Here is a 72,089-nt window from a genome sequence, read left to right as displayed (position 1 = left end):
GGAGCCTCTCGGGTAAATCGTGAGGGTTGGCAAATGTGTTGTTACAGCGGCACCGTCCCTGTATAACACCGGCGGGCCAGGTCTAATCTTAATTTGATATTACCTCAGTGGCCAAATGAAATTACACGGCGGGCCAAATTTGGCCCGCGGGCCAGAGTTTGACACCCATGCTCTAGTGGGTTCTTCGGACCACCACACACTGCCACGAGAGCCCGGATAAGGGGTACGACACTGTTTTATTTCCATAAAATAGTGCAAGGCTTTTGCTTTTCAGCGAAATGTATTTTCCGAGTCTATTTGTCTGTCTCTCTCTCTTTCTGGCTCCCACTCCAACTCCAACCATGTGTCTCGTTCTGGCTGATGAAGGCGACAGTGGTTTGGATAACGAGGCCCACCTGGGCCATCTACTCACTTGTCGCTATCTTCGAGGCTGGTTCCGCTGTAGGCCCGCAGGCCACGCCCCCCTCCACATACATGTTTGTTTCAACTTTTGGAAGACAAAATAGCAAACACCTACCGTATTTTCCAGACTATAAGGCGCACTTAAAATCCTTTAATTTTCTCAAAACTCAACAGTGCGCCTTATATAGCCCGGTGCACTTAATGTACAGAATCATACTGGTTGTGCTTACCAACCTCGAAAGCAATTTTATTTGGTACAATAGCTACACAGCCGCCATCTCTTCCTCCGCATCTCTTCCGGTCACTCCGGGATGTGGCAGACATCCGGCAGCTGGTCTGCAGAGCAAACATGACCACTGACAAAAAGCCTGTTGAAAAGCTGCATTCACCTTTCCCTCTATCCTGACAAGTCTCCCAGTTCCTGTCGCTGAAAAGCATCCCCACAGCATGATGTTGCCACCACCATGCTCCAATGTAGGGATGGTGTTGGTCTGGTGATAAGCGCTGCCTGGTTTCCTCAAAACATGATGCCTGGCTTTCACACCAAAGACTTCAATCTTTGTGTCATCAGACTAGAAAATGTTGTTTCTCATGGCATGAAAGTCTTTCAGGCGCATGTTGACAAACTTTTTACCAAGAATGAGATGGTTGTCCTTCTGGAAGGTTCTCCTCTCTAAGATCTGACAGAATGTCCCTCAAGTTCTTGGCATACTTGCCGATTTCAGAAGGTGAGGGGTGGTGTGTGTGTGTGTGTGTGTGGGGGGGGGGGGGCGTGGTTGGGGGCGTGGTTAAGAGGGGAGGAGTATATTTACAGCTAGAATTTACTGAGTGAAGTATTTCATATACATGTGTATATATATATAAAAATTACTTGACTTTCAGTGAATTCTAGCTATGTAAAGGTATATATTTATTTTATTAAATATATATATATATATATATATACATGCATGTATATATACAAGTACAACCCATTTATTTATTTATTTATATATATATATATATATATAAAAGAGAAATACTTGAATTTCATTGTTCATTTATTTACACATATACACACACATAACGCTCATGTACTCGTTGAATTGTCCATCCTTGTTCTATTCTCTGTCACTATTTTTCTAACCATGCTGAACACCCTCTCTGATTATGCATTGCTGTGTGGCACGCACAAAAGTGCTTTCATTAAATGCGCTAGAGTCTGGAATCTTCCATCTCTCCCCAGAATGGCCCAAAACGTACAGTAGATGACAGTATTGTCCTTTTTAAGAGTGTCACAACATTGCTGTTTACGGCAGACCAACAGCTTTACGGTAGACGAAAATGTGACTGCTGTTGTTGTGTGTTGTTACCGTGCTGGGAGGACTTTAATGAAACTGCCTATCAATAAACCCACATAAGAAACCAAGAACTCGCCCTCGGTCATTCTTCAGGTATAATGTCTTTGGGCAGACACGCTGTTTATAATGTGGGAAAGCGGACGTGAAAACAGGCTGTCGACACGTCACTCAGGTCCGAATTTCGGGACAAAATTTGTCCCGGGAGGTTTTCGGGAGAGGAGCTGAATTTCGGGAGTCTCCAGGAAAATCCGGGAGGGTTGGCAAGTATGGTTCTTGGTCACCTCCCTGACTAGACTAAGATGAATGCAGCAATGTACAGAGATATCCTGGATGAAACCTAACTGAGAGACTAGTCAGTATAGAAGGAAAGATGAATGCAGCAATATACAGACACATTCTGAATGAAAACCAACACTTCACAGTCAACCTGATGGAGCTGGAGAGGTGCTGCAAAGAGGAATGGTGGAAAGAAATTGCCCAAGCCTGGCCAAGCGTATCCTCCACTCACTCAAAGCCAAGCGCAACAGGTAGAAGCAACGGAAGCAGGAGGAAAGTTCCCCGGGCAGGAAGGAGCGGCGCAGAACAGCAAAAACCCCGTAGTTGTCTCTTGCGTGGCGAAGCCGGCATTTGGATGACAAACCTGTGTCTGTCCTCCGCCTTTTATGAAATCTTTTACAAGTGGCGATACACCGGGGCCTGCCGGGTGGAGGCTGTATATTTCTATTCATAATTGATGGCCGGGACCCAGACAGACAGCGCTACACATGTAATATGGATCCACTCTCAGTTTCAGATGCATGCCCTCGTCTGGACCTGACTCTGAGTCGTCGTTTTTGTGTGCAGCATGCATGATACTCAGTGTGTGTGTGTGTGTGTGTGTGTGTGTGTGTGTGTGTGTGTGTGTGCGGGTCTTTAGGTCAAGCACTAGTGTGTATCGTTTGCTTTTAATGCTTGTTGATGACCCAACAGTCAAACTGCTGAAAGTGCCCTTTTTTACTTTTGTGGGTTCTAGGGCAGTAATTACATGTGTGACCAAGTTCCAACCTGAGCTGCCGCGGTATACCGTATTTCCTTGAATTGCCGCAGGGGCGCTAAGTAATTTAAAACTTCTTCTCACTCCGGCGTTTACCAAAGGCATGCGGTAAAGGCAAGCATGCGCTAATTATTTTAAAACCTCTTCTCACTCTGGCGCTTACCAAAGGCATGCGGTAAATGTAGGCCTGTGCTTATAAATTTGAGTGTGATGTAAGGATACCATCATGAAAAGCACATTTAATAAAAAAAAACGTTATTATGGTCTTCCCTTGACTTATAAATGAAGTCCATGCGCAGCTCCTTCTGATCAAAAGCATCGATAACTTGTTTATAGAAGTCTTCCTTATCTTTCTTCAGTTTTAAAAGTCTCCCCGTCTCGATGGAGATCTTCCTTTATTACCTATTGCTTCCATTGAAAGTCCAGTTTTTTTGTTCTTTGCCTGTATTTTGGTAGTTGGGTGATTTATGTTTAATCAATCTGATCCTAAATTCGTCCAATGCGGTCATTGTTGCATTCCGGGAGAACGAAGCTCTTAAGTCGACTCCCACGTGACAGTTTTATTTGATTTTTTTTTTTTTAGGTTGCAATAATTTCACTTCAAAATTAAGTGCGTATTACTATAAATACAAAAACAGTACTGCAGTTTTATGGTAATTTTTGTTTTTAAAAAGGCAGCTCAGTTGGCAGATTTTCACTGTAAAATGTACATTTGTTGTTTTACTGTAAATAACAAAAACCTGATATTTTACAGTAAAATTTTGGCACTGAACTGCCGGTTTGTTTGTTTTTATGGCAAATCAACTGTAGATTTTTCGGTGTATTACTGTAAATGCCAAAACGGCACCACAGTTTATTAAAGTAAAAAAATATATTTTTTCTTTTCCATTTAGAGAAAAATACTGTAAAAACCACAGTAAATTTCACAATTTTGCACTGCACACTTGCTTTGAAATCATAATCATTAGTATTTATTTCTACTTAAAAAAATGGTTTGAATGTTTGATAATGTAGTTTTGCATAATTAGACAATATTTAGGTTAACATAATTTGAGATTCTGCGATGAAGTGGCGACTTGTACAGGGTGTACCCCGCCTTCCGCCGGAATGCAGCTGATGTAGGCTCCAGCGATGCCCCCGCTCCCCCACCGCGACCCCAAACGGGACAAGCGGTAAAAAATGGATGGATGGATGGATAATTTGAGATTACATATTACATTTTTTTTCTCCCAAAATAGAAAGAAATAATACATTTAGTCAGAAAAGTTACATTACTTTATTGATACATACCCTATTTCCTTGAATTGCCGCCGGGGCGCTAATTAATTTAAAACCTCTTCTCACTCCGGCGCTTACCAAAGGCATGCGGTAAATTTAGACCTATGCTTATAAATTTGAGTGTGATGTAAGGATACCATCATGAAAAGCACATTTAATAAAGTAAAAAAAAACGTTATTATGGTCTTACCTTTACTTATAAATGAAGTCCATGCGCAGCTCCTTCTGATCAAAAGCATCGATAACTTGTTTATAGAAGTCTTCCTTATCTTTCTTCAGTTTTAAAAGTCTCTCCGTCTCGATGGAGATCTTCCTTTATTACCTCCTGCTTCGATTGAAAGTCCAGTTTAGAAAACTGTTTTATTTTAGATATGTAATCCTCCATGTTAAAAGTGCAAGCGAGAGGAAAAAATAAAGGATCGCCGCTCACTCTTGCTGCTTGTTGTCACTTCTTCTGCAGCCAAGTAGTCGCAAGAAGGATCACTAGCGCCCTCTACCACCAGGAGGCGGGAGTCATTTAATGACTCATATTTGACACACGCAGCTACGGTATATTAATAAAACTTAGCTGCTTACTGTTCTTTTTAGCATATTCAATAGCTTGGACCTTAAATCCTACTGAATAGCTCTTGATATTCTTCCCTTTATGCGATTTCAAATGATTGAAATCAGCCTCCTCCATTTTGAAAATGATAACAGGTGAAGTGTCACTCGTGACGTGACGAGTCTGACCAGGCGGAAATTCTAGGCATTCGCTACTAATTTTGGCGAAACGAGTTTGACGCGGTGGAAATTCCAGGCATGCGCTAATAAAAAGAATATTTTGCAAAACGAGTTTGACCCGGCGTTAATCCTGAGCCGGCGTTAATGCCAATCATTAGCTAATTATTTTGCGAAACGAGTTTAACCCGGCAGTAATTCTAGGCAGGTGCATACTATATACCCGGCGGCAATTCAAGGAAATACGGTAGTTCTTGGTGTCTCCTTTTTGATACAATTTGCCTTTGCCACGACAGGGACTATGGTGCGGTTCGTTTTCCCGTGGTACAAAGCGACTAGATCGGACATGGCGTGAAGGTAATGACATCTTTAATCTTAACTCGAAAATATGACAAAAACAAAAGGTATAAAGAAAAGGCGCTCTCAGTGGAAGTTCAAAACTTGGCTATGGAAACTAAAACTTGCACTAAGGCAAAACTATGGACAACAAAACGAAAACACTTAATGTGACCAGCGGGGCATCACAACAAAATGAGGCATAATAATGTGTTAATAACTCCACGACTGTATACTGTATATCGGTATCGGTTGGTATTGGAATCGGTGATTAAAAGTTGGACAATATCGAGATATCGGATATTGGCAAAAAAGCCATTATCGTTTGATTGATTGATTGATACTTTTATAAGTATATAGCACAGTACAGTACATATTCCGTACAATTGACCACTAAATGGTAACACCCCAATAAGTTTTTCAACTTGTTTAAGTCGGGGTCCACGTTAATCAATTCATGGTACAAATATATACTATCAACATAATACAGTCATCACACAAGTTTATCATCATAGTATGTACATTGAATTATTTACAATCCGGGGGGTGGGATGAGGAGCTTTGGTTGATATCAGAACTTCAGTCATCAACAATTGCATCAACAGAGAAATGTGGACATTGAAACAGTGTAGGTCTTATTTAGTAGGATATGTACAGCCAGCAGAGAACATAGTGAGTTCACATAGCATAAGAACAAGTATATACATTAGAAGTACATTTGAGTTGTTTATAATCCGGGGAGATGGGATGTGAATGGAGGAGGGTATTAGTAAAGTGTTGAAGTTGCCTGGAGGTGTTGTTTTAGAGCGCTTTTGAAGGAATATAGAGATGCACTTACTTTTACACCTGTTGGGAGTGCATTCCACATTGATGTGGCATAGAAAGAGAATGAGTTAAGACCTTTGTTAGATCGAAATCTGGGTTTGACGTGGTTTGTGGAGCTCCCCCTGGTGTTGTGGTTATGGCGGTCATTTACGTTAAGGAAGTAGTTTGACATGTACTTCGGGATCAGGGAGGTGTAGTGGATTTTATAGACTAGGCTCAGTGCAAGTTGTTTTACTCTGTCCTCCACCCTGAGCCAGCCCACTTTGGAGAAGTGGGTTGGATTGAGGTGTGATCTGGGGTGGAGGTCTAAAAGTAACCGGATTAGCTTATTCTGGGATGTTTGGAGTCTAGATTTGAGGGTTTTGGAGGTGCTGGGGTACCAGGAGGTGCAAGCGTAATCGAAGAAGGGTTGAATGAGAGTAATCGGACATCTCTCGTAACAAAATCAAAGGGTCATAAAATCATCATACATCAGAAGTGTGCAAGTGGCCCCCTTCATCCTCAAGTGGGAAAAGTGTTGATCGCCAGTGGGCGTCGTGTCCATTTGTTGCTGCGCCACGTCCTCCTCTCGCATTAACGGCTTTTGTCCCGATTGATTGAGTGCTTTAATGGAGCCGCCCGCTTTGCCTTCGGAGTCTGGGCTGGAAGTTCGCGGGGGGCCAGATTTCATAGCGCGTGTTCCCATAGCAACATATGACACGTCACCCTCAAACAGACACTCTCTCAATCCCTCGTAATGGGTTTGACCCTTGAACCCTGTCCCTCAAGTCGCCGCCGCCGCGCACCTCCGCCACTCGCTGCAGCCCGCGGCCGCGCCGGGTTTCTCGATCCGCCGCCTTCTTTCGCATCAGACCGGACAGGGGAGGATTTTGATTGACTTAAAAGCTACGACCTCACGCAAGTCCCCCCGTCGTCCCTTTGCCGCTTCACCTTTGCCTGCGAGAGGCAGCCCGGCCTGCTGCATTATTTATCCGCACTAATCAGGACCCCCTAGCTCCGGCGTGCTCGCCACCCTACCGCTAACATCATTTCCCTGACCCGACCCTCCCTGTTTCCCCACGGCGTCGACGCGTGTTTACGCTAACGCCCGCTCATTAAGGCCCAGCCGCGGTGGCGGCGCACGGGTTGCCCGCACCCGGGCCAGGGCGCCTTTTTAACATGCTCTAACCAGCCTCGGACGCCACTCGGGGCTCTGAGCTGATGTGAAACAAAAGCAGCGAGCGCACACGCCTTTGTTGACACGCACGACGGCGACCTGGGAGGGCCTGCGATCGAGCTCCATTATTGTTGTAATTAGCGCGCAGGGGTGGCGCCGGCGCTCGTAGGCGGGCAAGCCGTGACCTCGCCCGCGTCTCTCGGTGTGCGTTGCAGAGAAAAGGGCAAAAGGCCCGCCGCAGCGCTCCAAGGCTGGGTTGGCAACACAGCTGTTTGCTCATTTGAAGGCTCGTCACAGGAGGCTTGTCTTCCCTGCCATCCGGAGTGTTTCTTCCGACAAAGCAAACAGCCAAACGCAGGCGTGCTGGCGCAGGAACGTGACTGCAAGGCCGTTGCAGCCTGCAAAACGTCAATAGGACCATAGGGGCCGATCCCATGGGTGCTTTGGGTGCCCAGCACCCACCGACAATGCCGAGCACCCACATGGGATTTATGGCAACTTTCAATCTTTAAAATTACTTTTGAAGTATTAAAGGTGTAGGAGCCAAATAGAGGGCCATGCTTGAATTTATGTTTATTTTATTGTTTTTGAGTGATTCATGCGTGTATGTCAGTGTGCACCCTTTGCAGGTGGTGAAAAGTTCCCACGCAGGCCTATAAGGGGCAGGAGCGCGCTGGGCGCGTGATTGGCAGTCGGGCACCAGCATACCGTCTTTGACCTCACCTGTCTGTAAACCTCACCTGTCTGTAGACCTCACCTGTCTGTAGACCTCGGCTTCATATAAGCTACCATTTATTTTGTTTCCCGAGTATTCTGTTCCTTAATTATTGTAAATAAAACAATCTTCAATATCGCTGCTGGATCAGCTTGAATTAGTGGAGGGAAAGCGGGAAAAGGAAGAATACGTGACAAGGAAGGCTGTGTAAAAGGTGTGAGTCAGACAAGATGCCCGCGCCCCAAGTGGAACAAACATTTGAAACAAAGGGGTTATAGGAACAATCACTTTCAGTGTTTTATGCCACTACAAGTTGTCAAAGACGCGCTGTGAAATACAGCCGACAGGATTGCGCACCAAACAGGAAGCAAGGCCAACGTGCATGGTGCAGGAGAACAAAGGACTTCTTTCATGAGGTTTGTGATAAACCATCAAACTCATTCGTTAAAAGGACTCCATGGTAATATAAAGTGACTTTTTCTGGACATTATCATGCAAGAATTGTTTGTTTTTGGGACTGCGATCACCGCGTAATGATTTTTAAAGTTTGCATTACAAACATTTGGTGACGGGCTTGAGCGCGCGCTCCCGACGGCCCGTGAACGGACATTTAATTCCAAAAAAAAAGGCCTACTGAAAGCCACTAGTAGCCACCACGCAGTCTGATAGTTTATAAATCAATGATGAAATATTAACATTGCAACACACGCCAATACGGCCGCTTTAGTTTACTAAATTGCAATTTTAAATTTCGCGCGGAAGTATCCTGCTCAAACGTCGCAGTATGATGACGCGTGTGCGTGACGTCACGCATTGTAGAGGACATTTTGTTCCAGCTATAAGTCGTCTGTTTTCATTGCATAATTACACAGTATTCTGGACATCTGTGTTGCTGAATCTTTTGCAATTTGTTCAATGAATAATGGAGACGTCAAAGAAGAAAGCTGTAGGTGGGAAGCGGTGTATTGCGGCCGCCTTGAGCAACACAAACACAGCCGGTGTTTCATTGTTTACATTCCCGAAAGATGACAGTCAAGCTTTACTATGGAACAGAGATGTCAAGCGAACACGGTTGGATTAGACCACACACACAAAGTACAGTGTATTATGCAGCGATCATTTCGAAATATCCTGTTTTGAAGACGGTCTCTTGCGAAGGGCAGAAATGGGCATCGCCACCACCCGTCGACTGGTGCTGAAGAAAGGTGCGGGGCCGACCTTTGGGTTGTACAGGTACGACCATATGATCTCACTAAAACATTAGTAACACAATAAGCAGATAAGGGATTTTCCAGAACTGTCCTAGTAGCTGGAGGCGTGTCTTAATAAAATTAAACAATGGATGACCGCTAACTTTTTGCAACTCAACGCAAAAAAAATAGAAATGCTGATTATCGGTCCTCCTAGACACCGACCTCTATTTAATAATACAACTCTAACATTTGACAACCAACTAATTAAACAAGGCGACACTTTAAAGAATCTGGGTATTATCTTCCACCCAACTCTCTCCTTTGAGGCACACATTAAAAGCGTTACTAAAACGGCCTTCTTTTATCTCCATAATATCGCTAAAATTCGCTCCATTTTGTCCACTAAAGAGGCTGAGATCATTATCCATGCGTTTGTTACGTCTCGTCTCGATTACTGTAACGTATTATTTTCGGGTCTCCCCATGTCTAGCATTAAAAGATTACAGTTGGTACAAAATGCTGCTGCTAGACTTTTGACAAGAACAAGAAAGTTTGATCACATTACGCCTGTACTGTATATACCTTTATATACATATATACATACATATATACCTATACTGTATATACCTTTATATACATATATACATACATATACACCTATACTGTATATACCTTTCTATACATATATACATACATATATTTACCTATACTGTATATACCTTTATATACATATATACATACATATATACCTATACTGTATATACCTTTATATACATATATACATACATATATACCTATACTGGCTCACCTGCACTGACTTCCTGTGCACTTAAGATGTGACTTTAAGGTTTTACTACTTACATATAAAATACTACACGGTCTAGCTCCATCCTATCTTGCCGATTGTATTGTACCATATGTCCCGGCAAGAAATCCGCGTTCAAAAGACCCCGGCTTATTAGTGATAGCTAAAGCGTAAAAAAAGTCTGCGGGCTATAGAGCGTTTTCCGTGCGGGCTCCAGTACTCTGGAATGCCCTCCCGGTAACAGTTTGAGATGCTACCTCAGTAGAAACATTTAAGTCTCACCTTAAAGCTAATTTGTATAATCTAGCCTTTAAATAGACCTCCTTTTTAGACCAGTTGATCTGCCGCTTCTTTTCTTTTTCTCCTCTGTCCCCCCCTCCCTTGTGGAGGGGGTCCGGTCCGATGACCATGGATGAAGTACAGGCTGTCCAGAGTCGAGACCCAGGATGGACCGCTCGTCGGGACCCAGGATGGACCGCTCGCCTGTGTATCGGTTGGGGACATCTCTACGCTGCTGATCCGCCTCCACTTGGGATGGTTTCCTGTGGACGGGACTCTCACTGCTGTCTTGGATCCGCTTTGAACTGAACTCTCGCGGCTGTGTTGGAGCCACTATGGATTGAACTTTTACAGTATCATGTTAGACCCGCTCGACATCCATTGCTTTTGGTCCCCTAGGGAGGGGGGACGGGGGGGTTGCCCACATATGAGGTCCTCTCCAAGGTTGTCATAGTCAGCATTGTCACTGGCGTCCCACTGGGTGTGAGTCCTCCTTGCCCTTATGTGGGTTCTTCTGAGGATGTCATAGTCGTAGTGGTTTGTATAGTACTTTGAGACATTTGTGATTTAGGGCTATATAAATAAACATTGATTGATTGATTGATTGATTGTAAATGTGTCTAATAACATCTGAATCGCTCCCACGGCCCTCGTCTTTTTTTTTTCTAGGTCTTCACTCTCACTTTCCTCATCCACAAATCTTTCATCCTCGCTCAAATTAATGGGGAAATCGTCGCTTTCTCGGTCCGAATCGCTCTCGCCGCTGGTGGCCATGATTATAAACAATGTTCAGATGTGAGGAGCTCCACAACCCGTGACGTCACGCGCACATCGTCTGCTACTTCCGGTACAGGCAAGGCTTTTTTATTAGCGACCAAAAGTTGCGAACTTTATCGTGGATGTTCTCTACTAAATCCTTTCAGCAAAAATATGGCAATATTGCGAACTGATGAAGTATGACACATAGAATGGACCTGCTATCCCCGTTTAAATAAGAACATCTCATTTCAGTAGGCCTTAAATCTTGTTGTTAATTTTGTAACGAGTTTGGTTCTTTTTAGATAACAAATAAGACACAAATCATATAATCTACAATTAGTAATATTTAGTAATATTTATACGTGTATATATATATATATATATATATATATATATATATATATATATATATACTATGTCATACTTGCCAACCTTGAGACCTCCGAATTCTGGAGATGGGGAGCGGGGTTTGGTGGGGGTCTGGGTTTGGTGGTAGCGGGGGTGTATATTGTAGCGTCCTGGAAGAGTTAGTGCTGCAAGGGCTTCTGGGTATTTCTTCTGTTGTGTTTATGTTGTGTTACGGTGCGGTTGTTCTCCCGAAAAGTGTTTGTTGTTCTTGTTTGGTGTGGGTTCACAGTGTGGTGCATATTTGTAACAGTGTTAAAGTTGTTTCTATGGCCACCCTCAGGGTGACCTGTATGGCTTTGACCAAGTATGCATTGCATTCACTTGTGTGTGTGTGTGTGTGTGTGTGTGTGTGTGTGTGTGTGTGTGTGTGTGTGTGTGTGTGTGTGTGTGTGTGTGTGTGTGTGTGTGTGTGTGTGTGTGTGTGTGTGTAAAATCTGCATGTATTTTATGAATGAGCCGATGGGCTCTTTGTATGGGCGAAAAGCGGCCGTGACGACAGGTTGTAGAGGACACTAAAGGCAGTCCCTTTAAGGCATGCCCCCAATTTTGTTGTCCAGGAGAAATTCGGGAGAATGGTTGCCCCGGGAGATTTTTGGGAGGGGCACTGAAATTCGGGAGTCTCCTGGAAAAATGAGGGCGGTTGACAAGTAGTGATATATGTACATATGTGTGCATATATATGTGTGTATATTTATATAATGTGTGTATATATATATATATATATATATATATAAATATATATATATATATATACAGTACAGGCAAAAAATGTGTACACACCTTCTCATTCAATGCCTTTTCTTTATTTTCATGACTATTTAAATTGTAGATTGTCACATCAAAACTATCAATGAACACATGTGGAGTTATGTACTTAACAAAAAAATGTGAAATAACTGAAAACATGTTTTTAAAATCTAGTTTCTCCAAAATAGCCACCTTTTGCTCTGATTACTGCCTTGCACATTCTTTCCATGAGTTTGAAGAGGTTGTCACCTGAAATGTTTTTTACTTCACAGGTGTCATAGTTTTGATGCTTCCGTGACAATCTACAATGTAAATAGTCATGAAAATAAAGAAAAGGCATTGAATGAGAAGGTGTGTGTGTGTGTATATATATATATATATATATCTATATATATATATATATATATATATATATATGTATGTATGTATGTATGTGTGGGAAAAATCACAAGACTACTTCATCTCTACAGAACTGTTTCATGAGGGGTTCCCTCAACCATCAGGAGATTTTAATGGAAGCATTCGCATACAATGGTTTATATAGGGCACAGAGTGGGTAGGTATAAACCATTGTATGTGAATACTTCCATTAAAATCTCCTGATGATTGAGGGAACCCCTCATGAAACAGTTCTGTAGAGATGAAGTAGTCTTGTGATTTTTCCCACACATACATATTGCGCTCTACCACGGTATCGAGCACTATTCTCTGGATAATCCAATTAAGACATATATACACATATATATATATATATATATATATATATATATATATATATATATATATATATATATATATATATATATATATATATACCGTATTTCCTTGAATTGCCGCCAGGCATTTAGCATGCGCCTGCCTTGAATTACTGCCGGGTCAAACTCGTGACGTCATGAGTGATACTTCCCCTTTCATCATTTTCAAAATGGAGGAGGCTGATTTCAATACCGGTAATTTGAAATCGCATAAAGGGAGGAAGATTAAGAGCTATTCAGTAAGATTTAAAATCCAAAATATTGAATGCCGGTATGCTAAAAAGAACAGTAAGCAGTTTTATTAATATACCTGTGGAGCTGTTGGTCCGACAGACAGGCAGGCACGCTGGAGCCCGGCACCTGGACCGCGGTTTTATTGAAAAATAAACAAAGTCAAACTGCTCAAGCCATGTCCTTCCTTGGTGGTCCTGGGAACCCGCAAGACGACGGCTTGAGAACGTCACAATACCGTAGCTGCGTCTGTCAAATATGAGTCATTAAATGACTCCCGGTGGTAGAGGGCGCTAGTAATCCTTCTTGCGACTACTCGGCTGCAATAGAAGTGAAATGAGTGATGTGATATGTGCTGGAGGAAGTAATAAAGGAAGATCTCCATCGAGACAGACAGACTTTTCAAACTGAAGAAAGATAAGGAAGACTTCTATAAACAAGTTATCCATGCTTTTGATCAGAAGGAGTTGGCATGGACTGTATTTATAAGTAAAGGTAAGACCATTATAAAGTTTTTTTTATTAAATGTGCTTTTCATGATGGTATCCTTACATCACACTAAAATTGTTACTGCATGCCTTTAATAAGTGCCGGAGTAAGCAAAGGTTTTAAAATAATTAGCACATGCTTACTTTTACCGCATGCCTTTGGTTAGCGCAGGAGTAAGAAGAGGTTTTAAATTAATTAGCGCCCCGGCGGCAATTCAAGGAAATACGGCATATATATATGGCATATATATATATATATATATATATATATATATATATATATATATATATATGAGGTAAATGACCTCAACTAGGTCATTTAAAAAGTAGCTCACCTGCTGAAAGTGTGTCTGTTTTACAAAGCCTGAGAACTACAACATCTGGGTGGTCTCCTCCTTCCAGAAGGAAGGGTCCCAATAATTCTAAGAAGGGCGGCCATGCTTGATGGAGAGTTAGCGACCCTTCCCTGTCCCTGTTGTCTGCTCCTGTGCTGGCCATGGCAGGTAGCAAAGGCGCTAATAGGGCAGCGCGAGGTGGAGGTCCCATGAAGGACACGGCTCCCCCCGGGTGGCTGAGCAATGAGCACGGGAGCGTGAAGGGCTGATGCGTGTCTTCCTTTTTTTTTTTTTTTTTTCTTTCTTTCCCGACCAGCTCTCAATCCATGACCGCTAGCATGCTGCTTGTTTATATTAGGCACCGCCTTCCCTTGTGTTCCTCCACCCGCTCTCACTTCCTGCGTCTCTATAGCACGATAATGAAGGCGGTGTTGAAGACCAACACCTCCAGGAGTCAGGTGGGGTCCCACCCCATTGTGCCCCCGACCCAACACACACACACACCTCCGAGAAGCAAACATATCAATTTTTGACGGCGTTTCCTTGAACCTCGCTGTGTGGAAGAAGCAGTGGTGGACCTAACATAATCACAAATCTTGATCAAAAATAAGATAAAAGTATTTTTTTATATACTGTACAAACCCCGTTTCCATATGAGTTGGGAAATTGTGTTAGATGTAAATATAAACAGAATACAATGATTTGCAAATCCTTTTCAGCCCATATTCAGTTGAATATGCTACAAAGACAACATATTTGATGTCCAAACTCATAAACTTTATTTTTTTTTTGCAAATAATAATTGACTCAGAATTTCATGGCTGCAACACGTGCCAAAGTAGTTGGGAAAGGGCATGTTCACCACTGTGTTACATCACCTTTTCTTTTAACAACACTCAATAAACGTTTGGGAACTGAGGAAACTAATTGTTGAAGCTTTGAAGGTGGAATTATTTCCCATTCTTGTTTTATGTAGAGCTTCAGTCCTTCAACAGTCCGGGGTCTCCGCTGTTTTACGCTTCATAATGCGCCACACTTTTTCCATGGGAGACAGGTCTGGACTGCAGGCAGGCCAGGAAAGTACCCGCACTCTTTTTTTACGAAGCCACGCTGTTGTAACACATGCTGAATGTGGCCTAGCATTGTTTTCAATCAATCAATCAATGTTTATTTATATAGCCCCAAATCACAAATGTCTCAAAGGACTGCACAAATCATTACGACTAAAACATCCTCGGAAGAACCCACAAAAGGGCAAGGAAAACTCACACCCAGTGGGCAGGGAGAATTCACATTCAGTGGGATGCCAGTGACAATGCTGACTATGAGAAACCTTGGAGAGGACCTCAGAAGACAGCAGTGAGAGTCCCGTCCACAGGAAACCATCTCAAGCGGATCAGCAGCGTAGAGATGTCCCCAACCGATACAGGCGAGCGGTCCATCCTGGGTCCCGACGAGCGGTCCATCCTGGGTCTCGACTCTGGACAATCAGTACTTCATCCATGGTCATCGGACCGGACCCCCTCCACAAGGGAGGGGGGGACATAGGAGAAAGAAAAGAAGCGGCAGATCAACTGGTCTAAAAAGGAGGTCTATTTAAAGGCTAGAGTATACAGATGAGTTTTAAGATGAGACTTAAATGCTTCTACTGAGGTAGTATCTCGAACTGTTACCGGGAGGGCATTCCAGAGTACTGGAGCCCGAACGGAAAACGCTCTATAGCCCGCAGACTTTTTTTGAGCTCTAGGAATCACTAATAAGCCGGAGTCTTTTGAACGCAGATTTCTTGCCGGGACATATGGTACAATACAATCGGCAAGATAGGATGGAGCTAGACCGTGTAGTATTTTATACGTAAGTAGTAAAACCTTAAAGTCACATCTTAAGTGCACAGGAAGCCAGTGCAGGTGAGCCAGTATAGGTATATATGTATGTATATATGTATATAAAGGTATATACAGTACAGGCGTAATATGATCAAACTTTCTTGTTCTTGTCAAAAGTCTAGCAGCCGCATTTTGTACCAACTGTAATCTTTTAATGCTAGACATGGGGAGACCCGAAAATAATACGTTACAGTAATCGAGACGAGACGTAACAAACGCATGGATAATGATCTCGGCGTCTTTAGTGGACAAAATGGAGCGAATTTTAGCGATATTACGGAGATGAAAGAAGGCCGTTTTAGTAACGCTTTTAATGTGTGACTCAAAGGAGAGAGTTGGGTCGAAGATAATACCCAGATTTTTTACAGAGTCACCTTGTTTTAATATTTGGTTGTCAAATGTTAAAGTTGTATTATTAAATAGAGGTCGGTGTCTAGCCGGACCGATAATCAGCATTTCCGTTTTTTTGGCATTAAGTTGCAAAAAGTTAGCGGACATCCATTGTTTAATTTAATTTTTGCTGAAATAAGCAGCATATGTTGTTTCAAAACCTGTATGTACCTTTCAGCAAAAAAGGTTCCCGACCCCTGATCCAGCACATATTTTTCCTTATTTAATATAAAAATACTCTTAGACTTTTTTTGTTCGTACATGGGCAATATGAGATTTCCATGTCATGTTGAGGCGATTCAACGCCCAATAGCGTGGAAGTGTGTTTCTGCATAGAATCTCCAGCCTTGTCCATGTGGTGACATCAAATACGGTATTTTGAGAGGTGAAGTCGGACTACGTAGGACATTGATTGATTGATTGATTGATTGATTGATTGATTGATTGATTGATTGATTGAGAAGTTTATTGACATTTTAAGGAATTGAATCCATGTAATGCTTTGAAAAGTCAAATGGATGGTACAAAAAGCCAAAGGCTTGTTCCCATTGTGGTCCATGAAGGTGAATTGAAGTGAGTTTGTGGCTTGGCATTGTTTGGCTGAAATAAGCAGGGGCGTCCATGATTACGCTGCTTGGCTGACAACATATGTTGCTCCAAAACCTGTATGGACCATTCAACATTATTGGTGCCGTCACAGATGTGTATGTTACCCATGCCTTGGGCACTAACACACAGGGGTGCCGCTAGGGATTTTTGGCCCCATGAAAAGAATCTTTACAGGGCCCCTGTATCTTTACAGGACCCCTGTATCTTTACAGGACCCCTCTGTATTATAATTTCATTATCATTAGGGGCCTCTCTGGGCCCCCCTCCATCATGGAACCCTAGAATCCGTCTCTTTTACCCCCCCTTTTCGGCGCCCCTGCTAACACACCCCCAAACCATCACAGATGCTGGCTTTTGAACTTTGCGCCTATAACAATCCGGATAGTTATGTTTCCACAGTTTCCAAATATAATTTAAAATGTGGACTCGTCAGAACACAGAACACTTTTCCACTTTGCATCAGTCCATCTTAGATGAGCTCGGGCCCAGCCAAGCCGGCTAGATTCCTGGATGTTGTTGATAAATGGCTTTCGCTTTGCATAGTAGAGTTTTAACTTGCACTTACAGATGTAGCGACAAACTGTATTTAGTGACAGTGGTTTTCTGAAGTTTTCCTGAGCCGATGTGGTGATATCCTTTAGAGATTGATGTCGGTTTTTGATACAGTGCTGTCTGAGGGATGGAAGGTCACGGTCATTCAATGTTGGTTTCTGCCCATGCCGCTTACGTGGAGTGATTTCTCCAAATTCTCTGAACCTTTTGATGATATTATGGAGCGTAGATGTTGAAATCCCTAAATTTCTTGCAATTGCACTTTGAGAAAGGTTGTTCTTAAACTGTTTGACTATTTGCTCACGCAGTTGTGGACAAAGGGGTGTACCTCGCCCCATACTTTCTTGTGAAAGACTGAGCATTTTTGGGAAGCTGTTTTTATACCCAATCATGGCACCCACCTGTTCCCAAATAGCCTGCACACCTGTGGGATGTTCCAAATAAGTGTTTGATGAGCATCCCTCCACTTTATTCTGGATGTTATTGATAAATGGCTTTCACTTTGCATAGTAGAGTTTTAACTTGCACTTACAGATGTAGCGACCAACTGTAGTTACTGACAGTGGTTTTATGAAGTGTTCCTGAGCCCATGTGGTGATATCCTTTACACACTGTCAATCAATCAATGTATATTTATATAGCCCTAAATCACAAATGTCTCAAAGGACTGTACAAACCACTACGACTACGACATCCTCGGAAGAACCCACATAAGGGCAAGGAGAACTCACACCCAGTGGGACGCCAGTGACAATGCTGACTATGAGAACCTTGGAGAGGACCTCATATGTGGGCAACTCCCCCCATCTAGGGGACCGAAAGCAATGGATGTCGAGCGGGTCTAACATGATACTGTGAAAGTTCAATCCATAGTGGCTCCAACACAGCCGCGAGAGTTCAGTTCAAAGCGGATCCAAGACAGCAGCGAGAGTCCCGTCCACAGGAAACCATCCCAAGCGGAGACGAATCAGCAGCGTAGAGATGTCCCCAACCGATACACAGGCGAGCGGTCCATCCTGGGTCCCGACTCTGGACAGCCAGTACTTCATCCATGGTCATCGGACCGGACCCCCTCCACAAGGGAGGGGGAGACAGAGGAGAAAAAGAAAAGAAGCGGCAGATCAACTGGTCTAAAAAGGAGGTCTATTTAAAGGCTAGAGTATACAGATGAGTTTTAAGGTGAGACTTAAATGCTTCTACTGAGGTAGCATCTCGAACTGTTACCGGGAGGGCATTCCAGAGTACTGGAGCCCGAACGGAAAACGCTCGATAGCCTGCAGACTTTTTTTGGGCTTTAGAAATCACTAATAAGACGGAGTCTTTTAAACGCAGATTTCTTGCCGGGACATATGGTACAATACAATCGGCAAGATAGGATGGAGCTAGACCGTGTAGTATTTTATACGTAAGTAGTAAAACCTTAAAGTCACATCTTAAGTGCACAGGAAGCCAGTGCAGGTGAGCCAGTATAGGTATATATGTATGTATGTATGTATATAAAGGTAATATACAGTATAGGTATATATGTATGTATATATGTATATAAAGGTATATACAGTACAGGTATATATGTGATCAAACTTTCTTGTTCTTGTCAAAAGTCTAGCAGCCGCATTTTGTACCAACTGTAATCTTTTAATGCTAGACATGGGGAGACCCGAAAATAATACGTTACAGTAATCGAGACGAGACGTAACAAACGCACGGATAATGATCTCAGCGTCTTTAGTGGACAAAATGGAGCGATTTTTAGCGATATTACGGAGATGAAAGAAGGCCGTTTTAGTAACGCTTTTAATGTGTGACTCAAAGGAGAGAGTTCGGTCAAAGATAATACCCAGATTCTTTACCGAGTCACCTTGTTTTATTATTTGGTTGTCAAATGTGAAAGTTGTATTATTAAATAGAGGTCAGTGTCTAGCAGGACCGATAATCAGCATTTCCGTTTTTTTGGCGTTGAGTTGCAAAAAGTTGGCGGACATCCATTGTTTAATTTCATTAAGACACGCCTCCGGCTGACTACAATCCGGCGTGTTGGTCAGCTTTAGGGGCATGTAGAGTTGGGTGTCATCAGCATAACAGTGAAAGCTAACACCGTATTTGCGTATGATGTCACCCAGCGGCAGCATGTAGATGCTGAAGAGTACAGGGCCAAGGACCGAACCCTGGGGAACTCCACACGTTACCTTAACGTAGTCCGAGGTCACATTGTTATGGGAGACACACTGCATCCTATCAGTAAGATAAGAGTTAAACCAAGACAGGGCTAAGTCTGACATACCAATTCGTGTTTTGATACGTTCTAATAAAATATTATGATCGACGGTATCGAAAGCAGCGCTAAGATCGAGGAGCAGCAACATAGATGACGCATCAGAGTCCATCGTTAGCAATAGATCATTAGTCATTTTTGCAGGGCTGTCTCCGTGGAGTGATTTGCCCTGAAACCGGATTGAAAGGTTTCACATAGATTGTTAGACGCTAAGTGTTCATTTAGCTCCTCTGCAACAATTTTTTCGAGGATTTTCGAAATAAAGGGAAGGTGAGACACCGGTCGATATTTACCATGAGGTCAGGATCGAGGTTAGGTCTTTTAAGGAGAGGATGAATAACCGCTTTTTTGAATGCTAGGGGAACAGTGCCCGAGGAAAGTGATAAGTTTATAATATTTAGCACTGATGGACCTAATAATACAAAGAGCTCCTTGATAAGTTTCCCAGGAAGTGGGTCGAGTAAACATGTTGTTTGTTTTATTCTATTTACAAGTTGTAACAATTCTTCTAATTTTATTTCATCAAAACGAGAGAAACTATTTTGGATTTTTGCAGTATCCGTCGGTTTTTGTTGCAGTGCCGCCTGAGGGATCAAAGGTCCGTAATATCATCGCTTACATGCGGTGATTTCTCCAGATTCTCTGAACCTTTTGATGATTTTACGGACCGTAGATGGTAAAATCCCTAAATTCCTTGCAATAGCTCGTTGAGAAATGTTGTTCAAAAACTGTTCGACAATTTGCTAACAAAGTGGTGACCCTCAACCCATCCTTGTTTGTGAATTACTTAGCATTTCATGGAAGCTGCCTTTATACCCAATCATGGCACCCACCTGTTCCCAAATAACCTGCACACCTGTGGGATGTTCCAAATAAATGCCCTCCCGGTAACAGTTCGAGATGCCACCTCAGTAGAAGCATTTAAGTCTCACCTTAAAACTCATTTGTATACTCTAGCCTTTAAATAGACTCCCTTTTTAGACCAGTTGATCTGCCGTTTCTTTTCTTTTTCTCCTATGTCCCACTCTCCCTTGTGGAGGGGGTCCGGTCCGATCCGGTGGCCATGTACTGCTTGCCTGTGTATCGGCTGGGGACATCTCTGCGCTGCTGATCCGCCTCCGCTTGGGATGGTTTCCTGCTGGCTCCGCTGTGAACGGGACTCTCGCTGCTGAGTTGGATCCGCTTTGGACTGGACTCTCGCGACTGTGTTGGATCCATTGTGGATTGAACTTTCACAGTATCATGTTAGACCCGCTCGACATCCATTGCTTTCCTCCTCTCCAAGGTTCTCATAGTCATCATTGTCACCGACGTCCCACTGGGTGTGAGTTTTCCTTGCCCTTATGTGGGCCTACCGAGGATGTCGTAGTGGTTTGTGCAGCCCTTTGAGACACTAGTGATTTAGGGCTATATAAGTAAACATTGATTGATTGATTGATAAGTGTTTGATGAGCATTCCTCAACTTTAGTTAATGATTATTTGCAACAAAAAAAATGTTTATGAGTTTGAACATCAAATATGTTGTCTTTGTAGCATATTCAACTGAATATGGGTTGAAAAGGATTTGCAAATCATTGTATTCTGTTTATATTTACATATAACATAATTTCCCAACTCATATGGAAACAGGGTTCTTACATCTAAGTTCCATTTAAAGCAGTGTGGGTGGCACTGGAAGCAGAGGGGTAAAGTGTCTCGCCCAAGGACACAACGGCAGTGGCTCGGATGGCGGAAGCAGGGATCGAACCTGGAACCCTCAAGTTGCTGGCAAGGCCACTCTACCAACCGAGCTACACCGCCCCACAACAGGTGAAGAAACGGACGACCCGACCACCGGGAAGAAGGCTTTACGGTCAAACGTGACGTTTTGCCCGGGCCTCCTCCTTCCCATTCTTGTTGTCAGGATGTGCATTTGGACCAAAGTTCACGCACACTGAAGCAGACGCGTGCAAAATCCACAGCTACACTGAAATGAATGAATAAACTATAGCGCTAAATATTTGACAGAATACTAATAATTGCAGAAAGAATTCATTAGCATCCGACAGGCTTGCTTATGAATAATGGACCGCCGGGGTCTGCCGGATGTTCCCACACCAGCCTGATGATCACTTCATCCTTGCACGGGGCCAGGAAGGACTTTACTAAAGTTGAGCCAAGGAAAATATAGGACAAGATGCGTCACGTACCCAATTCATCCCAAAATTTAAGAAATACAATTTATCAGAATCAGAATACTTTTAAAGGCCTACTGAAAGCCACTACTAGCGACCACGCGGTCTGATAGTTTATATCAATCAATCAATCAATGTTTATTTATATAGCCCCAAATCACAAATGTCTCAAAAGACTGCACAAATCATTACAACTACAACATCCTCGGAAGAACCCACAGAAGGGCAAGGAAAACTCACACCCAGTGGGCAGGGAGAATTCACATCTAGTGGGACGCCAGTGACAATGCTGACTATGAGAAACCTTGGAGAGGACCTCAGATGTGGGCAACCCCCCCCTCTAGGGGACCGAAAGCAATGGATGTCGAGCGGGTCCAACATGATACTGTGAAAGTTCAATCCATAGTGGCTCCAAGACAGCAGCGAGAGTCCCGTCCACAGGAAACCATCTCAAGCGGATCAGCAGCGTAGAGATGTCCCCAACCGATACAGGCGAGCGGTCCATCCTGGGTCCCGACGAGCGGTCCATCCTGGGTCTCGACTCTGGACAGCCAGTACTTCATCCATGGTCATCGGACCGGACCCCCTCCCTTGTGGAGGTCAATATATCAATGATGAAATATTAACATTGCAACACATGCAATACGGCCACTTTAGTTTACTAAATTGCAATTTTAAATTTCCTGCGAAGTGTCCTGTTGAAAACGTCGCGGAATGAAGACGCGTGCGTTTGACGTCTCGGGTTGTAGCGGACATTATTTCCCAGCCCGATCCCAGCTAAAAGTCGTCTGCTTTAATCGCATAATTCCACAGTATTCTGGACATCTGTGTTGCTGAATCTTTTGCAATTTGTTCAATTAATAATGGAGTTGTCTAAGTAGAAAGATGGAGGTGGGAAGCTTTTAGCCTTTAGCCACACAAACACAGCCGGTGTTTCCTTGTTTAAAATTCCCGAAGGTGAAGCTTTAGCTGGAACAGAGCGGTCAAGCCAACATGGATCCCGACCACATGTCGGTGAGAAAATTGTGGTAATAAGTCTGCTCTTACCGGAGACATCAGCGGAGCAAGCGTCCTACTGCAGCTGCGTGACTTCCCTCAGAGACACTGGCGGTCAACACACCCGTGGCCACATCCCTCCGACTTTCGGGTACTTTATAATCTCACTAAAACACTAGCAACACAATTGGCAGATAAGGGATTTTCCAGAATTATCCTAGTAAATGTGTCTAATACCATCTGAATCACTCCCACTGCAATTGCCTTTTTTTTTTTTTTTTTAGTGCTTCACTCTAACTTTCGTCATCCACAAATCTTTCATCCTCACTCAAATTATCGGGGAAATTGTCGCTTTCTCGGTCCGAATCTCTCTAGCTGCTGGTGGCCATGATTGTAAACAATGTTCAGATGTGAGGAGCTCCACAACCCGTGACGTCACGCGCACATCGTCTGCTACTTCCGGTACAGGCAAGGCTTTTTTATTAGCGACTAAAAGTTGCCAACTTTATCGTGGATGTTCTCTACTAAATCCTTTCAGCAAAAATATGTCAATATGGCAAAATTATCAAGTATGACACATAGAATGGACCTGCTATCCCCGTTTAAATAAGAACATCTCATTTCAGTAGGCCTTTTATTGTCATTGTATGGAAACAACGAGATTGCACAGCAATCCAGCTCAGTACTTTTAAAACAACCTACAAAAAATAGTCTTATTAATGGAATATACACTTCAAAGGATTTTCTTGAAACTTAAATCTAACATGGTTGTTGGTGGCTGTTATATCTTTGGAGCTGTAGAGGATGTCAATCATCTGTTTGTGGAATGTGTTTTGGGAGGGGATCAGACTTTGGCTGAGAGACAAGGGTGTGGCGATGTCCCCATTCTCTATAGACGAGATCAAATTTGGTATTTTTTTATAAGCAACTGTAACATAGAAATGTTTGTCAACATTAGTCTGCTCCAGGCAAAAAAAGTTCTACATAAATGTCGATTTATGAAAGTAAGGAAGGCCCACGTTGTCTAATTCAGGGGTGTCCAAATTTTTTCCACTGAGGGCCGCAATACAGGGCTTCACGGTGGCAGAGGGGTTGGTGCGTCTGCCTCACAATACGAAGTTCCTGCAGTCCTGGGTTCAAATCCAGGCCCGGGAACTTTCTGTGTGGAGTTTGCATGTTCTCCCCGTGACTGCGTGGGTTCCCTCCGGGTACTCCGGCTTCCTCCCACTTCCAAAGACATGCACCTGGGGATAGGCCCCTCCCACCTCCAAAGACATGCACCTGGGGATAGGCCCCTCCCACCTCCAAAGACATGCACCTGGGGATAGGCCCCTCCCACCTCCAAAGACATGCACCTGGGGATAGGCCCCTCCCACCTCCAAAGACATGCACCTGGGGATAGGTTGATTGGCAACACTAAATGGTCCCTAGTGTTTGAATGTGAGTGTGAATGTTGTCTGTCTATTTGTGTGTTGGCCCTGCGATGAGGTGGCGACTTGTCCAGGGTGTACCCCGCCTTCCGCCCAATTGTAGCTGAGATAGGCGCCAGCGCCCCCCGCGGCCCCAAAAGGGAATAAGCGGTAGGAAATGGATGGATGGATGGATGGATAAAAGCAATACAATAGTTGTTGTTTTTTTTACCTTTATGGCTTTCCTCAAGTTTGGTCTCTGGTCTCCGGAAGGGGCTCAGTCATAAAAATGTTAGAAATAAGTCATACTTTTTTTTTCTTTTTTTTTCATTTAACGCTTGAATCTCGAGATCTACTTCAGGTCTGTCGGTCGTTAAATTTTTTTTTTAATTTTGTTTTGTATATTTATGGCCTTCATGTCAAAACCCTTATTTATATGGCAAACACACAAACTATGCAACATTTTACCCCAAAACATTTCAAAGTGGAATATTTGACGTGAAGTAATTGGAACCCTAAAAAAGGTCAATAATTCATAACAATAAAAAAAGAATAGGTGTTGAAAATAAGCCAGATGTATATTTATATTTTTTTTTACTTTTGACGCTTACGTCTGTAGATCTCTTGATTATAAGATTTCATCATTTTTTTTTCCTACTTTTTTGTTTCTTTATGCCCTTTTTGTGAAAGAAAACTTTGTTTTGCACAAAATATGCAATAGTATCCCCCCAAAATACTTCAATCAATCAATCAATGTTTACTTATATAGCCCTAAATCACTAGTGTCTCAAAGGGCTGCACAAACCACCACGACATCCTCGGTAGGCCCACATAAGGGCAAGGAAAACTCACACCCAGTGGGACATCGGTGACAATGATGACTATGAGAACCTTGGAGAGGAGGAAAGCAATGGATGTCGAGCGGGTCTAACATGATACTGTGAAAGTTCAATCCACAATGGATCCAACACAGTCGCGAGAGTCCAGTCCAAAGCGGATCCAACACAGCAGCGAGAGTCCCGTTCACAGCGGAGCCAGCAGGAAACCATCCCAAGCGGAGGCGGATCAGCAGCGCAGAGATGTCCCCAGCTGATACACAGGCAAGCAGTACATGGCCATCGGATCGGACCGGACCCCCTCCACAGGGTAGAGTGGGACATAGAAGAAAAAGAAAAGAAACAGCAGATCAACTGGTCTAAAAAGGGAGTCTATTTAAAGGCTAGAGTATACAAATGAGTTTTAAGGTGAGACTTAAATGCTTCTACTGAGGTGGCATCTCAAACTTTTACCAGGAGGGCATTCCAGAGTACTGGAGCCCGAACGGAAAACGCTCTATAGCCCGCAGACTTTTTTTGGGCTTTGGGAATCACTAGCAAGCCGGAGTCCTTTGAACGCAGATTTCTTGCCGGGACATATGGTACAATACAATCGGCAAGATAGGATGGAGCTAGACCGTGTAGTATTTTATACGTAAGTAGTAAAACCTTAAAGTCACATCTTAAGTGCACAGGAAGCCAGTGCAGGTGAGCCAGTATAGGTATATATGTATGTATATATGTATATAAAGGTATATACAGTATAGGTATATATGTATGTATATATGTATATAAAGGTATATACAGTATAGGTATATATGTATGTATATATGTATATAAAGGTATATACAGTATAGGTATATATGTATGTATATATGTATATAAAGGTATATACAGTACAGGCGTAATGTGATCAAACTTTCTTGTTCTTGTCAAAAGTCTAGCAGCCGCATTTTGTACCAACTGTAATCTTTTAATGCTAGACATGGGGAGACCCGAAAATAATACGTTATAGTCGAGGCGAGACGTAACAAACGCATGGATAATGATCTCAGCGTCTTTAGTGGACAGAATGGAGCGAATTTTAGCGATATTACGGAGATGAAAGAAGGCCGTTTTAGTAACGCTTTTAATGTGTGCCTCAAAGGAGAGAGTTGGGTCGAAGATAATACCCAGATTCTTTACCGTGTCGCCTTGTTTAATTGTTTGGTTGTCAAATGTTAGAGTTGTATTATTAAATAGAGTTCGGTGTCTAGCAGGACCGATAATCAGCATTTCCGTTTTTTTGGCGTTGAGTTGCAAAAAGTTAGCGGACATCCATTGTTTAATTTCATTAAGACACGCCTCCAGCTGACTACAATCCGGCGTGTTGGTCAGCTTTAGGGGCATGTAGAGTTGGGTGTCATCAGCATAACAGTGAAAGCTAATACCGTATTTGCGTATGATGTCACCTAGCGGCAGCATGTAGATGCTGAAGAGTGCAGGGCCAAGGACCGAACCCTGGGGAACTCCACACGTTACCTTAACGTAGTCCGAGGTCACATTGTTATAGGAGACACACTGCATCCTATCAGTAAGATAAGAGTTAAACCAAGACAGGGCTAAGTCTGACATACCAATTAGTGTTTTGATACTTGTAAGTGAAATTGTTTCAGTGAAGTAATTGGAGCCTTCAGCAGGTCAATAAAAGTCCACATGGCAGCTTTGTGTTACTAGTGTCAACATTGCAACGTTTTCTTGTTACATGTCACTGTTTACTCTTTTATTACACTCTTTTATGTTTTAAATTTTTATCATAGTTTTTTTTAGAATGGGCCCGGGGCCATTAACAAATTAGCTGGGGGCCACAAATGGCCCTCGGGCTGCACTTTGGACAGGCCTGCTCTAATTGTTTTAATGAGTTACAATTATCAATCAAATCTTGGAGAATGATTAATAATACAAAAGGCCTTAAATTGATATATTTGTCAAAAACATTTAAAGTTTTATTTGTTTATTTTATTTACTATTAATATTTAATACTCTATCTGTATTTGCTTTTGTTTTATTTCCTTGTTATAAAAAAAAAAAAAAAAATCATGCGCGGGGCGGGCACATCTAAAGCAGTGGTTCTCAAAGGGGGGTACGCATACCCCTGGGGGTACTTGAAGGTATGCCAAGGGGTACGTGAGATTTTTTAATAATATTCTAAAAATAGCAACAATTCAAAAATCCTTTATAAATATATTTATTGAATAATACTTCAACAAAATATGAATGTAAGTCCATAAACTCAGAAAATAAATGCAACAATTCAATATTCGGTGTTGACAGCTAGATTTTTTGTGGACATGTTCCATAAATATTGATGTTAAAGATTTCTTTTTTTGTGAAGAAATGTTTAGAAGTAAGTTGATGAATCCAGATGGATCTCTATTACAATCCCCAAAGAGGGCACTTTAAGTTGATGATTACTTCTACGTGTAGAAATCTTTATTTATAACTGAATAAATTGTTTATTTTTCAAAAAGTTTTTAGTTATTTTTATATCTTTTTTTCCAAATAGTTCAAGAAAGACCACTACGGATCGGTAGGTCGTGAGTTTAAATCCCGGCCGAGTCATATCAAAGACTATAAAAGTGGGAGCCATTACCTCCCTGCTTGGCACTCAGCATTAAGGGTTGGAATTGGGGGTTAAATCACCATAAATGATTCCCGGGCGCTGCACCGCTGCTGCTCACTGCTCCTCTCACCTACCAGGTGGTGAGTTTTTATTTTACTTCTTTACCTCTTCTTTTTTCAACTAAAAATGCTTTGCTCTGATTAGGGGGTACTTGAATTAAAAGAATGTTGACGCGGGGTACATCACTGAAAAAAGTTTGAGAACCACTGATTTAGAGTACAAAAGCCCTTTAAGTGATATATTTGTTGAAAACATTTGAAGTGATTTAGTTTGCGTCTTTTTTTTTTCTTTTTTTTTTTACAATTATTATTATCCAACACTCTATCTGCATTTGCTTTTGTTTTCTTTCCTTGTTGTAAAAAAAATTATATAAAAATCATGCACGGGGCGGGCACATCTAAAGGGCTAGAGCGCCATCTGGTGGTCACTTCACAGGAGGACGAGCACCTCCATTTAAAAGACTTGAGATTTTGTTTAAAAAAAAAAAAGTTATGTTCAGTACAGCGTATATTTTCTCGCGGGTTAGTGTTGCGGTCCGTTCAAGAAAAATAAAAAATAAAATAAAATGAGTGTTTTAGTCCACGAGAAATTTAGCTGCGTGGACACAACAGCCGATTTATTGCTCTTCTTGTGAGCGTTCAAGAAATGATTGATTGAGTAACATTTGATGCTTTTCTTATTTTTGTATGAAAATTTATTTGTTAGGCAGGAATTCCTACATAAATATTATTGAGTCATATTCGTGTTATTTTTCAAGTAATACATTTGTTGTGTATTTGACTATATACGGGCCCACATTTCCTTCCTATCTATTGTTTCCGTGGGCCTGAATAGGGGACGGACCGGGGAGGAGCTTGGGAGAGCGGGAGAGGAGAAGAAATGGCGTCAAGAGTCAAGACAACAAAACTATCTTCTAAACAACTCAACTGTAACCCGCCTTTAACCCACAGCCCTCCAAGTTGGTGAGAGACCAAAATATTAAGGTTACAGTTTTTTTTACGCTTGACAAAAACTATCATGCATCTGTCATTTTCCCTAAAACTTTTAGCGTAAGAGTTGGGCAAAGGTAAACAAAAAATAGAAATAATGATAGGGACAAGCGGTAGGAAATGGATGGATTTAAATTAATCGTATAGGATTTTTTTTTTAATTTAAGTCGAATACACATGTGTCAAACTCAAGGCCCAGGGTCCAGATTTGACCCAGGAAATGAAAGTGCCTTGGTTTTTATGTACATAGTTCAATAAAGTAAAAAAATAAATACATAAAATGTGACAGCTGAAACAGGAAGTACTTTATTTCAAAAGTAAATACATTTGAAGTTGGAAAAAATATTTTTGTATAATTCAACTGGCTGGCAAACACCTGGACATGATATTAAAGTACTTATCAATCAATCAATGTTTATTTATATAGCCCTAAATCAAAGGTATGCACAAGCCTCAACAACATCCTCCGCTCAGATCCCACATCAGGGTAAGGAAAAACTCAACCCAATGGGCTACAATGAGAAACCTTGGAGGGGACCACAGATGTGGGGGACCCCCCCAGTCCATGGTGGATCCAACATAATAGTGTGAGAGTCCAGTCCATAGTGGATCTAACATAATAGTGTGAGAGTCCAGTCCATAGTGGATCTAACATAATAGTATGAGAGTCCAGTCCATAGTGGATCTAACATAATAGTGTGAGAGTCCAGTCCAGAGTGGATCTAACATAATAGTGTGAGAGTCCAGTCCATAGTGGATCTAAAATAAGAGTGTGAGAATCCAGTCCATAGTGGATCTAACATAATAGTGTGAGAGTCCAGTCCATGGTGGATCTAATATAATAGTGTGAGAGTCCAGTCCATAGTAGACCTAACATAATCGTGTGTGAGTCCAGTCCATGGTGGATCTAACATGATAGTGTGAGAGTCTAGTCCATAGTGGATCTAACATAATAGTGTGAGAGTCCAGTCCATAGTGCATCTAACATAATAGTGTGAGAGTCTAGTCCATAGTGGATCGAACATAATAGTGTGAGAGTCCAGTCCATAGTGGATCTAACATGATAGTGTAAGAGTCCAGTCCATAGTAGACCTAACATAATAGTGTGAGAGTCCAGTCCATGGTGGATCTAACATGATAGTGTGAGAGTCTAGTCCATAGTGGATCGAACATAATAGTGTGAGAGTCCAGTCCATAGTGCATCTAACATAATAGTGTGAAAGTCTAGTCCACAGTGGATCCAACATACAGTAATAGTGTGAGAGTCCAGTCCATAGTGCATCTAACAATAGTGTGAGAGTCCAGTCTATAGTGGATCTAACAAAGTAGTGTGAGAGTCCAGTCCATAGTGGATCTAAGATAATAGTGTGAGAGTCCAGTCCATAGTGGATCTAACATAATAGTGTGAGAGTCCAGTCCATAGTGGATCTAACATAATAGTGTGAGAGTACAGTCCATAGTGGATCTAACATAATAATGTGAGAGTCCAGTCCATTGTGGATCTAACATGATAGTGTAAGAGTCTAGTCCATACTGGATCTAACATAATAGTGTAAGAGTCCAGTCCATAGTGGATCTAACATAATAGTGAGAGTCCAGTCCCTAGTGGATCTAACATAATAGTGAGAGTCCAGTCCATAGTGGATCTAACATAATAGTGTGAGAGTCCATTCCATAGTGGATCTAACATAATAGTGTGAGAGTCCAGTCCATAGTGGATCTAACATAATAGTGTGAGAGTCCATTCCATAGTGGATCTAACATAATAGTGAGAGTCAAGACCATAGTGGATCTAACATAATAGTGAGAGTCCAGTCCATAGTGGGGCCAGCAGGAGATCATCTTGAGTGGAGAGAGGTCAGCACCGCAGAGAGGTCCTCAACTGATGCACAGATGATTGGTCCACCCTGGGTCCTGACTTTGAACAGCTAGCGAATCATCTGTGGTCATCCAATCTGTGGAAAGTGGGGCAAGTGCAAAAACAGTGAGGTTAGAGTAGAGGTTTCCAAAGTGCAGCGCACAGCACATTTTTTAACGGTTCGCGGCAAATTTAAAAAATACTATTTAAACAAAATATATATAAATAAAAAATTAATTAAAAAATTAAGAAGTAGTATAAAAGAGCATACGGATTGAAAGTAACAAAAAAACTTGCAATTATAACAAAGTGTCTTCTTTAAAACTGTCATTGCTCAAAACATAATAATGAATCAAAATCAATGTTGCTCAGAATTATTAATCCATTGAAGGCTCCAATTTATTCACATCAAATATTCCATTTTAAAAGATTTATTTTTGCCATTAAAAAAAGTTTGCAATGAAGAAAAGGGCATAAAACAAACAAAAACAACGTAAAAAAATAATAAGCGTTGAAAGTAATTAGTAGTTATTTTTAACACTTTTATGAGTGGTTCCCCTTTAGATCCTTGAGATATTTAGTGGGATATATATTTTTTTAATAAACAATTCTTGCTCTAGAAACGATAAAGAACAAAAATCAACGTTGTTGTGAATTATTGACCTATTTAGGACTCCGATTACTTCACATCAAATATTCCACTTTGAACATGGTTTCGGGGGAAATGTTTATATTTTGTGTTTTTGTCCTAAAAAACATGGTTTTCTTAAACAACACACATAAAAACATACTTTATCGATCTCAAGTTGATTTGAGGAATGGAGAAAAAAATATATATATGTGCTTTGTTATTAACATTTTTATGACTGAGACCATTCCGGATCCCCAGCACCAAACTTGAGGGGAGCCCGAAAGGTAGAAAATAATCTATATATTGTATTGCTTTTGAAAATGAAAAATATCAAAATGGCCCCCGCTTGCTTTGGACACCCCTGGGTTACAGTATTAGTTTTTATTTTTAAATCTGCAAAGAGGGAGAAACATATAGTGACATTTTTGTGGATTGCAGGAGTTTAATTGTGGTTAATTTGCTTTATTTCTCATGCCTCCAATTTTAACCATATATATATATATATATATATATATATATATATATATATATAATATATGTGTGTGTATATAATATAACTAATATTGATACTGTTGTAGATAATATTCATTTTTGTTTCACTACTTTTGGTTTGTTCTGTGTTCTGTGTGTTCCAACTATCGTGGGATCACACTCCTCAGCCTTCCCGGTAAGGTTTATTCAGGTGTACTGGAGAGGAGGCTACGCCGGATAGTCGAACCTCGAATTCAGGAGGAACAGTGTGGTTTTCGTCCTGGTCGTGGAACTGTGGACCAGCTCTATACTCTCGGCAGGGTTCTTGAGGGTGCATGGGAGTTTGCCCAACCAGTCTACATGTGCTTTGTGGACTTGGAGAAGGCATTCGACCGTGTCCCTCGGGAAGTCCTGTGGGGAGTGCTCAGAGGGTATGGGGTATCGGACTGTCTTATTGTGGCGGTCCGCTCCCTGTACGATCAGTGCCAGAGCTTGGTCCGCATTGCCGGCAGTAAGTCGAACACATTTCCAGTGAGGGTTGGACTCCGCCAAGGCTGTCCTTTGTCACCCATTCTGTTCATAACTTTTATGGACAGAATTTCTAGGCGCAGTCAAGGCGTTGAGGGGTTCCGGTTTGGTGGCTGCAGGATTAGGTCTCTGCTTTTTGCAGATGATGTGGTCCTGATGGCTTCATCTGACCGGGATCTTCAGCTCTCGCTGGATCGGTTCGCAGCCGAGGGTGAAGCGACCGGAATGAGAATCAGCACCTCCAAGTCCGAGTCCATGGTTCTCGCTCGGAAAAGGGTGGAGTGCCATCTCCGGGTTGGGGAGGAGACCCTGCCCCAAGTGGAGGAGTTCAAGTACCTAGGAGTCTTGTTCACGAGTGAGGGAAGAGTGGATGGTGAGATCGACAGGCGGATCGGTGCGGCGTCTTCAGTAATGCGGACGTTGTACCGGTCCGTTGTGGTGAAGAAGGAGCTGAGCCGGAAGGCAAAGCTCTCAATTTACCGGTCGATCTACGTTCCCATCCTCACCTATGGTCATGAGCTTTGGGTCATGACCGAAAGGATAAGATCACGGGTACAAGCGGCCCAAATGAGTTTCCTCCGCCGTGTGGCGGGTCTCTCCCTTAGAGATAGGGTGAGAAGCTCTGTCATCCAGGAGGAACTCAAAGTAAAGCCGCTGCTCCTCCACATGGAGAGGAGCCAGATGAGGTGGTTCGGGCATCTGGTCAGGATGCCACCCGAACGCCTCCCTAGGGAGGTGTTTAGGGCACGTCCAACCGGTAGGAGGCCACGGGGAAGACCCAGGACACGTTGGGAAGACTATGTCTCCTGGCTGGCCTGGGAACGCCTCGGGATCCCCCGGGAAGAGCTAGACGAAGTGGCTGGGGAGAGGGAAGTCTGGGTTTCCCTGCTTAGGCTGTTGCCCCCGCGACCCGACCTCTGATAAGCGGAAGATGATGGAAATAGCGTTCATGTCTAAGATCTAGGACTTCCAATTATGGCCAAAATAATAATTAAGATTATTATTATCAATATTGAAAACATGATTGATGATTTTTAGGTAAAGCAATATTGGGGTGTGAAAGTAATACCATCATCTCATTTGTAATGTTTAATAAAAAATAGACCATAGATTAACTTTATCCATATATTTACAGACAATTATTAGGTGTTTTTTTTTAATTCTTTAATAACATCAACTTGTCAGCTTTTTGTCATTAGATGATGCCTTTATCTGTATTTTTACATTTTGGTAGAGTCGTTTTTTTTTTTTTTTTTTTTATTCAAATTTTTTTAAGTGATGTACATCCATATGTACATGTAGATGCTGTATCGGGACAGTTCTATTAAGAGTTTAAGCACAAATATGTCATATAGTAATAAACTATACACAATAAAACATTAACAATAATGATGTGTCACATGAATGATTTTGAAGTGACATGAAAAAAACACAAGTAACATTTTGATATCAAAATAAAACCCAGAGCAGTTTGACTAATGAAGATGAAGTCCAATAATCAAGCTTTGTTCTTCTCCAATGCCTCTCAAGTGTTTCAGTCCAATAGGTTGACCAACCCCCGCAAAAAACTAATCTTCACAGTTTGCGTTCAGTTTGCGACTAAACATTTGAGCCAGTATTGATGTTATTTAAACTGATGCAGTTTGCAATTAAATAAAGGATGAGTTAGCATCCCAGTAAACAAAGTAAAGATATTATTAAGTCGTGACAACGTTCACGACACATCGCCTGCTGCAAAACATCAAATAGTTTTCTTCTTTCTCTTTTTATGTGGGACAAGTGTCTCCAATATTGTCCACACCTGTCTCCATCTAAACACAGCGGTGCGCTCTCTAAAGGCCTACTGAAATGAGATTTTCTTTTTCAAACGGGGATAGCAGGTCCATTCTATGTGTCATACTTGAAAATTTTGCTATATTGCCATATTTTTGCTGAAAGGATTTAGTAGAAAACATCGACGATAAAGTTTGCAACTTTTGGTGCTGATAAAAAAGCCTTGCCTGTACCGGAAGTAGCAGACGATGTGCGCGTGACGTCACGGGTTGTGGAGCTCGTCACATCTGAACATTGTTTACAATCATGGCCACCAGCAGCGAGAGCGATTCGGACCGAGAAAGCGACGATTTTCCTATTAATTTGAGCGAGGATGAAAGATTTGTGTATGAAGAAAGTGAGAGTGAAGGACTAGAAAAGAAAAAAAAAGACTATACAGTGGGAGCAATCTAGATGTTATTAGACAAATTTACTAGGATAAATCTGGAAAATCCCTTATCTGCTTATTGTGTTACTAGTTATTAGTGAGATTATATGGTCGTACCTGTACGTCCTTAGGGATGGCGTGGCGCAGTTGGGAGAGTGGCCGTGCGCAACCCGAGGGTCCCTGGTTCAATCCCCACCTAGTACCAACCTCGTCACGTCCGTTGTGTCCTGAGCAAGACACTTGACCCTTGCTCCTAATGGGTGCTGGTTAGCGCCTTGCATGGCAGCTCCCTCCATCAGTGTGTGAATGTGTGTGTGAATAGGTGTATGTGGAAGTAGTGTCAAAGCGTTTGAGTACCTTGAAGGTAGAAAAGTGCGATACAACCCATTTACCGTTTATAACTTGAAGGTCGGCCCCGCACCTTTCTTTAGCACTAGTCGACGGGTGGTGGCGATGCCCATCTCTGCCCTTCGCAAGGGACCCTCTTCGAAACACGATCTTTCGAAATGATCGCTGCATAATACACTGTACATTGTGTGTGTGGTCCAATCCAACCGTGTTCGCTTGACCGCTATGTTCCATAGTAAAGTTTCACTGTCATCTTTCGAGAATGTAAACAATGAATACCGGCTGTGTTTGGGTTGCTAAAGGCGGCCGCAATACACCGCTTCCCACCTACAGCTTTCTTTTTTGACGTCTCCATTATTCATTGAACAAATTGCAAAAGATTCAGCAACACAGATGTCCAGAATACTGTGTAATTATGCGATGAAAACCGCCGACTTATAGCTGGTAACGGTGCTGGAACAAAATGTCCTCTACAATGCGTGATGTCACGTGCACGCGTCATCATACCGCAACGTTTAAGTTGGATATTTCGGCGCGAAATTTGAAATTGCAATTTAGCAAACTAACCCGGCTGTATTGACATGTGTTGCAATGTTAATATTTCATCATTGATTTATAAACTATCAGACTGCATGGTCGCTAGTAGTGGCTTTCAGTAGGCCTTTAACTTAAACACGCCAAGATGCGAGGGAAAATGACGTTAAACAAAGCGCTTGGCTTCGTTTACTCTGAGGGGAAACCTCCGCAGCAAAGTCGCTGTCGTTGGTCTGCCATGATTATCAAGCAAAACACCGCTAGTGTGAATGTGCCTGACTTACTGTGGCCGAAAATGCATTAACAAATGACAATTAAAAAATTAAACGGTATTACTAACTGTCGCACATTATCATTATACCGTTTACTGTTACATCTCTAGTCCATTAACAAGTAAAAAGTCAAGGGTGGTCACGGCACGTTCTTGCCGCAAATGTTGGTCAAATTTTTGGGGCATTACGGCAAATGACGAGGGCGGTCGCAAGTGAAATTCGAGCGCTGATCTATTTCACTAAGGAAAACACTTAAGTGACTCACAGATTTTTGAGTTCTCACTACGCCAGCACTTGGACTTTTTTTTTTTTTTTTTTTCTCCAGACATTTGCACCTATAGCAGCCGAAAGTGAACCGAGCGGCGTCCCCGTGACAGCAGCAGCTTTTAAACGCGTCACGGGTTATAAATAAGCTGCAAATGCATTTATCTCCCATCACCAAAGTAGAAAAGGGGAGTCTTGACAAGCGGATGTGGGGGGAAATAGAAAATGGGATCCAAACCTTTTGAAATATACATCACTTTTTCACAGGAGAACACAGCAGGGAACCCTGCAAGTCAACTTTGTTCACCTCAGCCTTGACTGGATTGTTCCATAGAGCAAAGGATGGACAACTTTTGTCCCATCTGGGTCCATTTTTAGTTGGTATAAAATCCTCAATTACTTGCTCAAACAACTGTTCATTGTTACTCTGGATGCCTTCTAAATGGACGCACCATAAAAATAAATTGTTTTAAATATTTGCAGCAGTCAGCAATAGGAAAAAAATATGCAAACAATATGGTGTATAAAGATAGCATGTATTCATGCTTTCCCCTTTAAAGTACCTTATTTTATATCTGACACCAGGATCAAAAAAGTGCACAAAATAAATGTATTTATTTATTTATTTTTTAAAGAATTTAGGCGGTGGCTCGGTTGGTAGAGTGGCCGTGCCAGCAACTTGAGGGTTGCAGGTTCGATTCCCGCTTCCGCCATCCTAGTCACTGCCGTTGTGTCCTTGGGCAAGACACTTTACCCACCTGCTCCCAGTGCCACCCACACTGGTTTAAATGTAACTTAGATATTGGGTTTCACTATGTAAAGCGCTTTGAGTCACTAGAGAAAAGCGCTATATAAATATAATTCACTTCACTTCACTTCACATTAGTACAACAGAAAAGCTGAGAAAATAGCCTTTCACTTTTAAAATAAACATTTTCAATGTGCTCTGAAAGTGGGAGGTTTCTCAATAAAATGTCTCCTGATGTTATATTTTCATACTGAAAAAAAATCTGTGCAATTTACTGTAAAACGCTCACTGTTTTTTGTACAGTAGCATTTTTGTGACTGAGCTGCCATTTTCTTACCATCAAATCTACAGTTGTTTTGACAGTGCATTACTGTAAACGGAAAAACAGTACCACTGGGTTTTTTTTGTTTTTGTTGGTTTTTTTACTGTAAAGTTCCGGCCACTGACTTTTTAAGTTTTTGCAGAAGAGTCAATAGTCGTTTTCACAGTGCATTACAGTAAATGGAAGAGCAGTACCACTGTTGTATTTACGGTCTAATTCTGGCCACTGAGCTGCCAGATTGTTACCATAAAATCGACTGTTCATTGTTTTTTACAGTGCATTACTGTAGTGCAAATGGAACAGTTATACCACTGTCATTTTTATGGCAAAGTTCTGGCAACTAGCTTTTCAGTTTTTACCGGGAGAACTAATGTTATTTTCACAGTACTGTACATTACAGTGAATGAAAAAAAAGATACCACTGTTAAACGTTTGGTAAAATTCTGGCCACTGAGCTGCCATTTTTTAAATGTAAAATCCACTGTCTTTTTTTTTTTTTTTATATAAAGGACTACTTCAAATTAATGACTTACTGTAAGTAAGTCAAATTCAAATAAGGCAACAAGATAAGTATCCTACGCTTCTATTTTGTAAAGTAAACTGAACAGTCGATATGGCCATCTACATCAACTATATGTTTTGCCTGAGAAGCTAGACAGGACAAAAACAAAAATGTATTTATCTATTTATTATTTTTTTAAAGAATTTAGGCGGTGGCTCTTTGTTGTTAAGGCGGCCGCCTTAACAAAGTGCTGCGGGAAACCCTGACTGTAAATGTAAAAAAGAAACCACTGTTAAATTTATGGAAAAAAATCTGGCCACCGACCTGCTATTTTTTTATTGTAAAATTGAATGTCTTTTTTTTTTTTGGTCCATTACTGTAAATGGAAAAAAACTATCACTGTTATATTTATTGTAAAAATTCTGGCCACTGAGCTGACAATTGTTTTACTGTAAAATCTACTGTCATTTTATTTTCTATAGTACATTACTTTAAATGGAAAAAACGATACCGAAGTTATATTTAAGGTAAAATTCTGGCCACTGAGCTGCCTTTTTTCGCTGTAAAATCTACTGTAAACTTTTTTTTTACAGTACATTACTGTAAATGGGAAAAAACAATTCCACTAGTATATTTATGGAAAAAATCTGGCCAGTGACCTGCTATTTCTTTTACTGTAAAATCTAATGTCTTTTTTTTTTAATGATACATTACTGTAAATGGAAAAACGAAACCACTGTTAAAACTTATGGAAAAATTCTGGCCACTAACGTGCTATTTTTTTTTACCGTAAAATCTAATGTCTTTTTTTGTTGTATAACTGTAAATGTAAAAAACAATACCACTGTTATATTTATTGAAAAATTCTGGCCACTGAGCTGTTTTTTGTTTTTTTAACAATACATTACTGTAAATGTAAAAAACGAAGCCACTGTTAAATTTATGAAAAAATTCTGGCCACTGTTTTACGATTTCTTTACTGTAAAATCTAATGTCTTTTTTTTTTTTTACGGTACATTACTTTAAATGGAAAACAACAATACCACTGTTGTATTTATGGTAAAATTGTGACCACTAAGCTGCCATTTTTTTTACTGGAAAATCAACTGTTCTTTTTTTTTTTTTTTTTCAACAGTACATTACTTTAAATGGAGAAAAGCAATACCACTGTTGTATTTATGGTACAACTGTGACCACTAAGCTGCCATTTTTTTACTGGAAAATCTATTGTCTTTTTTCTTTTTCTTTTTTCAACAGTACATTACTGTCTTTGGGGGAAAAAACGATACCACTGTTAATGGTAAAATTCGGGCAACTGAGCTGCCAGTTTTTTTTTACTGTAAAATCTACTGTCATTGTTTTTATAGTGAATTACAATACAATTAAAAAAATGTACTGTAATTTTTACAGTAAAATTATTTAGTTTTTTTGTTGGTACAATTACAGTACATACGCTGTTTGGCTATATTTAAAGTGATTTAGAGGTACAATTGATTGTCTACCATTAGCTGCATTGCCAGCCACCTAGAACGAGACCATTTTTACATGTCAGAAAGCGAAAAAAACAAAAACCTTTTGTCTTCTTGGCTCTCATCATTTTAAACAATGGGCAAAATTACCCCTAAAAAAAGTGTGATGCAATGGGAATTAAATATTTATTTGTATATTGTTTATTTTTCTTTTTGTTAGCGCCATCAAACCGCTGCTTATTTAAGTTAGCATTAAATAAATAATAATTTACAATTTAAAGCAGAGAAGAGAAAAAAAAAATTTAAGTTTTGAACAAATGAACGCCACACCCCAAAGTAACGTCTTCTCACAGAGCCAAAACAAGCAACAGGTGGTAGCACTTTGTCGTAGACCACAGTGTCATTGGTCAACATATTTGCCCTCAACCGACGTGGCAGCTGTAAAGCTGACTTTTTGGGTGGAATTCAAAGAAAAATGTCAGAATATTGACTTGAGTTTGCTCAAAATCGGGTAAACATTTCTCGTGAGCAGTTTATGGATTTCTATCGGTTTGACACATAACACAATCTATATATATAATTGTGAAAGCTTTTTAAAACACAAGTTAAAAATCAATCAAACCAGTGATTTTTTACCAAGTACCAACATTAAAATACAGTAGCAAAGTAAGCCTAAGTATTCATCAAAAACATGGCAGATGTTTAATTTAACAGGTATATTTCATATGGCCACTTTAACATTACACACAGTTTGAACAGTGACACTGTGTTTGAATATAGGGAACTAAAACGCTGCACCTAAATAATGACTCAAATCTTTGGCGTACCATAGTTTGAAGCAGTGTTTTTTAACGTTTTTTGAGCCAAGGCACATTTTTGCGTCGAAAAAATCCGGATGCACACCACCAGCAGAAATCATTAAAAAACTAAACTCAGTTGACAGTAAAAAGTTGTCACAATTGTTGGAAATGACTTTAAACCATAAGAAAGCATGCATCAATGTAGCTCTTGCCTCAAAGTAAGTGTACTGTCACCACATGGCGTAGTGGGTAGAGCGGCCGTGCCAGAAACCTGAGGGTTGCAGGTTTGCTTCCCACCTATTGACATCCAAACAAATCGCTGCCGTTTTGTCCTTGGGCAGGACACTTCACCCTTTGCCCCCGGTGCCGCTCACACTGGTGAATGAATGATGAATGAATGATTGGTGGTGGTCGGAGGGGCCGTAGGCGCAAACTGGCAGCCACGTTTCCGTCAGTCTACCCCAGGGCAGCTGTGGCTACTGATGTAGCTTACCACCACCAGGTGTGAATGAATGATGGGTTCCCACTTCTCTGTGAGCGCTTTGAGTATCTAACAATAGAAAAGCGTGATATAAATCTAATCCATTATTATTATTATTATTATACGCCGTGACTTATTTGGAGTTTTTTGCTGTTTTCCTGTGTAGTGTTTTAGTTCTTGTCTTGTGCTCCAATTTTGGTGTTTTTTCTCTTTTTGTGGTAATTTCCTGTAGCAGTATCATGTCTTCCTTTGAGCAAATTTTCCCACATCTACTTTGTTTTAGCAATCAAGAATATTTCCGTTGTTTTTATCCTTCTTTGTGGGGACATAGTTGATTGTTAGTAAGTCTTTGCTGTCGTCCAGCATTCTGTTTTTGTCTACTTTGTAGCCAGTTCAGTTTTAGTTTTATTCTGCATAGCCTTCCCTAAGCTTTGATGCCTTTTCTTAGGGGGACTCACCTATTGTTTATTTTCTTTACCTTCACCCTGCCTCCCGCTGTTTCTGACATCTACAAAGCAACTAACTACTGGCTGCCACCTACTGATATGGAAGAGTATTACACGGTTACTCTGCCAAGCTCTAGACAGCACAGAAACTCAACAACGGCACGTTATTTTCGGATTATAATTACTGGTTTGCAAAAAATATTTTTAACCCAAATAGGTAAAATACATGATCTCCAACGGCACACCAGACTGTATCTCACGGTACACTAGTGTGCCGTGGCACAGTGGTTGAAAAACACTGGTTTAAAGAATCACTGCTATAAACAGATTTATTTTTTTGAAACGGATTATAGCCTGGCTGTTTCACCCAGTACTCTCTGCAGTTGAGTAACAAAGACGAATAAAGAGAGTAAATGTGTTAGAGTGTACTCCAAGTTGCTTCCGAGAGTGAGTTTGTGTGTGACACGCGTCTTGACTGTGCGTGACGTGACGTGGCGTGTCAAGCATGATCTGTTGCCACTCGCCGGGGGAGCGCGGTTAAAAGACTCGACAAAGACAACGCGCTTTAATCACATTGGAGAACTTTCATGAAAATTTCACATCAAGATGCCGGCGACGTCTGCCCTCCATTATTAATCGCTGTTGTCACCGCACCGAGGATCAGGGCCGTCATGACACACACTTTTCTTTTCAAATGGCACACACACTTTAAAGTTAAGTACAGCTGCGCAATCTAAACAATCCAATATTAAAGATGTTTGTGTCTTTAAAAAGGTAAGCAAAAGGACGTTATAATTTTAATTTGGATCAACTCGTACATTTCCCAACTGTAAATTATGGAGGTTAATTTGTGTCTCTATTACGAATTTTTTATTTTTTTTTTACATTGAATTTATGTAACAACATTTTTTGCGTTTGAATTTTGCACACTGATTTTGTTTTTGCAATTTTTACACTGAAATTAAAAACTGAATTTTTATACACTGAATTATTAAACATTGATTTTTTATACACTGAATTTTCAAACAATTTTTATACACTGAATCTGTAAATATTTTTTTCCTGAATTCTTTTTCATTGAATTTTTAAAACACCACATTTTTAAACAATGAATTTTAAAACACTAAATATGTAAACACTGATTTTTTTTCCACTGAATTTTAAAATACTGAATTCTTATATTGAACTAAAAAAAAAAAAAATATTTTACACTGAATTTTAAACTCCAAATTTTAAAACACTGAATTTTTTATCAATTAATTTTTATACACTTAATTTGTAAACAATAAATATTTTTTCAACACCAAATTTTAAAACACGAAATGTTTAAACAATTAATTTTTAACCACTGTATTTCTAAATACACGCAATTATTTTTCAATAAAATTTTCAGCATAATTTGATGTAAGAAAAAAAATACAGTTCACAAAATTCAAACGCAAAAAAATTCATTAGGTGTGAAAAAATGTTTTTACGTAATAAAGACACATGTTTTAAAAACAGAATTTTTTAACAATGAATTTTTTATACACGAAATTTGTTATCAAATATGTTTTTCAACCCCAAATTTTAAAACGCGAAATGTTTAAACAATTCATTTTTATCCAAAGTATTTTTAAACACACACAATCTTTTTTCAATGAAATTGTCAGCATAATTTAATGTGAAAATAAATGCAGTTCACAAAATTCAAACGCAAAAAAATTCATTAGGTGTGAAAAAATGTTTTTACGTAATAAAGACCCTCATTTTTTTAAAACACTGAATTTTTTAACAATTATTTTTTCATACACTTAATTTGTAAACAATAAATATTTTTTCAATCCCAAATTCTAAAACGCGAAATGTTTCAACAATAAATTTCTATCCACTGTATTTCTAAACATACGCAATTTTTTTTCAATGAAATGTTCAGCATAATTAGATGTAAAAGAAAATGCAGTTCACAAAATTCAAACGCAAAAAAATTAATTAGGTGTAAAAATAAATGTTTTTACGTAATAAAGACACAACTTTTTTTAAAACACTGAAATTTTTAACAATTAATTTTTATACACTTAATTTGTACACAATAAATATTTTTTCAACCCTAAATTTTAAAACGTGAAATGTTTAAACAATTCATTTTTATCCACTGTAGTTTCAAACACACGCAATTTTTTCCCAATAAAATTGTCAGCATAATTTGATGTAAAAAAAAAAATGCAGTTCACAAAATTCAAACGCAAAAAAATTCATTAGCTTTAAAAAAATGTTTTTCCTAATAAAGACACAATTTTTAAAAAACTGAATTTCTTAACAATTAATTTTTATACACTTGTAAACAATAAATATTTTTTCAACCCCAAATTTTATAAAGCGAAATGTTTAAACAATTTTTATCCACTGAATTTTTAAACACACGCAATTTTTTTCAACAAAATTGTCAGCATAATTTGATGTAAAAAAAAAAAAAAGCAATTCACAAAACTCAAACGCAAAAAAATTCATTAGTTTAAAAAAATGTGTTTACGTAATAAAGACACAACATTTTTAAAACACTGAATTTTTTAACAATTAATTTTTATACACTTAATTTGTAAACAAATATTTTTTCAACCCCAAATTTTAAAACATGAAATGTTTAAACAAATAATTTTTATCCACTGTATTTTTAAACACACGATTTTTTTTTTCAACAAAATTGTCAGCATAATTTGATGTAAAAAAAAATGCAGTTCACAAAATTCAAACGTAAAAAAATTAATTAGGTGTAAAAATGTTTTTAAATCATAAAGACACAATTTTTTTTAAAAGATTGAATTTTTTAACAATTAATTTATACACACTGTATTTGTAAAAAGTACATATTTTTTCAACCCCAAATTTTAAAACGTGAAATGTTTAAACAAATAATTTTTATCCACTGTATTTTTAAACACACGCTATTTTTTTTCCAATAAAACTGTCAGCATAATTTGATGTAAAAAAAATACAGTTCACAAAATTCAAACACAAAAAAATTAATTAGGTTTAAAAAAATGTTTTTAAGTCATAAAGACACAATTTTTTAAAAATTAATTTATACACACTGTATTTGTAAAAAATAAATATTTTTTCAACCCCAAATTTTAAAACGTGAAATGTTTAAACAAATAATTTTTATCCACTGTATTTTTAAACACACGCTATTTTTTTTTTCAATAAAATTGTCAGCATAATTTGATGTAAAAAAAATGCAGTTTACAAAATTCAAACGCAAAAAAATTAATTAGGTGTAAAAAAATGTTTTTAAGTCATAAAGACACAATTTTTTAACAATTAATTTATACACACCTTATTTGTAAAAAATAAATATTCTTTCAACACCAAATTTTAAAACGCAAAATGTTTAAACAATTAATTTTTATCCACTGAATTTTTAAACACCAGCAACTTTTGTTTGAATGAAATTGTCAGCATAATTTGATGTAAAAAAAAAAAATGCAGTTCAAAAAATTCAAATGCAAAAAAATTCATTAGGCGTAAAACAAAATATTTTTACGCAATAAAAACACAAATTAACCTTCATAGTAAAAACACTTTTTGAATATACTGGCAGAACTATTGCATATTCAACAAATAGATACAGAATATGAGTTATCATATAATAATACTTGTTTAAATTCAGGATAAATATACCATCTATGTATTTTGAAAACGCCATCTACTTACATTGGCTCATATTTGGACTTTTCTCGACTTCTTTGCCCAATTTGTTCCAAAATGTATTCCGCATAACATGCTGAAAGTTGTCAGTGTTGTGCAGCATTACAGGTGTTTAAAGATGTCCTATTTTGCTCATATTTGTGTGTTCTTTTTCGTACCATAATTTTTATGTTATCTTGCTAACAAGCAAACACACACAGGGCAATACAATGAATAGCCTGATTCCAAATTTAAAAAAAATAGTTAAAAAAAAATAAATAAATTGAAACAACCAAATAAAGCATTTATTAAAAATAAGTAAATAAAATCGAAAGCCAGCTTGGTTGTGATGGTCTAAACAAGGGGTGTCAAACTGGGTTTCATTGAGAGTCACATCAGTTAGGTTTACCCTCAAGGGGCCTCTTTTAACAATGAGTAATCTATGAATATACATTTAAGTTTATATATACATATATATATAATACATTAACAATATATTTTTTTACATAAGCTGCTAAAAAATGTATATATATTTTACTTTATACACTGGCAAGTCAGTCACCAGAATTTTACAGTAAAAGCAGTTTGTTTTTTACGGCATATAAAAAATTGATTAAATAGAATGGAATGAAAAAACAATACCACTGTTTTAGCGGTAAAATTCCAGCCACAGAACTGCTAGTTTTTTGTTGTTTTTTTACTGTAAAATCTTGTTTTAATGTGTTTTTTTTTTTTTTTTAATGTTTTAGTGTCTTAATGTATATAGAAAAAAACAGTACCAACAACGATTTTACAGTAAAAAAAAACTCAGTTGGTGGAATGAATCCGTAAAATCTATTGTCAATTTTACGGTCTACAATTTGATTGCTAATTAGTTTTAAAATCATAAGTCAAGCAGATATTTAAGCACAGTATTTATCCTTAATTTAAAAAAAATATATTTTCATAGTAAATGATAATATAGTATTTTAATGTTGATAATATTGAATTTTAAAAGATATGCAATTGTATGCTGTACATTTTTTTAAATGTCAAAAGGGAAAAAACAAATATATTTAGTAAGAAAAGATTCAGCATTTTTTCACGCATATTATTTCCAGGCTTTCGCGGGCCACGTCAAATATTGTGGCGGGCCAGATTTAGCCCCCAGGCCTTGGGTTTTAGAACAGTGGTCTAAATTGCAAAAACAATGCAATACATTATTATTAACATACACATTGTGTGTATCAGCAGACTCAGACTTAATTATATTTATGACTTATTGTACATTTATCTATCTAGCTTTAGCTTGTAAAGTGATTAAGACCTGCGGAGTTCTTACAGGTGACAAGATAGTCAAGAGAGAAAATTAAATCTGTATTCCATGAGGAAAGCGAGCGTCTTTTGACATATTTGTAGTCTCATCAGTGACATTTACCTGCTGCCTGGGCGGGAAGTGTATCAAAGTGTCACTTTTGTCACGTTGCATTACGACACCGCCCTCTTACCCACACACACACTACTCTGATGACATCATTGTCTGCTGACACGGCAGGTTACAGCCAACTATTTACGTAAAACAATACACCTTGACAGGCACCTCCATGCTAACTCGCTAAGCGTCTTGTCCTCCTCGCCTCTTTCAAGATGCTCTCCTCCTTCAACTCTCAGTATCTTATCAGACGGAGTAGCAAGCCAGACGAGGGACACCCGACAGCGTCCACGCCAAAATAAAAGCACGGAGAGAAATGAAGACAGGCTGGCCTACATTGCAAACTAGTGAGAATCCGTGCTTGTTTTGGCATAATATGCGTGTACTTATAACATGTGGTGCTGTTCCACGCCAGTCCTGTAGTTGGTGCTAGTGTGTATCACATTGACAAACAAAACAAGATGATATTTCATGGTTGCAAAGTGTCAACAAACTCCTCAAATAGCACTTTATTCCACCTGGACTTGGTCCAGAATCACAAAAGTCTGAATGCAATAATTTCTTATTATCATGGTTCTGAATTGGTACATCTCTTCAATGTCCTCGACTGAAATATTTAGGCTACAGGACTTTACTGATACATATTTTTTATAGGGATGCACCGAAATGAAAATTTGTGGCCGAAGCCGAAGAAAATTTAAACGCTTGGCCGAATACCGAATAATGAATGCAGTTTTTCACAATGTTTTTAATATTGCATAAATAGCCTAGAATAAATATTTAGACATGTTTTTCAAATAAAGTAATTTTTTTATTGAATATTGACATTTTTTTTATATTCCAGTAGCCTTTGCTTTTCAAAAAAAGCACAAAGTTTTTCATTTATATTAGGCCTTCAAACAAAACACACATTCCAAAAAAAAAAATAAAGTGCATTAAAGTGTATAAACCCACAACAAATGAATTATTGTCCTTTTGGCAAGAGTCTGCTTAGCCACAGTAGATATGCTGATAATGTAAACAGAAGGCTCAAGTAAATCTCAATTAAGTGTGTGCTTGTAACCTCATACACTTAAACAAGTAGCCTACACAACAGGCTAATAATGTAAACAGAAGGCTCAAGTAAATCTCAATAAGTGTGTGCTTGTAACCTCATACACTTATACAGGTACACAACATATCCCAACGTCACCGCGTCAAAAAATTGCGTCACGCGCCACTATTCGGCCTTGTTTTTAACTCATTCCACCGAAGGCCGAATGTGGCTTTTTTTGCCATATTCGGCCGAATATATTCGGTTACCGATTAATTCTGTGCATCCCTAATTTTTAATTCATATTTTGCAATCAGATTTATGTACAGGACAGTCGATTTGATCTGGCATTCATATGGGATATGACTCTTTCAGTAGGAAAGGATTCATGTGGCCCCAATCCTAGGTATATGTCGCTTAAGAATTAAATAAATAAATGGGTTGTACTTGTATAGCGCTGTTCTACCTTCAAGGTACTCAAAGCGCTTTGACACTACTTCCACATTTACCCATTCACACACACATTCACACACTGATGGAGGGAGCTGCCAATCAAGGCGCTAACCAGCACCCATCAGGAGCAAGGGTGAAGTGTCTTGCTCAGGACACAACGGACGTGACAAGGTTGATACTAGGTGGGGATTGAACCAGGGACCCTCGGGTTGCGCACGGCCACTATCCCACTGCGCCACGCCGTCCCTATGTATGCTCCTTCTCTTACATGAAATTGGAGAAAATCTAATTGCTGACAAATATGCACAGAATATGAACCCTGACCAGCAGGAGCACTGGGATGCTAGCACCATGGAAAATAAGTAACTCCAAATAAAGTACGTATGTGTCACAGAAATCTAATTTCTTTGTGTTAACATTGTGACAATAGTCACAGCTGGACTGTTGTCTTGTTTTTTTCCTGCTGAAATCAGTTACACTGCTAACAGACTGACGCAAATATGCAAACAAAACACTGGCAAAAACATACAGTTGAGGTTATTTCAGTTGGGAAACATTTCAGTAAAAGTCCAATCAAGTGAGGGTTCTATTGGAAATAAACAACAGGAAGGTCATGATATTGAGGCAGGAATGTGATTGTGATTTCCCTATTTGTGAAGAGGTGTTAGTGCTATTTTTATGAGATGCATCAGTTGATTAGAGGGAGTTTAATTATTTCGCAATGTAGTCTGCTGAAAATGATAGAAATCGTCACTCTACATCAGGCATGCCCACACTTTTTCTGCAGGCGAACTACTTTTCAATTGACCGAGTCGAAGGAATCTACCTCATTCATATCTATAATTTATATTTAATTGTTTATGAAAGAGACGTTTTTGTTAACACGTTAAAGGTGTTTAATGATAACACAAGCATGTTTAACACATATAGATTTATTTTCTTTCATGAAGACAAGAATATAAGTTGGTGTATGACCTGATTCTGATGACTTGCATTGTTTGGAATCAGACAGTAGTGCTGATAACGTCCACATTTTCGAATGGAGGAGAAAAAAGTCCTCCTCTCTGTCCAATACCACATGAAAGTGGTTAGTTTTTGGCGTCTTATTTGTCCAGCTTCCATACTCCTTTTTATACATTTTGCAAGAACTACATTGACGGCCAACTCCGTAGCTTGCTAACTTGTGCATACTAACTTTCTGAGATTCTTATTTTGTTAGCGCAGGCAGGATGAAGCAGGTCTTTTATTTTGAAGACAGCACCTGTGCAGTCTGTCTTTAGGGTTTGGACAGCAGGTACGGGCGAGAGTGTTGAAATAAAAAGTGTTTCTCGCCCTCGTCTCGGTCATGTTTTCTTAATAATGATCTGGCAGCAGCCAGCGTCATCTCAGAAGCCGTGCCGTGATTGTCAATCAAGTGACGAAAGTGACGTCGTAGTAAATATTGATGATCACAAATTTGTAGGTTTATTTTTTTAATGCTTGGTTTGCGATCGACTGACACACCCTCCACGATCGACTGGTAGCTCGCGATCGACGTAATGGGCATCTCTGCTCTACATTGTAACTGACGCTTTGGTTATAGTCAAATCTGACACAAAACACATGTTAAGATATTCAACACTCTACTGCCATCTGGTGGCTAAAGTGGATAGTATATCCCCCCGCCCCCAATTTGTCATGTTTCATGTGTCGGGTAAACCGCGACAAATGAATGCCCTTCCCACTGTATAAACAAACACTCACGATTCAATTCTATTGAGATTCTTGGGGTGACGATTTGATTCAGGATCGATTGTAGATTCAACACGTCTCTCGATTTAAACCAATTCTCACATTATATTTGTATAAATGATCATAAAATCTTTTCACAACAGGTTATATGTTACAAAAGCTCCTCTTGACAGAATATGCACAGCCAGTAAGTTTTAAAAAATCCTTTCGTAAAATGGTTTAGTCAATTTATACTTTGCGTTTAGGATGTGAATCTATTTCAGAATTATTTATATATACATATTATTTTATATCTTTATAGTTATATTATTTTATATCTTCATAGTTATAATAAATCGTACATTTTAGCCATAACATAAAATACAATATCCTCTTTATAAACCAAACGACAAATACTGTACATTTCTTGTCCTGTTTATTCCCATCAGCAAATAGTAAATGTAGCAATAGGGCAGAGTATATGTAATATTGTGGTTATTTTTGTTTGTTTTTTAACTTTTTAACAAATTTCCCAGTTTATTTGATTGAACCATACACATTTGGGACTTTTACAAGTATCTGTATTTGTATGAAAATACATTTTTTGCTGAGTGTATCACAATATCATGTTAGATCCCAGGGTTTCCCACACATTCATTTATTTGTGGCGGTCCTCTCCAAGGTTTCTCATAGTCAGTCCTTGATGTCCCACTGGGGTGAGTTTTTCCTTGCCCTTATGTAGGCCCTACCGAGGATGTCGTTGTGGTTTGTGCAGCCCTTTGAGACATTTGTGATTTAGGGCTATATAAATAAAGATTGATTGATCGATTGATGATTTTAAAATGGAATTATATGAACAAAAAATGGCCCAAAATATTACTGTAGTTGTCATGTTCATCTAAAATATATTTTTGTGATTATACTTAAAATATTATATTATGCCTATCATTCACAATCCTTATGCAAGACAAGAACACATGTTTGTTTACACATTCTAAACAGTAAATAAATGTGACCAAAAGTCTGCATACAATGGAGCCAGTAAGAGCCGGTCTATTCTGCCTATAAGGCCTTTAAAAAAACATCTTAACACCTACATTAATGTTTTATATACATGATGTAAGTATGTACGTAATTCCACATTTAAAATACCATTTAATATTTACGTATTTTGTTGATTTATCAGGAATACGCGGCGTATTGATTTAAAAAAATGCATCATGACATTCGCTTTTTTTAAATAACAGAACTAATTATTACTCACTGCAGACTTAATGAGAGCCAACAAACATAATAAAACACCACCTACTGTACAAGGTCTGCTGTCATTAAGATGCCGACTGCTGGAATCTTGTTATATTCCATTTGAGATGAACAATGACTCATAATCCTCGCGGAAAAAAAGAAGGGTGGAACCAAGCCTCTTTTTGCGTTGTTTTATTCCTGGTCTAAATTGGCTGTCAAAGTGTATCAAATTGTCGGATTACATCCTAATCCATCTACGATCCCGGTGGGAGGCATGATTTATGATCTGCAATAAACTTCCACGAGCAAGGAAGCGAGAAAGCAGCTGACCAGTTGAAGTCATCAACACACGCTAGTCTGTCTGTGTAAGCGCTTATAATAACAATATCACTAATACTTAGTTGATATTCAAGTCACGACATGTAAATGAAGTAATGTTGTTGTTTTTGGATGTTTTTTATTGGGTTTTATGGGCGTAATAGTGGACCTCCCATCAGCTCTAAAGTTGTATTTACAAGTAAGAATGCATTTAAAAAATAATACATCCATCGTCATAGGGCTGGGCAATATGGCCTTTTATTAATATCTCGATATTTTTAGTTCATGTCACGATACACGATATATATCTCAATATTTTGCCTTAGCCTTGAATAAAAACACTTGATGCATATAATCACAGCAGTATGATGATTATATTGTTCATACCTTTTTTATAATATGCTTATTTTAAACTTTCATGCAGCGAGAGAAATCCCAACTAAATAAATTTACCAAAGCCGTATTTATTAAACAGTTATTAAGCAGTGGCACAAACATTCTTGTCATTTCCAAAACAGAAAGTGCAAGATTGTCAGAGACATTTTAAAACAAGCTATTAGGGCACTTTTGTGCATGATGTCACTAAGATGACATATCAAAACAACACTAAATTAAAGTGCACTTTTTGTACAGAACGCCTCTACAATAGTTTAAAACAAATAAAATGCACTTTTGTGCATGATGTCACACAAGGTATTTCAATAAGTGTCAAATAGAAATGAGCTGCATAATAGGAAATTAAATAGTGTATGTCTTTCAGTATGTGGTAGGTTATCTCCTTTCGTTGTTGACCATTTTATTCATACGGTGTTGATGTGGGAATTTTTGCCTCGGCATTTTGTTGGTCTGGCACCGAATGGAGATTTTGACATGCAGAGTTTCAAGCACTCCTCATTCTCTAGCGGGTGACTTTTCAAATGATGCTACATTAGCAGTGCTGCGACTTTTTGTAGCAACGCTTTTGCCGCGTAATTGTTCAACATATTCCCGCTTGACGATGGTTTTGTGCTGTTTTTCTTGGGAAATATTTTTTTCTTCACTTGTTACCAGTGTCGCACCTTCTTTTTCTCGTATTACCACCCGCACCGCACCGTTAGCATCACAGCTAACGTTACCATGTCGCTACCTCTCTGCCCCACAGGAGCGTGTGACGTTGCAAACCTGACGTATGTAAGAAGGTGCGATTGCTTTAAGTCTCTGTGAGAAGGAGAGAAAAGAAAGAGTGGGAAACTCATGCAGTGTAATGTCAGCAGCTAAAAGCAACTGCGTGAAAACATATACTCGAATACAACGATATAGGCATTTTCTATATCGCACAGAGACAAACCCGCGACATATCCAGTATATCGATATATTGCCCAGTATTACATAATCATGTCTCTAACGACCTGGTCGCATTGTGGTGTGGATTTTGTTCTCCCAGGGATGCAGACGGGCTTCGGACACAGCGTGCAGGTAGGAAATTATTTATTTAAGCAATAAAACAGACTTTGACAAAACCAAAAGAGCTAGCATGGGAGCAAGAAAACAAATAGCCTAGCGTGGAAGCTAGCAGGTAGCTAGCAGCAAAACACAAGTCGTCACTTGTATAAAAACAAAGTAGTAAGCAAGACTGACTGACTGGAGAAGGCAGGCTTAAATAATGACAGTAATCACAAAACAGGTGCACGTTAGGAACAGGCGTCAGGTGAAAATAATGAGTAACTATGGAAATCAACTGAGAGGTGCACAAACAGGAACCGAAGGAGTCCAAAACCAACAGAAAACACAAAAAGACTCAAAAATCTAAATCATAATATGATCCGGGCAGCGGATCATAACAATGTCTTTCATAATGATTGTGAACAATGGGCAAAATTCCATAACTGGAAAAAAGAAAAGCTTGCAAAATCCATCTGCTCATAATAGAGAATTAGAAAATAAAAAGATAGTATTAAAAATTCAGGACCAGTCATGGGTCTTGCATTTTTACAAGAAGCTAACACAATAATGTGTTAATTAATACAGTTACATCATGGGGGACCTTGTTAATTAAAAACCTGGGCGGACCACCATGGGCCTCTTAGAACCTTCCGGGACGTTTATTTTCGCCCCCTCTGAAAATTCCCAGCAAGGCCGCGTTTACTTTTGAATTATCACGTGAGACGACAATTTGTGCTCCAATTTAAAGAGAAGCGCTTGTGCTGACTCTTTGGTTTTAATTTTCACTTTCCCTCCCTGAAGAACAAGCAGTGTAAATTGCATAAAAGAATGTGTATATGAATATGAAAAGCAATGTTCTCCGTGATGGCTGTTTTTACATTCCATCCCCATTTTTTTGTGTGTGTTTTTTTCCCTTCCCTCCGTCTACTCCCCACCTTTCACTGGCCTCCCCCAGGCCATAAAACAGTACTTTTACATATATTACCTTTTGATTAATGGAGCTGTATTCATTATTCTGCCCCGTCGCTAATTAGAAAACGCACTCCGGCTAATGATATACAGTTGGAATAATACTTGCCCACGAGGCATGCTATCACATCAGGTTTCATGCTCGCGCTCTCGCCGCGCCAGAACTTTGCCCACAGATCCGCACGGGTCCATTAGCAAAAGAGTCACGGCCCGGCGCCGAGTGTCATTGTTGCCGCTCTGTCTGCCGTAATGAGGCCTCTCGTCTCCTGAGAGAGGACGCTTGATGAGGTGCGAGTCAGTCTTAATCAGGACAACCCGCTCTTTGCGCGTGTGCTGCTGTCTTTCTACTTCTCCTTAAGCACCTTTTATTGGGAAGACGTTGGTCTTTGTGGGGACATTTTGTCTGGTCCGCACAAGAAAAATGCTACGATGACTTCCTTTTTTGCTGGGTAGCGTCTATATGGAAATAAAAATGTATAAAACCTTTATTAAATGTACAGCTGCCATACAATTACTCATTGCAATAGTTAGTTTTCACTTCCCTCACTGTCATACACGTTCAAAAAGAGGTTAAAATGTCAACAAATATATACAAACCCTGTTTCCGTATGAGTTGGGAAATTTTGTTAGAAGTAAATATGAATGAAATACAATGATTTGCAAATCCTTTTCAACCCATATTTAATTGAATGCACTACAAAGACAACATATTTGATGTTGAAACTCATAAACTTTATTTATTTTTTACAAATAATAATTAACTTTTGAATTTCATGGCTGCAACACGTGCCAAAGTAGTTGGGAAAGGGCATGTTTACCACTGTGTTACATCACATTTTCTTTTAACAACACTCAATAAATGTTTGAGAACTGAGTAATTTAATTGTTGAAGCTTTGACAATGGAATTCTTTCCCATTCTTGTTTTATGTAGAGCTTCAGTCGTTCAACAGTCCGGGGTCTCCGCCGTCGTATTTTACGCTTCATAATGCGCCACACATTTTCCATGGGACACAGGTCTGGACTGCAGACGGGCCAGAAAGTACCCGCGTCTTTTTGTTTACGAAGCCACGCTGTTGTAACACATGCTGAATGTGGCTTGGCATTGCATTGCTGGAATAAGCAGGGGCGTCCATGAAAAAGACGGCACTTAGATGGTAGCATATGTTGTTCCAAAACATGTATGTACCTTTCAGCATTAATGGTGCCTTCACAGATGTGTAAGTTACCCATGCCTTGGGCACTAATGCACCCCCATACCATCACACATGCTGGCTTTTGAACTTTGCGTCGATAACAGTCTGAATGGTTCGCTTCCCCTTTGGTCCGGATGACACGATGTTGAATATTTCCAAAAGCAATTTGAAATGTGGACTTGTCAGACCACAGAACACTTTTCCACTTTGCATCAGTCCATCTTAGATGATGTCAGGCCCAGAGAAGCCGGTGGCGTTTCTGGATGTTGTTGATAAATGGCTTTCGGTTTGCATAGTAGAGCTTTAACTTGCACTTACAGATGTAGCGACGAACTGTATTGAGTGACAGTGGTTTTCTGAAGTGTTCCTGAGCCCATGTGGTGATATCCTTTAGAGATTGATGTCGGTTTTTGATACAGTGCCGTCTGAGGGATCGAAGGTCACGGTCATTCAGTGTTGGTTTCCGGCCATGCCGCTTACGTGGAGTGATTTCTCCAGATTCTCTGAACCTTTTGATGATATTATGGACCATAGATGTTGAAACCCCTAAACTTCTTGCAATTGCAGTTTGAGAAATGTTGTTCTTAAATTGTTTAAGTATTTGCTCACGCAGTTGTGGACAAAGAGGTGTACCTCGCTCCATCCTTTTTTGTGGGGACGGCGTGGCAAGAGTGGCCATGCGCAACCCGAGGGTCCCTGGTTCAATTCCCACCTAGTACCAACCTCGTCACGTCCATTGTGTCCTGAGCAAGACACTTAACCCTTGCTCCTGATGGGTGCTGGTTAGCGCCTTGCATGGCAGCTCCCTCCATCAGTGTGTGAATGTGTGTGTGAATGGGTAAATGTGGAAGTAGTGTCAAAGCGCTTTGAGTCCCTTGAAGGTAGAAAAGCGCTATACAAGTACAACCCATTTTTGTGAAAGACTGAGCATTTTTTGGGAAGCTGTTTTTATAGCCAATCATGGCACCCACCTGTTTCCAGTTAGCCTGCACACCTGTGGGATGTTCCCAAAAAGTGTTTGATGAGCATTCCTTAACTTTATCAGTCTTTGTAGCATATTCAACTGAATATGGGTTGAAAAGGATTTGCAAATCATTGAATTCCGTTTATTTTTACATATACCGTATTTACTTGAATAGCCGCCGGGCATGTAATATGCGCCTGCCTTGAATTACTGCGGGGGTCAAACTCGCTCCCCAAATTAATAAGCGCATGCTTACGTTTACCGGAGGGTCAAATTCGTAACATTACAAGTGACGCTTCCCCTGTCGTCTTTTTCAAAATGGTGGAGGAGTTTTATTTTGCTTTTACTATGTGTTAACCAGGGGTCTTGTTCCACAGCCATACAGATCACACTAATGGTTGTGATATAAAACAACTTTAACACTCTTACTAATATGCGCAACACTCTGTGAATTCACATTAAACAAGAATGACAAACACATTTCTGGAGAACATCGGCTCTGTAACACATTATAAACGCAAAATAACACTTACCCAGAATGCAATGCATCCATGACTCTTGGCTATAATATACACCCGCTAGCACCAAATATCCCCCCCCCCCCCCCCCCCCCTCTCCGTTTGTCGGTTGAGGTGGGCGGGGTTGGAGGCGTGTGTATAATATAGCCAAGAGTTATGGATGAATGGCATTATGGGTAATTCTTATGTTTATAATTCGTTACAGAGCCGATGTTCTCCAGAAATGTGTTTGGTGTGGGTTCACAGAGTGTGGCTCATATTAGTAAAAGTGTTAAAGTTGTTTATATCACAACCATCAGTGTAAAAGGTATGGCTGTTGACCAAGTATGCATTGCAATCTCGTATGAGAAGCAGCGAAATGCATGCGTCCGGCCGGCCCGCAGATAGCATGGTGTAAAAGTGGGCGCGATGACATGTTGTAGAGCTATGGTCCCCAACCACCGGGCTGCGGTCGCAGAATATTTATTTATTAATGTTTTTTTTGTACATCACACTCAATTTTTTTACTGCATGTCATTGGTAAGCGCTGGGGTGAGAAGAGGTTTTAAGATTATTAGCGCTTGCTTACTTTTACCACATGCCTTGAATAAGCGCAGGAGTGAGAAGAGGTTTAAAATGAATTAGCGCCCCGGCGGCTATTCAAGGAAATACGGTAACACAATTTTCCAACTCATACGGAAACGGGGTTTGTAAATAAATTGCTCTTAAAATTGGGAAATTCTTAAAAACAAAATGTAACTCTTAACAAGTGGCAAATATTTTGCAGTGTAATCCAAAAAAAAAAAAAAAAAACTTTCATAAACAGACTTCCAGATTAAAATTTGGATGAGATGGAGCATGACTTTCTAACCTCTGTCTGTGAAATAGTCCAAGCTGGATACTATTTGACAGCAATACTTTTCTCGGTCAGTTCCATGCATTATAAATAAGGATCATTTGATGTCGATCGACACATCATCCTTGTTAGCTCTATTGGCTGCCCCCTGTTCTAAAAGTGTCTTATCGCACCTGCACTCTTGCTTTTAGTAATGCCGTTTATTCCCCAGGACTGAGGTGATGGCCGGAGGGGTGTGAGGGAGTGTCACAGCATGTTAGCGACAAGGTTACACCAATTTTGGATCCCAAGGGGAGGGAGAAGTATGGCGACAAGGCAGGAAACTACTGATCCAGTTTTGGCAGGAGATTCCCCGGTAAGGAGTACGCTCATACATTTAGTTCATACATCACAGGAGTCAAACTCAAGGCCCTGGGGCCACTTCTGGCCCGCTACATTGTTTTATGTGGCCAGCAAAAGCCTGCAAGTAAATTGCATCAATAAAGCACTTCATCTTTTCTTACTGAATGTATTCGCTCTTTCAATTTCGAGATACATTTTTTTATAATTTTTAAACTCAAGAACAATTTGAACGTGCAAAAAAATATATATATTGTATAAACACGGGGGCGTCCAAAGGCATATTGTTGGATAAAACAACAATATTAAAATTGCAAACAAAAAAAAACTCTGAACATTGAATACAACTCAGATGTGTCCAAACATATTCCACTAAGGGTTGCATGATGAAAAGTCAAAGTAGATAGATAGAGATAGTACTTTATTTATTCCGTCAGGAGAGTTCCTTCAGGAAAATTACAATTTTCAGCACAATCCCATTCAAGATCAGACAAACATTACAGGGAGACAGAACAGGATCGCTGACGGGTCTGCCGGCTTCCAGCGCCCCTTACAAAAAAGATGACATACAGGTAAACAAGGGGGGTAGGGGGGGGTGGTTTATGGGGGGGGGTGAAGAAAAAAAATAGAAGATTGAAATAAAATTAAAAAATCGGTCTTAGCCTAGGCCCTGGAGTGGGGGTGCAGACTGAGGCCAAGGGAAAAAAAAACAACAACAACTCATAGCCATAGTACACATCCCTCTTCCATGTGTGTAAGAGGGAAACATCAAACATCAAAGAACACAGAGGACATTAAGGACATTAAAGCAGCAGATACAACCAGACACTTCTACATACAGCTATGAATAAAAAGTAAAATAAACATATCCACTGTGGTGGCCTCTGCGGTGTTCCACGCCATCGTCCGCTGGGGTGGAGGGAGCATGGCCAGAGACAGGAGCAGACCCAACAAAGCAACCAAGACAGCCGACTCCACTCTCGGCCAGTGTCCAGTCCGCATGGATGAGCGAGGATACGTCCAAGGTGACTGAGGTGTCCGACACCTGCTCACCCAGCCAAGACACCGCGAAGCCTCTCCGTCCCAGTAGCTCAGTGCTAGCTCCACAGTCCTGTCCCCTCATCCGCATCTCCTCCAGTACATCCAAACAGACTCTAGTGTAGCAGAGACCCTGCAGCTGGTCTCCATGGCCAAAAGGCTCCCGGGAGGCAGATCCAGAAGTCCACAAAAAAAGCACCACAGAGGTCACGAAAGTGCCACCCCTTGTCACACAGTCCCAAAGGGTCCCGGACCAAAATGCAAAAAAATATAATAACACATGAAAACAAGAGGGAAACACAAAAGGATGACACAAGAGCACAGAGCTCCCGCCTACAGCAGCCACTACAGCAGCGCCTTCTTGGAAAAAAAAAAAAAAAGGATGCGGGGGAAATTCAGATTTTTGTAAAAAAAAATTAAAAAAAGGACATCCATCCATTTTCTACAGCTTGTCCCTCTTGGGGGCGGGGTGGGTGCTGAAGCTTATCTCAGCTGCATTCGGGCGGAAGGCGAGGTACACCCTGGACAAGTTGCCACCTCATCACAAAAAGGACATTAATTATATTTTATTTAAAGGTAACATTTAGGGTCAGCTTTGTGTTTTATTGAAAGTAGTGGGATGTTCCAATAAGTGTTTGATGAGCATTCCTCAACTTTATCAGTAGTTATTGCCACTTTTCTCAACTTCTTTGTCTCGTGTTGCTGGCACCAAATTCTAAAGTTAATGATTATTTAAAAAAAAAAAAAATGTTTATCAGTTTGAACATCAAATATGTTGTCTTTGTAGCATATTTAACTGAATATGGGTTGAAAATGATTTGCAAATCATTGTATTCCGTTTATATTTACATCCAGCACAATTTCCCAACTCATAATGAAACAGGGTTTGTAAAATGTTTTGGTATACAAAGTTTTCATCCACCTGTAGTGGGCCTGTAGTGCAGCCATAAGTATTTTCTTACGGCAAATGAAAACGAAATAAACGGGGATGGAAATTTGATCCGGCAAATATAAACAAAACAAAACACCGGCGGAAAGCGAAAATCGATCAAATAAAAAACAAGCAAACCGAGCAGTTAAAAAAAATTAAAAATAAATCCGCGTCCATGAATGGAATTGTGCGTCCTTTCTGATTTCAAAGCGTACAAAGACACAACAAGTACGTTAATGCCAACACTGACCATATATTTTACAGTAAAAGCAATCAAGCTGACAGTTTTTTGTTTTTTTTTACTCTTTAAATAAAAAAAATAATAATAATATTTAAATTCATATGCAAATTCAATAATGATGTACTTTTACAAGCGGGCATCACTGCGGTGTGGCCCTCAGTGAAAACAAGTTTGACACCTCTGTTCTAGACAAAATAATCAGAGGTAAAAAACGCAGTCGTTCTGTTGTTACGCCCTCACCTGCTTTTTCCGACTCGCGGGTCAGCTTTTTCTGAACACAACCTCGACATATTCCCCACTCTGTCCCAGCACCATTAAGACAACATTGACTTGTAATAGAACCTTCTAGTAGCTGCAGGGTCCACAAGCGCAGTAATGACAAGCGTGTGATTATGTCATTGATCCTCACGGGGAGTCACATATTCCTCTAAGTTCCTGACAAGTGCTCTTAAGAGCTTCTTTGCCATGTAACCTCATTATTTTTCCCCAAGTATTTCATGTGTAATTCGTGTTGAAGACACCTTTTTTTGATTGGTTTGTTGGAAATGAAAGCATGAATCAACAAGTCAGTCGGAAACCTGAACATTCAAACCTGAGTAATATTGGAGTATAATGCATAGATTTTATATTTTATGTGTCTCTCCATGTGTAAAAATAAAAGCTGGGGCCAATGTTTTCAAGAGTCTTTAAAGAGGAAAAGCAATGACACTAATATTGCTGAGCCTACTACATACTGTACTGTACTGAAGCTATTCCACCTTAATTACTGTAACGTATAGTTCAGTTCACATTGCACTGCAGCAGAAAGAAACTAGATTAAAGAATGAAAAATACCTTTTTTTTTTTTTACCTTTTTCCCACCTTTTGAACAGAGTGAATTGTACATGTGATCTCATACAATGGACGCACTCTGTTTCCTATCCATGCATGTACACACACATCCTTGGTCATTTACAAAACGCCAAAACCAGTGAAGTGGTTACGTTGTGTAAATGGTAAATAAAAACAGAATACAATGATTTGCAAATCCTTTTCAACTTATATTCAATTGAATAGACCGAAAAGACAAGATACTCAACGTTCGAACTGGAAAACTTTGTTATTTTTTGCCAATATGAGCTCATTTGGAATTTGATGCCTGCAACATGTTTCAAAAAAGCTGGCACAAGTGGCAAAAAATGCTCATCAAACACTTATTTGGAACATCCCACAGATGAACAGGCTAATTGGGAACAGGTGGGTGCCATGATGGGGTATAAAAGCAGCTTCCATGAAATGCTCAGTGTTTCACAAACAAGGATGGGGCGAGGGTCACCACTTTGTCAACAAATGCCTGAGCAAATTTTCCAACAAGCTATTGCAAGGAATTTAGGGATTTCACCATCTACAGTTCATAATGTCATCAAAAGATTCAGATGTGAATGTTGTCTGTCTATCTGTGTTGGCCCTGCGATGAAGTGACTATTTGTCCAGGGTGTACGCCGCCTTCCGCCCGATTGTTGCTGAGATAGGCTCCAGCGTACCCTGCGACCCTGAAGGGAATAAGCAGTACAAAATGGATGGATGGGGGTTCAGAGAATCTGGAGAAATCACTCCACATAAGCGATAATATTACGGACCTTCGATCTCTCAGGCGGTACTGCATCAAAAAGCGAAATTAGTCTGTAAAGAATATCACCACATGGGCTCAGGAACACTTCAGAAAACCACTGTCAGTAACTACAGTTTGTCTCTACATCTGTAAGTGCAAGTTAAAACTCTACTACTGTATGCAAAGCAGAAGCCGTTTATCGACAACACCCACAAAGGCCGCCGGCTTCGCTGGGCCCAAGCTCTTCTTAGATGGACTGATGCAAAGTGGAAAAGTGTTCTGTGGTCTGACGAGTCCACATTTCAACTGTGGACGCTGTGTACTCCGGAACCAAAGAGGAAAAGAACCATCCGGAGTGTTCTTGGGGCAAAGTTGAAAAGCCAGCATCTGTGATGGTATGGGGGTGTATTAGTGCCCAAGGCATGGGTAACTTACACATCTGTGAAGGCACCATTAATGCTGAAAGGTACATACAGGTTTTGGAGCAACATATGTTGCCATCCAAGCAACATTATCATGGACGCCCCTGCTTATTTCAGCAAGGCCAAGTGTTACAACAGTGTGGCTTCATAGTAAAAGAGTGTGTGTACTAGACTGGCCTGCCTGTAGTCCAGACCTGTCTCCCATTGAAAATATGTGGTGCAATATGAAGCCTAAAATATGACAACAAAGACCCCAGACTGTTAAACAACTTAAGCTCTACATCAAGCAAGAATGGGAAAGAATTCCACTTCAAAAATGTGTCTTCTCAGTTCCTAAACGTTTACTGAGCATTGTTACAAGGAAAGGCCATGTAACACAGTGGTAAAAATGCCCCCGTGACAAGTTTTCTGCAATGTGTTGCTGCCATTAAATTCTAAGTTATGATTATTTGCAAAAAAAAAAAAATTTCTGAGTTCAAACAATAAAATATCTTGTCTTTGCAGTTTATTCAACAGAATACAAGTTGAAAAGGATTTGCCAATCATTGTATTCTGTTTTTATTTCCGATTTACACAACGTGGCAACTTCACTGGTTTTGGGTTTTTGTAGATGAAATTCCAAAATAGGTGTAGTTCTCCATCAAGTATCGATTCCTAGTTAGGAATTGGTACTGCGTCTGTTCAAATGTGAAACCATCCCTAGTTACTGTAGCGCCGTTTGTCGTAGATATTGTAGGAAGGCAGGGATGTTGTCGCGGCTCAATGGTAGTTGCAAGTCGATGACAAATTGAACTTCCTGTGCCGCGTCTGCCCTCAATCTCCCGTAGTTGGAGCGCCAGTCAGCCACAGGTTCTGTGACGAGAAAACCACTTTTCCTTCATCTTTGTCCCCCCCCCCTCACACAAGTGTTTGAAAGCCGCCACATTTCCCGACATTGTGGGCTTAAAGGCAACACAAGCAAAGTGACAGCCCCAAAGTTGACATATTCCCCAATCCTCTCCTTCCTCTGGACACCTGATTGATTGTGACAGCCTATATTGGCTCTTTCACATGAAAGAGGAATGAAATGTTAATGAGGTGGAATTTCTCCGGCTGCTTTTATTACAGGCCGCCAGTTTTGAACATTTTTCAAAGTAACACACCCAAATTCTACTGTTTGCGATGAATTAATCATGCAGTCTTGTCACCGAAGCGTCGCGCGTCCTTTAATCACGACTACGACTCGGAAACAGCAGCTTCTTGAAAGGTGTTCCTCTTGCCTTCGCCACGGTTACAAACTTAGACGATCCCGTGTCCTGTCAGAGGAACCCCGGGGTGAATATCACTGGGCGGACTTGAGAAGACCGAGGAATCTTTTGTTCCGCCTTCTCGCATGTGCGAGAAAACTTGTGAAATGAAACATCCAAAAGTTAAACGCCAACATCTAGGACGCGCCCGCCCCCTCCACCTCACCCCCGCAGTCAGCCATTCTTCACCAGATAAAAATGTGAGTGTTTTATTGTCATTCATCTTGAGCAGGGGTCTCAAACTCAATTTACCCGGGGGCCACTGGATTCAGAGTATGGGTGAGGATGGGCCGCAAGAAAAAATGTCTTAAAATGTTTTTTGCATACTCCCCAGCATGTCCAGTTGTATAATGACTAGGGCTGGGCAACGATTAAAAATTAACTGCATTGTATACGCAAAGCCCAATAATGAATTCAAAAGTAGTGTGTAGTGCACCTTTATTGGAATATTCTCCCACATGAACAAAAGCGCCAAAACATTTGTTGTGCAAACACAATTTAAATCAGTCCTTGTTAAACAGTAGCAGTTAAATAGCATATTTTATGAAAATCTACTCAAAAAATATAAATACAAACATTTAAGCTTATTGTCACTGCCAGGGTATTTAAGTTATCCTGTTTGTTATGGAAAATAAATATAATCTACATACAAATCTCTGATCCACAATCATAACATCTGAACAGGCAATTTCTGAGGTAACAGCAGAAACATTTATAAAAAAAAACTATATTATATGTCGTGGGCTATTTTAGGGAATTTTTGATCAAATTATCCGTAGTAGCAATATTAATAATGTTGTGTTTATTCTGCGTAGTGCACTTAAAATAATTATGACCATATCTAGGAATTGATATGATGGGAATTTTCCGATTGTTTGCTTGGTGCTTTGATAAACTGAACGCATATACATGGTACTATATTGTGATGTTATGAGCCAGGGAAAAAAAGAACTACCCTACCCAGCATGCAACAGGAGTGACGAGCATGCGCGGTAGCCCGGTATAGGTTGTGTCGCCATGACGATATCTTGTATGTTGTGATATGCACGCTCTTAAAAGCAAACGTTAAGAACTCAGCCCACACGCCTCGTCTGCATTATTGATAAATAGACAGACAACACATATACTCCGCTGCTTCACAGGCCGCTGGATGTAGCCGGCAAAGTATTCCCATGCTAGCTAGCCGGTCTAGCAAGCACGCGTCATTCAGTCCAAAACGGCCCGATCTATCCACATTCAGAATTGTCTGGCGGTCGTAAGTGATCCCGGAGTGACCACGCTGTAAGCCAGCCATGAAATTTGCAGAATTGTCCGGTATTTTTGCCAAATGTTCCATCTTTACCAAGAACCCCTCAACGCCGAAGCCCGTCCGGGCGTCGCCATCTTGTTAAGAAAAGGCATTAACAAAATAAAAGCATGTAAACAACATGCGCAAATGTGCGATAAAATAATTGTCGGCGTTAATAGATTGATGAGTTAACTCGTAATTAACGCATTAATTTGCCCACTCCTAATAATGACGTTTCAAATTGTATTCCTTGTGCAGCGCAACTTTCTCTGTGTAAATAAGACATGTCGGGGTGCCCCTGTGCTCAACAAAGAAATATTGCATCTCCCACTTTTCCTGGAATTGTCTTTGGTCATCACTAACCTTTCTCCTTACTGCAGGCTTTGAAAAAGACATGTTTGGGGATGTGGAATATTATTTGTATTTAGCCGACGCACGTAGAATAATGTTATTTCCGCAATGTGTGTCGTTCCGCTTTTCCTCCCTACAGCAACACGGCGGTCGGCGAATTATAGCCGGTGAAAGTACCGGGATAGCAAGCGCAAAAAAGTAGCGGCTCCCGGAATGTTATCCGCCGTCTTATAGAAATATATGTAGTGTTTATCGTGTGAGGCAATGCAAAAACTAACGGTTTGAATTGGTCCAGGATTTAAGGGACTGGTGTCGCGGTGTGACTGCAGCCATTCACGTATTTGCACAGCTGCAGTCACTCATTTGCTGTTTTTCCACTAATGCAGGCGTAGGCAACCCAGAACTTTGAAAGAGTATTTTTGGACCCAAATAACACAACGCTGTCAAGCGCCATTCATATAAAACTTGCTGGCCACACTAACATTAAACTGTCGTATTAAGGTGGGGGCCGCAAAATACCGCCTCGAGGGCCGCAATTGGCCCCCAGGCCGCATGTTTGAGACCCCTGATCTTGAGGCTAGCAAGTCCCCTTTAGTTACTTAGAGGAGAAAAATGCAATTCAGTGTTTCTCCGTCCATCTTTATATTTTTAAATTGTTTTACTATTTGAATGTATGGGCATTTTAAAAGTATAAAACTGAGTAATATTTTCCACCTGTAAGCAGAATAGGACGCCTTTGACTTGGGCTTCGTTCCGCAAGAAAATATAAACGCATGATGAACGCACTAGGGCTGGGCGATATATCGATATACACGATATATCCCGGGTTTGTCTCGGTGCGATATAGAAAATGACATCCATCCATCCATCCATCCATTTTCTACCGCTTATTCCCTTTCGGGGTCGCGGGGGGCGCTGGCGCCTATCTCAGCTACAATCGGGCGGAAGGCGGGGTACACCCTGGACAAGTCGCCACCTCATCGCAGGGCCAACACAGATAGACAGACAACATTCACACTCACATTCACACACTAGGGCCAATTTAGTGTTGCCAATCAACCTATCCCCAGGTGCATGTCTTTGGAAGTGGGAGGAAGCCGGAGTACCCGGAGGGAACCCACGCATTCACGGGGAGAACATGCAAACTCCACACAGAAAGATCCCGAGCCTGGATTTGAACCTTCGTATTGTGAGGCAGACGCACTAACCCCTCTGCCACCGTGAAGCCAATATCTTGATATTCGAGTAAATGTTGTCACGCAGTTGCATTAAGCTGTGGGCATTACACTACAGCCTCTCCTCGCTCTTTCCTGTCTCTCCTTCTCACAGAGACTTAAAACACGCACACTTTCTTACATACGTCACTGTGACGGTCTCAAGCCGTCGTCTTGCGGGTTCCATGGACCACCAAGGAAGGACATGACTTTGAGCAGGTTTGAGATGTTTTATTTTCCAATACAAGCTTGTCTGCGGCCGGGTCGCTCCTCCGCTGCGTCTTCCGTCTGCCCCTGCTGCTTGCCTCGCCGTCTGCTTTTCAGCAGCACGTACTTCAGTCTTCCTCTTGCGCTCCGTTTTCGTTGTTGTATGTTTTTCTCTCGCTCCGCACCATCACCAGCCCCATTCTCTCCTTCTCCTCCCCTTTTATACAGCGAGAGGAGATACGGTAATCGTGTACAGGTGTGCGATCCACAAACCTGATCTCGTTTGTGGTATCGCTCCCGGCACGCCTTGCCGCTCGCTCGCCATCCCCGCCTCCTCGCCGCCATCTTGGGCCGGGCTCCAGCGTGCCCTGCCTCTCTGTCGGACCGTCGGCTCCACCTCGCCACAGTCACATACTGTCACGTCATACGTCACATACGTAAACGCCCTCGCGGAGCAGAGAGGTAGCAGAATGGATAACGTTGGCTGTGATGCAAGCGGAGCCGTGTGAGTGGTAATACAAGAGAAAGAAGGTGCGAATGAAGGAAGAATTGATTCCCAAGAAAAACAGCAGGTGATCCATCGTATTGCGGTGGTTTGGCTTCAAGTGAGAATATGTCAAACAGGCAACCGTAATTTGTCAAGCATGTGGCAAAAGCATTGCTACCGAAAGTAACATTACTGACAATATGTAGCATCATTTGAGAAGTCACTTGCTAGAGAAGGAAGAGTGTTTGAAACTGCATGTCATCATCTCCGTTCGGTGCCACACGCTCACACCATCAAAATGCCGAGGCAAAGATTTCCAGATTAACACCGTATGAAAAAAATAGTCAACAATAGAATTTAATAACGTCCGTATTATCCTACAACATAGCGAAGGACGAATACTATTTGATTTCCTATTATGCAGCTCATTTTTATTTGACACTTAAAATGTCTCTGACAATCCTGCACTTTCTGTTTTGGAAATGATATGAACGTTTGTGTACTGGAGAGGAGGCTACGTCGGATAGTCGAACCTCGGATTCAGGAGGAACAGTGTGGTTTTCGTCCTGGTCGTGGAACTGTGGACCAGCTCTATACTCTCGGCAGGGTTCTTGAGGGTGCATGGGAGTTTGCCCAACCAGTCTACATGTGCTTTGTGGACTTGGAGAAGGCATTCGACCGTGTCCCTCGGGAAGTCCTGTGGGGAGTGCTCAGAGAGTATGGGGTATCGGACTGTCTTATTCTGGCGGTCCGTTCCCTGTACGATCAGTGCCAGAGCTTGGTCCGCATTGCCGGCAGTAAGTCGAACACGTTTCCAGTGAGGGTTGGACTCCACCAAGGCTGTCCTTTGTCACCGATTCTGTTCATAACTTTTATGGACAGAATTTCTAGGCGCAGTCAAGGCGTTGAGGGGATCCGGTTTGGTGACCGCAGGATTAGGTCTCTGCTTTTTGCAGATGATGTGGTCCTGATGGCTTCATCTGACCGGGATCTTCAGCTCTCGCTGGATCGGTTCGCAGCCGAGTGTGAAGCGACCGGAATGAGAATCAGCACCTCCAAGTCCGAGTCCATGGTTCTCGCCCGGAAAAGGGTGGAGTGCCATCTCCGGGTTGGGGAGGAGACCCTGCCCCAAGTGGAGGAGTTCAAGTACCTAGGAGTCTTGTTTACGAGTGAGGGAAGAGTGGATCGTGAGATCGACAGGCGGATCGGTGCGGCGTCTTCAGTAATGCGGACGTTGTACCAGTCCGTTGTGGTGAAGAAGGAGCTGAGCCGGAAGGCAAAGCTCTCAATTTACCGGTCGATCTACGTTCCCATCCTCACCTATGGTCATGAGCTTTGGGTCATGACCGAAAGGATAAGATCACGGGTACAAGCGGCCGAAATGAGTTTCCTCCGCCGGGTGGCGGGTCTCTCCCTTAGAGATAGGGTGAGAAGCTCTGCCATCCGGGAGGAACTCAAAGTAAAGCCGCTGCTCCTTCACATCGAGAGGAGCCAGATGAGGTGGTTCGGGCATCTGGTCAGGATGCCACCCGAACGCCACCCTAGGGAGGTGTTTAGGGCACGTCCAACCGGTAGGAGGCCACGGGGAAAACCCAGGACACGTTGGGAAGACTATGTCTCCCGGCTGGCCTGGGAACGCCTCGGGATCCCCCGGGAAGAGCTAGACGAAGTGGCTGGGAGGAGGGAAGTCTGGGTTTCCCTGCTTAGGCTGTTGCCCCCGCGACCCGACCTCGGATAAGCGGAAGATGATGGATGGATGGATGGATGGATGGATGGATGGATGGATGGATGAACGTTTGTGCCACTGCTTAATAACTGTTTAATAAATACACTTTTGGTCAATTGACATAGTTCTGATTTCGTTTTCTGCATGAAAGTTTAAAAGTAGCATATATTAATGCAGTATGAACAATATTTTAATATAGACACATAGAATCATCATACTGGTGTTTGAATGTAGACACATAGAATCATCATACTGGTGTGATTATATGCATCAAGTGTTCATTCAAGGCTAAGGCAAAATATGGAGATATGTATGGTGTATCGCGATATGGCCTAAAAATATTGAGATATTAAAAAAAGACCATATCGCCCAGCCCTAATTCACACACACATACAGTATGTTATTATTAAATATGGGCGCTCGGCACATGTCAAGTTAACTTTCAGTTTCGTTTCCAAGGCGGAGCACCCTTAGGCGGACAAAAGCAAGAGAGCCGGGCAACCATTTTCAAGACTGGTCCGACCTTCCAATATATCGGCTTACTCCCTCCAGCCCTGTTATTGCTATTGCTTGTACTTACTTCAGTTAGGTAAAATACATTTTTGAACTTCACCGCTCATCATTGTAGAACTTAATACTCTTAAAAGGGAGGTTCCTAATAATACACAGCCATCAGAAAATGTAAGAGTTTTTTCGTATATTTAGTTTATTATATTACAGTATATTATTTAAAAATGCATGTCATTATATTTGTTTGCTATTTAGTTGTTATTTTCATAAACAATGGTGCATGACAGCAATCAAAGTAAAAGAAAAAGATATTTAGAATTAAATGAAATAATGTAAGTAGTATTCTTGTTTGGATTACACTGTATAGTACCATCATTTTAAATGGAAGATGGGGGATATTACTGTTATTTCCGATATGACCCCATCTCGATTGGTAATCTTGCAACTGACATCAATCGTGTTTTTTCTCCAGTAACAGTAATGAACTCTTAATTAATTCTGATTATTGGTTTAAATGTAGGCATGTAAAGTGACAAATAACTTCTTTTTTTTGTATTTTTTTGCCTCCATTAAATCCTCTTTCTTGGACAGGAAATAATTAAAAATTAATATAATTATAGTCCTCACAAAAATAAATTGTGGTGATGAGAAAGAGAAACGGCTTTCTCAGCTTCTTTGGTCAGTTTTTTTCTAAAATAAATGGGGTTCTTACTCTGATTTTATATAGTAGGACAGGTATTCAAAATAGAAGGTGAGTGGAAAAAAGATAGGAGTGAATTGAGATGTAACGGCAATAAACTTTTGTCGTCTTGGTTGGTCAGATTATACCAGGGGTCACCAACCTTTTTGAAAGCAAGAGCTACTTCTTGGGTACTGATTAATGCGAAGGGCTACCAGTTTGATACACACTTAAATAAATCGCCAGAAATAGCCAATTTGCTCAATTTACCTTTAACTGTATGTTATTATTAATAATTAATGATATTTATCTTTGTGGAAACACTGATCATTTTAATGATTTCTCACAATAAATATATATTTTTGATTAAATAGGTTAAAATCCAATCTTCACTTTGTTAGAATATATAACAAATTGGACCAAGCTATATTTCTAACAAAGACAAATCATTATTTCTTCTAGATTTTACAGAACAAAAATTTTAAAAGAAATTCAAGACTTTGAAATAAGATTTAAATTTGATTCTACAGATTTTCTAGATTTGCCAGAATATTTTTATTTTATTTTAATCATAATAAGTTTGAATAAATATTTAAAAAAAAACTTCGTTGAAAGAACAGAAGCTAAAATAAAGAATTAAATTAAAAATGTATTTATTATTCTTTACAATAAAAAAAATAAATTTACTTGAACATTGATTTAAATTGTCAGGAAAGAATTGGAAGGAATTTAAAAGGTAAAAAGGTATATGTGTTTAAAAATCCTAAAATCCTTTTTAAGGTTGTATTTTTTCTCTAAAATTGTCTTTCTGAAAGTTATAGGAAGCAAAGTAAAAAAATAAATGAATTTATTTAAACAAATGAAAACCTAGTCTTTAAAATATTTTCTTGGATTTTCAAATTCTATTTGAGTTTTGTCTCTCTTAGAATTAAAAATGTCGAGCAAAGCGAGACCAGCTTCCTAGTAAATAAATACAATTTGAAAAATAGAGGCAGCTCACAGATAAGTGCTGCTGTGACGGACTCACGCCGTCGTCATGCGGGTTCCATGGACCACCAAGGAAGGACATGCCTTCGAGCAGGTTTGACTTGCTTTATTTTGCCACACAAGCTTGTCTGTGGTCGGGTCTCTCTTCCGCTGCGTCTCCCGTCTCCCTCTGCTGCTCTCTCCGCCGTCTGCTTGTCAGCAGCACGTACTTCAGCCCGCCTCTTCTTGTCTCCGTCTCTGTCGTTGTATGTGTTTTTCTCGCTCTGCACCATCACCAGCCCCGTTCTCTCCTCCTTCTCCCCTTTTATAAAATGAGAGGCGATACTTTAATCGTGTACAGTTGCGTGATCCACACACCTGATCTTGTTTGTGGCGTTGCTCCCGGCACGCCTCGCCGCTTGCTCGCCATTCCCACCTCCTCGCCGCCATCTTGGGCCGGGCTCCAGCGTGCCCTGCCTCTCTGTCGGACCGTCTCCACAGCTGCTATTTGAGATATTTTTAGAACAGGCCAGCGGGCGACTCATCTGGTCCTTACGGGCTACCTGTTGCCCGTGGGCACCGTGTTGGTGACCCCTGGATTATACACTTTATTAGACTTAGACTTCTTTTATTTTCATTCAAAGTTGAACTTTACAGTACCGATAAGAACAATGTTCCATTGCGTTAGCTCGTTGTAGTGCAGGATCCAAAAGCCAGCTCCAGCTCGTGGTGCCCAAGACCAGATTTAAGACCAGGGGAGACAGGGCCTTCTCTGTGGTCGGCCCTAAGCTCTGGAACACTCTGCCGCTCCATGTTCAAACTGTTTCCACAGTGGAGTGTTTTAAGTCTCATCTTAAGACCCACTTTTATTCTTTGGCTTTTAATACTACGTGAGTTGTGTGGTCCTCTGTCCTCTGTGTTTTTTATACACTTTTATTTTTATTTTACTGTTTTAATTGATTTTACCCTTTAAAATAGTTTTTAATCATATTTGTTTTTATATTGTTTTTATTGGTTTTATTTTTATTCATTTTTTGTTTTGTTCAGTCATTGGTGGAGCATAATATTGTTTTTAACATGGCTGTGCAGCACTTTGGAAACGTTATTGTTGTTTAAATGTGCTATACAAATAAAGTGGATTGGATTGGATTGGATAAAAAAGCAATCAGTTGCAGAGTGTTTGCATTTACAAAAGAAGGTGCAGATAAAAATAGATTTACTGTACAGATAAATATACTGCACTTTTGCTTATGCCTCCATGTTTACATGTTATATTGTCTTTATAATCTGATTTTTGGGGAATTGAGGGGATTATTTTGTTTAATTACTACAGTTATAAGGATGTATCGTATATACGATTTAAAAATCAAGAGGGTTTTTGCTCCATCGTATAGCCATAATGACTTCAAATTGCACCAGGAAGAACACTCAAAAAGAGAGCTACATATTTATCTTCTTTTCTGATGGATTTTAATTAGCGAGACTCTCTTTAATTTGAACTCTTGTCTGTTATTTTCTTTCAGACTGGCAGCCCTCCATGCTCGTGTTCCCGTGCAGAGGGAAGAACAGTTGGCGCCTCTCAATAACTTATAGCTCCAGTCGGGACGACGCAACGGTCTGCCGGAATTTCAGGTGTGGACCAGCCTAATTAGTTCCCATCAAAAATGCAATTTTTTTTTTTTTTAGGATCACGCCGCAAGGGTTGAGTAGCCCAAAGCGAGCATACCTGGCAGAGAGGGGAAAAAAAAAAAAACATATAATGAATTTAAAAAAGATATTCTAACCTGGAGCCATGAGTAGATTTATATGCTTGACACGAGAGCGCGCCATCAATGTTGGCCGGAATCCTAATTCCCTGTCTCAGTGTAATTTTGCCATTAATATGAATGTCGCCCATGCTTAATATTTCACGCTGCTGCTGGATATTGTGAGCATCTCATATATCCTTCAAGGATGTATTAATTAATAAACTCGTTTCTGAGACTTTTTTTAGCCCCCTAACACCCCGAAACCCAAACTGACCAATTTTGTGGGTTTGAGCCCTCAAGCATTCTCTATCTGGAGTGCAGACCTCTTCCATGAAACACCGCTTTTATTTGAATTTGCATCAAAATGTAGTGTTTCACTAACCCCTGACCTGTGTTCCTGATCCTATCCACCCTAATTGACAGATCTTGGCAACTGAAGAGGTCTGAGCCCTCCAGCATTATCTAACTTTAAGTAGAGCTAGTCCTGAATGGAGCTTTTCATCTTATTCGTAACAACCATAACACTAACCCTTAAACCTAACCCCTAAACTTCTTATTGTGCCCCTAAAGAGGTCTGATTCTCGAGCTTTTGCTTACTGGAGTGTAAACTCTCACACTGGAACTTTTGTTAAAATGTTTGAACAAAATGTTGTGATTCCCTTACAACAACCCTCAGTCTTCAAGCTACAACTAAATCCTAACCTTGAATCTTGATTTTGGTGTCTAAAAAGATCTGAGCTTTCTTTAACTTTCTTTCTGCTACTGAATTGAAATCTGAATGGGATTTATAACAAAATGTAGTGCTTCTCTAACCATAACTCTAACTATTAATCCTAACACCCGACCGACCGATTTTGGCAACTGAGAAGGTCAGAGCCCTCTAGGTTTGTTTA

At 40.3% G+C, this 72,089-nt stretch overlaps 1 long non-coding RNA gene across 2 annotated transcripts; it reads left to right on the top strand.

Annotated features, from left to right (window-relative positions):
* Positions 1 to 28,395: 28,395 nt before the first annotated feature.
* Positions 28,396 to 71,464, top strand: LOC133539117 (uncharacterized). Of its 2 annotated transcripts, XR_009803189.1 has the most exons (4): positions 28,398 to 28,533; positions 56,384 to 56,527; positions 70,972 to 71,063; positions 71,135 to 71,464. It is a non-coding gene; the product is annotated as an uncharacterized LOC133539117 (long non-coding RNA). The 2 variants fall into 2 exon arrangements; XR_009803190.1 differs by lacking the exon at positions 56,384 to 56,527 and having other exon boundaries at positions 28,396 to 28,533.
* The last annotated feature ends 625 nt before the right edge of the window (positions 71,465 to 72,089 follow it).

This window comes from Nerophis ophidion, linkage group LG20 (genome assembly GCF_033978795.1).
Source record: "Nerophis ophidion isolate RoL-2023_Sa linkage group LG20, RoL_Noph_v1.0, whole genome shotgun sequence".
Classification (NCBI taxonomy): Eukaryota; Metazoa; Chordata; class Actinopteri; order Syngnathiformes; family Syngnathidae; genus Nerophis; species Nerophis ophidion.
The sequence above is the reverse complement of the archived record's forward strand: the minus strand, read 5'-3'. Positions and strand labels throughout refer to the sequence as shown.